At 42.2% G+C, this 63,335-nt stretch overlaps 7 protein-coding genes and 3 long non-coding RNA genes across 13 annotated transcripts in view; 6 read left to right on the forward strand and 4 right to left on the reverse strand.

Annotated features, from left to right (window-relative positions):
• Positions 1 to 2,557, forward strand: part of LOC114453025 (enkurin-like) — a 2,789-nt gene extending 232 nt beyond the window's left edge. The window contains exons 2-5 of the mRNA XM_028432639.1: positions 1,476 to 1,621; positions 1,699 to 1,913; positions 2,000 to 2,146; positions 2,380 to 2,557. Of these exons, the coding sequence (XP_028288440.1) occupies positions 1,476 to 1,621; positions 1,699 to 1,913; positions 2,000 to 2,146; positions 2,380 to 2,553 (682 nt within the window). The 3' untranslated portion in view covers positions 2,554 to 2,557. The remainder of the gene's footprint in view (positions 1 to 1,475; positions 1,622 to 1,698; positions 1,914 to 1,999; positions 2,147 to 2,379) is intronic.
• Positions 1,942 to 2,903, reverse strand: LOC114453029 (uncharacterized). Its single transcript, XR_003672402.1, has 2 exons — positions 2,771 to 2,903; positions 1,942 to 2,214 (listed from the first exon to the last, which is right to left on the reverse strand). It is a non-coding gene; the product is annotated as an uncharacterized LOC114453029 (long non-coding RNA).
• An 11,286-nt stretch (positions 2,904 to 14,189) lies between these two features.
• On the forward strand, positions 14,190 to 16,986 carry LOC114453024 (enkurin-like). The gene is made up of 5 exons (XM_028432638.1): positions 14,190 to 14,378; positions 15,905 to 16,050; positions 16,128 to 16,342; positions 16,429 to 16,575; positions 16,809 to 16,986. The coding sequence occupies exons 1-5, from the start codon at positions 14,299 to 14,301 to the stop codon at positions 16,980 to 16,982; spliced, it is 762 nt and encodes a 253-aa protein (XP_028288439.1). The 5' UTR covers positions 14,190 to 14,298; the 3' UTR covers positions 16,983 to 16,986.
• Positions 16,371 to 17,916, reverse strand: LOC114453026 (uncharacterized). Its single transcript, XR_003672400.1, has 3 exons — positions 17,756 to 17,916; positions 17,200 to 17,513; positions 16,371 to 16,643 (listed from the first exon to the last, which is right to left on the reverse strand). It is a non-coding gene; the product is annotated as an uncharacterized LOC114453026 (long non-coding RNA).
• Positions 17,917 to 18,441: 525 nt separating this feature from the next.
• LOC114453022 (enkurin-like) lies at positions 18,442 to 20,079 on the forward strand. The gene is made up of 5 exons (XM_028432635.1): positions 18,442 to 18,674; positions 18,998 to 19,143; positions 19,221 to 19,435; positions 19,522 to 19,668; positions 19,902 to 20,079. The coding sequence occupies exons 1-5, from the start codon at positions 18,595 to 18,597 to the stop codon at positions 20,073 to 20,075; spliced, it is 762 nt and encodes a 253-aa protein (XP_028288436.1). The 5' UTR covers positions 18,442 to 18,594; the 3' UTR covers positions 20,076 to 20,079.
• LOC114453028 (uncharacterized) lies at positions 19,464 to 23,694 on the reverse strand. Its single transcript, XR_003672401.1, has 3 exons — positions 23,570 to 23,694; positions 20,293 to 20,543; positions 19,464 to 19,736 (listed from the first exon to the last, which is right to left on the reverse strand). It is a non-coding gene; the product is annotated as an uncharacterized LOC114453028 (long non-coding RNA).
• A 626-nt stretch (positions 23,695 to 24,320) lies between these two features.
• On the reverse strand, positions 24,321 to 30,549 carry LOC114453020 (threonine synthase-like 1). 3 transcript variants are annotated; one of them, XM_028432632.1, is made up of 3 exons: positions 30,413 to 30,549; positions 25,724 to 27,124; positions 24,321 to 25,460 (listed from the first exon to the last, which is right to left on the reverse strand). In XM_028432632.1, exons 2-3 carry the CDS (start codon positions 27,095 to 27,097, stop codon positions 24,657 to 24,659), a joined length of 2,178 nt encoding a protein of 725 aa, XP_028288433.1. In that variant the 5' UTR covers positions 27,098 to 27,124; positions 30,413 to 30,549; the 3' UTR covers positions 24,321 to 24,656. The 3 variants fall into 3 exon arrangements, 2 of the variants coding, with proteins under 2 accessions (XP_028288433.1, XP_028288432.1); XM_028432631.1 differs by lacking the exon at positions 30,413 to 30,549 and adding an exon at positions 27,379 to 27,536; XR_003672399.1 differs by lacking the exons at positions 24,321 to 25,460; positions 25,724 to 27,124 and adding exons at positions 29,094 to 29,366; positions 29,923 to 30,173.
• Positions 28,040 to 29,737, forward strand: LOC114453021 (enkurin-like). The gene is made up of 5 exons (XM_028432634.1): positions 28,040 to 28,294; positions 28,628 to 28,773; positions 28,851 to 29,065; positions 29,152 to 29,298; positions 29,532 to 29,737. The coding sequence occupies exons 1-5, from the start codon at positions 28,215 to 28,217 to the stop codon at positions 29,703 to 29,705; spliced, it is 762 nt and encodes a 253-aa protein (XP_028288435.1). The 5' UTR covers positions 28,040 to 28,214; the 3' UTR covers positions 29,706 to 29,737.
• Positions 30,131 to 33,978, forward strand: LOC114453023 (enkurin-like). Of its 2 annotated transcripts, none has more exons than XM_028432637.1 (5): positions 30,131 to 30,268; positions 32,869 to 33,014; positions 33,092 to 33,306; positions 33,393 to 33,539; positions 33,773 to 33,978. In XM_028432637.1, exons 1-5 carry the CDS (start codon positions 30,213 to 30,215, stop codon positions 33,944 to 33,946), a joined length of 738 nt encoding a protein of 245 aa, XP_028288438.1. In that variant the 5' UTR covers positions 30,131 to 30,212; the 3' UTR covers positions 33,947 to 33,978. The 2 variants fall into 2 exon arrangements, with proteins under 2 accessions (XP_028288438.1, XP_028288437.1); XM_028432636.1 differs by lacking the exon at positions 30,131 to 30,268 and adding an exon at positions 31,067 to 31,329.
• A 490-nt stretch (positions 33,979 to 34,468) lies between these two features.
• LOC114453243 (hypoxanthine-guanine phosphoribosyltransferase-like) lies at positions 34,469 to 41,046 on the forward strand. The gene is made up of 10 exons (XM_028433042.1): positions 34,469 to 34,558; positions 34,863 to 34,929; positions 35,247 to 35,353; positions 35,433 to 35,616; positions 37,030 to 37,095; positions 38,600 to 38,617; positions 39,337 to 39,419; positions 39,708 to 39,754; positions 39,836 to 39,912; positions 40,546 to 41,046. Exons 2-10 carry the CDS (start codon positions 34,897 to 34,899, stop codon positions 40,591 to 40,593), a joined length of 663 nt encoding a protein of 220 aa, XP_028288843.1. The 5' UTR covers positions 34,469 to 34,558; positions 34,863 to 34,896; the 3' UTR covers positions 40,594 to 41,046.
• Positions 41,047 to 63,335: the final 22,289 nt, after the last annotated feature.

The raw sequence follows: 63,335 nt of genomic DNA on the forward strand, positions 1-63,335 counted from the left end.
GCTAATTTAGCTAACTACTTTGTTGTTTGCTGTTTACCCTCACACACACACACACACAAAAGTATTTCATCTATGTTGGATTTACTCAACAAGGAGCTCACAATTGACTTATTTAACCCTCATGCACTGTTCGGGACATTTTTGTCCTCTGAGAGAAATTTTTCTGTTTATTTTGGCCATAACTTTGTCAATATGTGAACAAATTGAATAATTTTTGCTCAACAAGCTTAATTTTACATAATTTTTGTTAATATGATTTTAACATTTTTCATTGGTCAACAGTACACTGTGGGCAAATTCTACCCCCTAATGTGTTGTTCGGGACAAAAACGTCCCCTAACTTTAACAGTTTTAAAAATATATTAGATAAATATTTTTTTGAATTTTTTTTGCATTGACCTTTTAATTAACTTCAGTTCTAATCAACAGTAGTGAAAAAATCATTTTCCCCCAGGATTTTAACCCTTTAATCACCAATTTTATAAGGGGTGGTGCTGAAAATTGGAAAAAAAAGGCACAAAAAGGCTAATTTTTAATAGAAAAGGTGAATGTGGACTGGATTTTTTTTAACCTTTATTACAGTCTTGGTCATGTCAAACATCAGTAAAAAAATTGACTTTATTGCATTATTGGTTTTTGCACAGCACTGGATTTTCTTTTTTTCTCCCATTTTGTCCCATAGACTTACATTATAACCACTTTTTTTTGACTGCACAGCCATGGCACTACATAATCATGCATTCTTGATTGTTGGTGGTTTACCCTGTTGGTAGGAGGTAAAGTGTGATTTTTACAGTTAATATGGTCATTAAGTTGTTAACTGTAAAAATCACAAATTTTACCTCCTACCAACAGGGTAAACCACCAACAATCAAGAATGCATGATTATGTAGTGCCATGGCTGTGCAGTCAAAAAAAAGTGGTTATAATGTAAGTCTATGGGACAAAATGGGAGAAAAAAAGAAAATCCAGTGCTGTGCAAAAACCAATAATGCAATAAAGTCAATTTTTTTACTGATGTTTGACATGACCAAGACTGTAATAAAGGTTAAAAAAAAATCCAGTCCACATTCACCTTTACTATTAAAAATTAGCCATTTTGTGTGTTTTTTTTTCCAATTTTCAGCACCACCCCTTATAAAATTAAAGGGTTAAAATCCTGGGGGAAAATGATTTTTTCACTACTGTTGATTAGAACTGAAGTTAATTAAAAGGTCAATGCAAAAAAATTTCAAAAAATTATTTATCTGATATATTTTTAAAACTGTTAAAGTTAGGGGACGTTTTTGTCCTGAACAACACATTAGGGTAGTGTTTGCGAACAGTCCATGAGGGTTAAGTGACAGGAGTTGTGTTTTTTGGCTTAACTTTGTTTGTTATGAAAATGAAGAAATGATCAGTTGTATTCTTTTCTTGAACCTCTGAAATGATTTTAGTGACTGTAGTAATTGATTATTTCGGTCTGTTTGGTAAAGGTATATGTCAAAGCACAGGCCAGCTGTGCTTCTTGAGAGCAAGTCAAATAAGGATGCGAGGAGAACTATGGGACCGGCAAAAATAATGGTGTCGCCTCCTGATAACTACCTCAAGAAGTGCTCAACAGAGGCGAGAGTGTGTAAAAGTGAGTTCCCCAGTTAGGCTGTTTGATTTTCTTTTGAGTGTTGATTATCAGTTTCTTCCTTTTTTGCGTTCTTTCAGACACACCTCCCTCAAAGCACGTCCGCACTGTGAGAAAGCCACCAGTTCCTTTGAGGACTGAGGTCCCACTCATGGGAATCCCCACCAAGAAGGCCTGTTTAAACACAACTGTAATGGTGCCGAAGAAACCGCATCCTACAATTGTAGACAGCAACAAAGGATCCAAGCAGCTCCTTGAAAACTCAGGACTTGTCCCAAAATACAGCCGTAAAAAGGTGTTTTCTTGAATTACTCAATACATGGTTTAGTTACAACAGTTTTATTTCAAAACATGTCTAAAGTTTCCTCCTTCTGTTTGCAGGACTATGGTCAGGTGCCTGAGTACCTGCTGCAGCGCAATGAAGAAGAGCGAATTGCTCAGGAGAGGCACGAGGACTTTCTGAAGGAGCAGAGGGAGCAGGCATCCATGAAGAACCTGTCAGAGGAGGAGCGTCAAGCTGTCCTGGAGGTACCTAAAAACATGGCTACACAGCGGCAGTCCTTTTTTTCTGAAACAGCAGGGGATCATTCAGGCACCTGGAACCAGTGAAGAAGCACAGGAAATGAACAGAATGATTCCATTACTTTAGGGAGAGGAATGAACCTTTTCAGCATCCATCAACTATTGCCAGTACCTTTTATTGACTCCTGTTTACTCTATAAAATCTCTGAATCCTGATATTTATCTCTCTGTCCTTCTAGACCCTGAAGAAAAACTGGGATAAGGTGCACCATGAGTACCAATGCCTGCCTCTCATCATTGAAACCCTGTCGAGGAAAACCCATAAGCTCCGACTGGAGGAGGCCATGACGCAGCTGGAGAGGGACATCAACCTCTTCGAGAGGTTCAAAACCATCTACATACCCAGCAATTAATACATTAAAGGGGTCAGATTTACTCCAATAAATGTCTCTACCATTCTTCCATTGACATTACACATGTATGGCTCAGACTAACAAAGACACACTTTCAATGATAAATCTATCTTTGATTCTTTATTGATTAACTAAACATCAAGGTTTAAGTGACGATGATGATATATAATCATCATATATAGAATCACTGTGGCAGAGAAGTTACACAAAGCGTCACCTTCCTCCTCCAAGAAACGCTGTCCACCAACTGCTGCCAGTTTGGCAGACACAGGCATCTTCCATGTCGGTTCCAGAACGTCATCATCCACATCTATGACAGGCAGCCCCAGTTTGTGGGCCACAATCTTTCCTACGGTGGTTTTCCCTGCTCCAGGAGGACCCATGAGGAGGATATTCTTGTCCCCCTGGCAGGCGGGTTGGGTGTGCTCTCAGTAAACCCATTCAGGAATCTAATAAGAGCCTCTCCCCCTGCGAAGGACAACAGTTAAACAGGCTTTACTAAGACCTATGAGGCTGCGACATACGTGTGCAGTTAGCACAGAACACTTAACCTACAAGTTAAAGTAGGTCTTCTTTTTTTATTTAATATTACTGAACTGACAGCCTCCTGCTTTCTTCAGAGAGCTGCGACAACTTTCCACGTGTTTTGCAGCTTGTAAATAACAAAGTGACTGTAAGAGCCAGTTAAGTTAATTTATATGTAATAATAATTTAGTTTAAAAAATGTGAAGCAAATAATTTTATTTGAATTATAAAGACCGTTGCTAAAATACATAATTTAACAATTAAAATATGTTAAAGAATTTTTGTTATAAATACGTCATGCTGTCATAGTTTTACGTTACAGTCAGATTGCAGCTAGACACGTAAGAAGCAACACAGTTTTTTGACCGAGCGTACCTTGTCTATTGTATTGTATTTTTTTTGTGTGATTTTAGTAAATCTTGGAAAAGAAGATTCGGTCTCGCTCGCGTTTCTTCAAACTACTGGTTGTTAGGAAGCTGCAAAATTGGGACAGAATTAAAAAGCACAGGAGTGCCAATACATTAGTCAAAAAACTAGCTTATGTCCTATGGAGCCTCGCTGGAGCGCTTTGTAACGCGGCTTGTGTGGAGAGCTGGCCAGGAGAAGTTGCGACTAAACGGGCAATCCACTGCAGCATGTGATAGAGAAGCACTCCGTAGCAGTGAGTATTGTGAAGAAAAGACGTGATACGCATGCATGAAGAATGTTTTGTTCGGAGGAAAACGAAGTAAATGCTCTAACCGCATGTCAGCGAGCTGATTCTCTGCCCCTGTGAGAACGCATGTGAGTAGCAAGAGTGGATTCAGTCGATGTGGAGAGTGTGATTTTGAAGAGGTTGTTTGCACATAGTTCGTTTGGAAAGGCATTTTTAAAGAAAGTGCTTTAAACTTTGTGCATGCAACGTGAGCATTACTCCGCGAGTGGAACGATGGCTGATGAAGATGAAACGATATGCGGTGAGGAGGCAGAGGGGCGGGGAAGATCACGCAAGTTAACAGAGAAGGGTTTGGAGGAAAGGTTGCAAAGGCTCACAGCATCGAGGAAACGAACTTTTCGAGCCCTAGCAGGCCAAATGAAGGAGATAGAGGCAATGAGAACTGACACTCAAACTGTACAAAATGTGAAGGACATGTTGGAAACTGAATTTGAACCGTCTCTACATGAGTTCATTAGACTCAACAAAGAAGTTGGCAATTTGTTAACAGAAGATGAAAAAATGTTTGACCATGTTGATTGGTTTGAACCAAAACTGGAACTGTTTAATGCTTTTAAGAGGACAACTAAAAGATGGGTTGCAGATGTGCAAGAATCCATAGAGAAGGAAACTGAGCAGCCAAGAAAACATGATGGAATAGATGAACATCAAGAGGCTGTTTTACCAAGTGATAGTATTTCGCAGATAGGGGTCAGCAGTGCTGCAAAGGCTCACACATGCAGATCTCATGTGACTCGTGCATCAAGCACTTCATCTGTATCGTCCACACGTGCTAGGCAGGAAGCAGAGCATGCTGCTTTGCTGGAACGCGCAGCAGCGATGAAGAAAAAGCGAGAACTTGAATTTGAGGCAACAAGAATTAAGCAGCAGTTTGAGTTTGAAACAGCTAGACTTAAGGCTGAAAAAGAGGAGTTAGCGATAGAGACTGCATTAGCTGAAAGCCAAGCAAAACTGAAGGTGCTTACAGAATATGAACGCTCTGAAGATGGTGCAAGTAGTTATGCATCAATGCAGAAACCAAGTGAAAATGTGAAGAAGGAAAGAGTTAGCACTGCGCTACCGACACAAGCTAATGTGAATGTTCATGTGCCAGCACAAGTGCAGCACTCACGAATACCACAGCAGCTACAACCCGTCTCACATCAAAGACTTAGAACGCAAACTGACAGAGGTGATGACATGTTGACAGTCATGCAAAAACAGAATGTGATCACTGAGCTGCTTGTAAGGCAACAGCAGCTTTCTCAACTGCCAACTAAGGATATTTCTGTTTTCAAGGGTGATGCACTTCAGTATAAATCGTTCATGAGGGCATTTGAGCATGCGATTGAGCAGAAGACAGACAATGATCAAGATAAATTGTACTTCTTGGAACAGTTTACTGATGGTGAGCCTCAAGAACTGGTGCGCAGCTGTGCTCACATGTCACCTAACAGAGGTTATGAAGAGGCAAAGCAGTTACTTCATAAGCATTATGGGGATGAACTGGTGATAGCCAACGCATACATTGATAAGGCACTCAAATGGCCACAAGTGAAGTCAGATGATGGAAAAGCATTGAATGCTTATGCAATGTTTCTGATTGGATGTCGTAACTCTATGGAGGACATTGAATATTTAGAAGAGATGGATAACCCTACAAACCTGCGGACAGTGATATCCAAACTGCCTTACAAAATGAAAGAAAGATGGCGTGCTGAAGCTTTTGATCTCAAAGAGAGAAGAGGAAGAAGAGCAAGGTTTGCTGATTTGGTTGCTTTCATAGAACGCCAGGCCAAGATAACTATGGATCCTCTGTTTGGTAATATCTCAGACAGCCGTACAAACACGGTTGGAAAGATGACTCAAAGGGAAAAGCAGCCGGCAAGGAAAGAGGTTCGTGGAAGCAGTTTTGCAACCAGTGTTGCTGCTGAAAGTAAAGCACCTCAAGTAACACCTGTCAAGCCTGCTAACATAAGTAAAATAGTGAATGCCTTTGCTAAACCATGTTTGTATTGCCAGCAGTCTCACACGCTTCTTTTATGCAATAAGATCAAAGGTCAGCCACATAAAGAAAGAGTGGAATTTCTGAAATCAAAGGGCTTATGTTTTGGATGCTTGGTTCCTGGCCACCTTAGCAAGTTTTGCAAACGGCGGTTAGAGTGCAAAGAATGTGCATTAAAACACCCTGACATTCTGCACAAAGTGAGTGAGGATTGTTCTGTTTTACCAGAAAGTAAGGATGGAGCACAAAGTAAAGAAGGGTCGTGTGTAGAAGTTCCCATCACGCAAGAGTCCTGTGGTCTCACGGGGGCTGGAGAAGCTGAATGTGTGCTGTCGATAGTACCAGTAAAAATCAAGTCAAAGAATAGTGATAAGCACATTGAAACTTACGCTCTTCTGGACCCGGGAAGCACAGCAACATTCTGCACAGAAGACCTGCAAAGGAAACTGAATGTAAAAGGGAAGCCCACTAGAATACTTCTTAGCACCATGGGTCAAGATAAATCAGGAAAACAAAAGGTGGTGAACAGTTTTGTGATATCTGGCTTAGAAGTGTGCGGACTGGAAGACACCATGTTCATTGAGTTACCCGAGGTGTTCACTCATAACAACATACCTGTTCATGCTGGAAACATACCCAAACAGTCAGATATTCAAAAGTGGCCTTATCTTCAGGAAGTCAGGTTGCCAGAGATAAAGGCTGATGTAGGCCTACTTATTGGAGTTAACTGTTCAAGAGCCATGGAGCCTTGGCGCATCATTAATGGACAAGACGGAGGTCCTTATGCAATGAAAACAGCTATTGGCTGGGTGGTGAACGGACCTGTAAGAAAGGACCTGAATGACTCAAAGAATAAGCCGCCTCATTACTCAGTGAACAGAATCTCTTTGATGGAGATCGAAAAGTTACTGGTGCAACAGTACAATACTGATTTTCCAGAGCGCAACTATGATGATAAGGAGGAAATGTCTCTGGAAGACAAGCAATTTTTGCAGTCTGTGGAGAAGACGACAATCTTTGAGAAAGGACATTATAGCATTGGGTTGCCATTCAGGAAGGAGAACCTTCAAATGCCCAATAACCGTTGTGTGGCAGAACAACGTGTAGCATGTTTGCTCAGGAAGTTTAAAAAGAATCCTGAATTCTTCGATGACTACAGGAGTTTCATGGAAACCATCATTGATAAGGGATACGCTGTCCAGGTTCCGACAGACCAACTGAACAGAGATGACAACAGGGTGTTTTACATACCGCACCATGGTGTTTATCACCCGAAGAAACTAAAGTTGCGGGTGGTGTTTGACTGCACTTCCTCATACCAGAATAAGTGCCTGAATAGTGAGTTGCTACAGGGACCTGACCTGACCAACACATTAATCGGAGTGCTTTTGAGATTTCGTGAGGAGTCTGTAGCGGTAATGGCAGACATTGAGTCAATGTTTTACCAAGTCAAAGTGCCAGGGCATGATGCAGACTTACTCCGTTTTCTTTGGTGGCCCAATGGCAATTTGGATGAGCCAGCGGAGGAGTTTCGGATGACAGTGCACCTTTTCGGAGCTACTTCTTCTCCAAGCGTAGCCTCATACGCACTGAAAAGAACTGCAGAGGATCACAAAGATCTTGCATCCCCAGATGCTGTCCAGACAGTACTGCGAAATTTTTATGTAGATGACTGCCTGAAAAGTGTGCCTACTGATGATGACGCAATAACCTTAGTCAGCGACCTTCAAGCTTTGTGCAGCAGTGGAGGGTTCACCTTAACAAAGTGGATGAGCAACAGCAGAAAGGTGTTACTGTCCATCCCAGAAGAACACAGAGCCAGTGAAGTGAAAGACCTGGACTTACGACACGACACTCTGCCAGTAGAGAGGGCACTTGGTGTGCAGTGGGACACAGAAACTGATACTTTCACCTACAGTATGAAGCTGCGAGACAGACCAAAGACCAGAAGAGGGATTTTGTCAGTCATCAATTCCATCTACGACCCTCTCGGCTTTCTGGCCCCGGTCATCTTGCATGCTAAACTTTTGTTGAAAGAACTCTGTAAAGAGAAGCATGGATGGGATGAGAACATTGGAGAAAAGCATGCGGAAGACTGGGAAAGATGGATGAAGGATGTTACTCACCTCTCCAACTTTCATGTCAGTAGGTGTCTTAAACCCACCAAGTTTGGAAGTACTGTTTCAGCACAGATACATCATTTTTCAGATGCCTCAGAGTATGCATATGGCATTGTGTCATACCTACTGATAAAGAATGAACAAGATGAGAAACACTGTGCCTTCCTCATGGGGAAGTCCAGAGTGACTCCACTCAAAAGAGTCACAATCCCTAGACTTGAGTTGACTGCAGCGGTTGTTGCGGTAAAAGTTGACAAAATGTTGCAACAAGAGCTTCAAGCTCCACTGCAACCATCTGTTTTTTGGACGGACAGCACTACGGTGCTTAGATACATTGACAATGAAACTGCTCGTTTCAAAACATTTGTTGCAAACAGAGTTTCCTTGATCCGAGAAGCAACCAAGCCATCGCAATGGAAGTATGTCGAAACGAGTGAAAACCCGGCAGATCAAGCAAGCAGAGGTCTGAAGGCGAAAAGCTTGGTGCAAGGAGGAACATGGATAAGTGGACCAGATTTTTTGTTGAATGAAAATGATTGGCCAGAACAGCCTGTGCGAAGGAACAAAAGCCTTGACAATGACCCAGAGGTCAAGAGCACAGTGGTTGTTAACACAGTGAACGTTAAAGAAAATGCAAAAACAATGAAGCAGCTGATAAGCTATTACTCAGATTGGAATAAGCTTAAACGAGCAGTAGCGTGGATTCTAAAAGTAAGGTGTGTTCTGCGGAAACAGAAGGAAGAAAGAAAAGAGGCATTAAAAACAATCAAGCAAGCTGAAAAGAATCCTGACAGGCAAAAAGTAAAGTTAAAACAATACATGAAGGAACTAAGAGTTGCCTCAGGAAAAGACTCGCTTACCTTGGATGACCTTGATACTGCTGAATTAGAAATAATAAAATTCAGTCAAAGAGAACATTTTGGAGAAGAAATTAAGGTCCTGCAGAAGGGAACACAGCTTAGTCACAGCACTGCATTGTCTAAACTAGACCCGATTCTTCATGACGACATGTTAAAGGTTGGTGGAAGACTTGACAAATCTGCGATGTCGGAAAATGCTAAACATCCACTAATTCTTTCGAAGCACAGCAAAGTTGCCACTTTGATCTTAAGAGATATACATCAAAGAACAGGCCATTGTGGACGCAACTATGTGTTGGCACAACTGAGATGCAGATATTGGATTCCACAAGCCAATTCTGCAATCAGAAAGATCATCAGTAGGTGTACAGTGTGCCGTAGGATGTCAGGAAAGGTTGGTGAGCAGAAGATGGCAAATCTACCTGAAGATCGCCTCCTCCCAGACCAACCTCCCTTTACAAGCACCGGCGTAGATTTCTTCGGCCCGTTTGAGGTTAAAAGGGGCCGGGGTACCATTAAAAGATATGGGGTAATGTTTACGTGCCTCACTATCCGAGCTGTGCACATTGAAGTTGCCGACAGCCTTGATACAGACTCCTGCATCAACGCAATTCGCCGCTTTATATGTAGGAGAGGTCAGGTCACCATCATGAGGTCTGACAATGGTACAAATTTTGTGGCAGCTGAAAGAGAGTTAAAGGAAGCTATCCAACAATTGGACAATAACAAGATCGAAAGAGCTTTGCAGCCAAAGGGAATAAAATGGATATTCAACAGCCCAGCTGCGTCCCATCAAGGCGGGATTTGGGAAAGGCAAATTCGCACAGCTCGAAGGATTCTTAATTCCTTAATGAAGGAACAAACAATGAATGATGACTGTCTTCAGACAATAATGTGTGAAGTTGAAAGCATCATCAATGGCAGACCACTCACAAGCGTCTCAGATGATGCAAATGACGTTGAGCCCATAACTCCCAACCATTTATTGCTTCTGAGGTCTCAGCCAACCATGCCACCGGGAATCTTCTGCAAGGACGACCTCTACACAAGAAGAAGATGGAAGCAAGTCCAATATCTTGCAGATTTATTCTGGACTAGATGGACGCGAGAATATCTTCCACTACTTCAGGAGCGTCAGAAATGGCTCAAACCCAGAAGAAACTTCATGACAGGAGATGTAGTACTGTTAGTGGACAGTTCTTCTCCCCGCAACTCGTGGGTCATGGGGAGGATAGTTGAAACTTTGCCAGACTCCAGTGGAATGGTGCGGAGAGTGAAGTTGAAAACCCGAACCAGCACTCTGGAAAGGCCTGTAAACAAACTGTGCCTGTTGAAAGAAGCAATGCTAGAAGAATAAGAAAGGAAGACGAGTGGATCTTTATGCAGAGTTACAGTTTAAGTTGCTTGGCTCTTAGTGTGTTAAGTTTGTAATTGATTAGTCCTCCAGCCTAACAATTAGGGGCCGGGTAATGTAAGAGCCAGTTAAGTTAATTTATATGTAATAATAATTTAGTTTAAAAAATGTGAAGCAAATAATTTTATTTGAATTATAAAGACCGTTGCTAAAATACATAATTTAACAATTAAAATATGTTAAAGAATTTTTGTTATAAATACGTCATGCTGTCATAGTTTTACGTTACAGTCAGATTGCAGCTAGACACGTAAGAAGCAACACAGTTTTTTGACCGAGCGTACCTTGTCTATTGTATTGTATTTTTTTTGTGTGATTTTAGTAAATCTTGGAAAAGAAGATTCGGTCTCGCTCGCGTTTCTTCAAACTACTGGTTGTTAGGAAGCTGCAAAATTGGGACAGAATTAAAAAGCACAGGAGTGCCAATACAGTGACGTTACATTATTTCGATAAGGTTCATTTGGTCTTCACCTATTTATGAACTATGATAGAATTCTTTTTAGTCAGACCTGTGTCTTGTGTTAGTTCATAAATAGGTGAAGACCAAATGAACCTTATCGAAATATTACGAACAAGTTTTGGACAACAATGTGTCAAAGATTTCCGACGCCTGGAGCAGCTGGAACAAAAAAGGGCACGCTATCGCAACCACCTTAAATTCAACCTGAGATGCCGAGACGAGGGAGTAACACCACCAAGCTTGGAAGTAAAAAACCCCATCCCAACCCAAAATGCAAATAGGATAATAGAGAAAACCCGCACAGCGCTCCTTAAAGAAAGGATACGCTGCACGACAAGCAAAATAACCAACATCAACACAGAGATAAAAACACAAACGGAAGCTTTCAGACTGAAATACCCCACGGAAGAAAACACACAGAAACTCGTAAAAGAACACCTGAGGCAGACGCACGAAATATTTTTTGAACGGACAAAGGTAAGACACATCAAAAAACTGGACAGACTAATAACACGAAAACAACATAGAAATAAGGACACAGACGAAGCGGAAAAAGAAAAATGGGTCAAAAACATCTCACAACGCCGCCTAACAAAGATAGAAATAGACGTCCTGTCTCGCGGACTTAACTATGCTGTCACACCAAACAAAATACCACACGAAGAGTTCATCCTAGCCACCGTATTAGCGTGTCAATCCATACCGGACCAGGGGAAAAAAGCAGAGCTAAGGAACGAGATAGCAGGTATTCTAAAATCCGCAAAAATACCACCAGCTAACATAACAAAAGAAGAAGCCAAAGCAATTAAAACATTGGCACAGGACAAGAGCATCACAATCATACCCGCGGATAAAGGTAGGACAACAGTCATTATGGACACTAAGCACTACGAGCAACAGATGGAAAACATGTTAAAAGACACTGAAACATATGAACCGCTCAGAAAGGACCCCACAGAAGAAAAGAAAAGGACACTCAAAACACTACTCAAACCATTACTACAGGAAGGTAAAATAGATAAGAGCACATACAACCACCTCATGCCCACAGCCAGTATCACACCACGAATATATGGCACACCCAAAATCCACAAACAAAACACACCACTACGCCCAATAGTGGACAGCATTGGATCAGTAACATACAACCTATCAAAAGCACTAGTTGACCTCATAAAACCACTACTAGGCCTCACCGAACAACACTGTAAAAACTCAAACCAGTTAGCGCAGGAACTCAGGGACACCACAGTACACCCGGACGAAATATTCATATCACATGACGTAATATCCCTCTTCACCAAAACACCAGTAAACGTAACACTGCAGATAGTAGAGAACCGCCTCAGGACAGACAAGACACTACACAAACGGACCAATCTAGCAGTTAACGACATAACCCGGCTGCTACATTTCGTATCCACATCCACATATTTCCAATTCAGGGGTATTTTATACAGACAGAGGGAGGGCTTTGCAATGGGGGACCCACTCTCAGCCATCATGAGTGGTTTTTTTATGGAGGACCTAGAAGAGAAGGCCATCTGCACGGCACCTGCACAATGCGGTCTCAAAATGTGGAGGAGATACGTGGATGACATCCTGGAAAAAATAAAAACTGGCCACACACAGGAGTTAACAGACCACCTCAACAAAATAGACAGCACAGGAAAAATCAAATTCACACACGAGGAGGAAAAAGACAGTACGATAACCTTTTTGGACATAAACATCACACATCTACAGGACGGCAGCATAAAAATCAAAATTCACAGGAAACCCACACACACCGACCAATACCTGTTATGGACGTCTGAACACCCCACCGCACACAAACTCTCCGCCGTACGAACACTATTCGACAGAGCCACCATGATCACAGACCCACAAGACAGACAGGAGGAGGAAAAACACATCATAAAGGCCTTAAAAAAATGCCAGTACCCCATGTGGGCAATCAAAAAAGGAAAACAACAAATCGACAACAGAAAAAACAAAGAAAAAAAGAGAAACACAAACCAAAAACAAAATAAAACAATGGTGACACTCCCCTACATCCGTGGAATAACGGAGAAAATACAAAGAGCAATGAGGAAACACAACATCAATACACCCGTCAAACCACATCGGAAACTCAGACAACTACTGGTGCACCCAAAAGACAAGATCGAACCGGACAAAAAATGCAACGTCATATACGAAATACCCTGCCTGTCCTGCAATAAAACATACATCGGTGAAACAGGAAGATCATTCAGCACACGGAAAAAAGAACATAAAACAGAATGTGAAAAGGAATCAGCTGGGATGAGCACAAGGGCAACAAAACAAAAAGCACAACAAGAAAACCTGAAATCAGCAATCTCGGATCATTGCAAAAGAGAAAGGCACATTATGGACTGGGATGGGGCAAAAGTGATCGGAAACGAGGACAACAAATTCAAACGGTGGATTAAGGAAGCCATCGAAATAAGGAAGCGGGCCAATAGGACAATGAACCGGGACGAGGGAACTTTTACACTGTCCCACACCTGGAACACTGTCCTGAGGAGACCAGACTGCTGTCCCACACCTGGGACACAGCGCTGAGGAAGCCGGACTACAGGTGGCGCTGTTCCCCCACTACCTGGAGTAGTGGGAGAATGGCGCCACAACCTGCATAAGATCAGCTGGCAGACACGTCACGTAACATCATGTGACTTCTGAGGAAGACTGCAGGAAGTAGTCGAAACATGTCAAGGTAAAACACGAGACACAGGTCTGACTAAAAAGAATTCTATCATAGTGACGTTACATTGTTATTCATAGTTTTAGGCAAGACGCTCACCTCAGGTCTTGGCTTTGTGTCCTCAAATCTCGTTGACAAATGTCTCAGCAAAGTCACAGCTTATTTTGTTGAATACTATGAAAGAAAGAATCACTTTCAGGCACATTATTCCGCAGGCTCCATAAACAACTACGGCCAGCTCGGAGGGACAAATTTAATCACTACGGAAGCGCAGTAGGAACCAATTCCCCCTGCGTTTGTTAGTTATGCATTATAATTATTTACAGAAGCTACATATTACACAGCACATTGAATCAATACGACTGTATAATTTAGGGCAACAAATGTGCTTTTAATCGCGAAAGAAATAAATATAAAACTGATTGAACGGGTGCTGCGTTCAAGTGCTCGGTTAATCTCGTAAATCATTGTTATAAAGTCGAAGGTACGATTTTAACGGGCGTTATTTTGGAAATCCATGAGTTCAAGACAATAAAGCAAAGACTAAACATTATGTGATTGTGTTTACAGCGACTGCTAAGTTGAAATCTAATATTAAAATCAGCCGGTGCTGATAATAGTATAGAACGTAGGCCAGGTCCTCCTCTGTAGGTGTGTGTGCGTCTGTAGCTAAAACAAACCCATGGTATGCAGACCACTGTGCGGACAGAATATAAAGCAAGGAGCATAAAGGTTATACGTGACAGATCAGATATCATGGGAAGACATGCGTTCAAAAATACCTACTATACCAGAATGCAACACCTCCTCCGCAGGTTGCCTAGCAACTGTCCTGCGCTTGTGTTGGCAAACAAATTCGAGCAAGCTTTTCTTCAGGTTATTATTCGGCCACAGAAACCACTCAGTTGATTCGTACCTTTTGGGTTGAAATTATTCAACATGCCTGAAGGTGTGAAGCCGCCAGAAAGCATCTACAATTGCATTCCAGAGAAAGAGCGGAAGATTGAAAAACCCCCGCTGTGAGTTACATTATCTTAGCTAACTCACTTAGCTAGCCACCATGCTAATTTAGCTAACTACTTTGTTGTTTGCTGTTTACCCTCACACACACACACACACACACACACAAAAGTATTTGATCTATGTTGGATTTACTCAACAAGGAGCTCACAATTGACTTATTTAACCCTCATGCACTGTTCGGGACATTTTTGTCCTCTGAGAGAAATTTTTCTGTTTATTTTGGCCATAACTTTGTCAATATGTGGACAAATTGAATAATTTTTGCTCAACAAGCTTAATTTTACATAATTTTTGTTAATATGATTTTAACATTTTTCATTGGTCAACAGTACACTGTGGGCAAATTCTACCCCCTAATGTGTTGTTCGGGACAAAAACGTCCCCTAACTTTAACAGTTTTAAAAATATATTAGATAAATATTTTTTTGAATTTTTTTTGCATTGACCTTTTAATTAACTTCAGTTCTAATCAACAGTAGTGAAAAAATCATTTTCCCCCAGGATTTTAACCCTTTAATCACCAATTTTATAAGGGGTGGTGCTGAAAATTGGAAAAAAAAGGCACAAAAAGGCTAATTTTTAATAGAAAAGGTGAATGTGGACTGGATTTTTTTTAACCTTTATTACAGTCTTGGTCATGTCAAACATCAGTAAAAAAATTGACTTTATTGCATTATTGGTTTTTGCACAGCACTGGATTTTCTTTTTTTCTCCCATTTTGTCCCATAGACTTACATTATAACCACTTTTTTTTGACTGCACAGCCATGGCACTACATAATCATGCATTCTTGATTGTTGGTGGTTTACCCTGTTGGTAGGAGGTAAAGTGTGATTTTTACAGTTAATATGGTCATTAAGTTGTTAACTGTAAAAATCACAAATTTTACCTCCTACCAACAGGGTAAACCACCAACAATCAAGAATGCATGATTATGTAGTGCCATGGCTGTGCAGTCAAAAAAAAGTGGTTATAATGTAAGTCTATGGGACAAAATGGGAGAAAAAAAGAAAATCCAGTGCTGTGCAAAAACCAATAATGCAATAAAGTCAATTTTTTTACTGATGTTTGACATGACCAAGACTGTAATAAAGGTTAAAAAAAAATCCAGTCCACATTCACCTTTACTATTAAAAATTAGCCATTTTGTGTGTTTTTTTTTCCAATTTTCAGCACCACCCCTTATAAAATTAAAGGGTTAAAATCCTGGGGGAAAATGATTTTTTCACTACTGTTGATTAGAACTGAAGTTAATTAAAAGGTCAATGCAAAAAAATTTCAAAAAATTATTTATCTGATATATTTTTAAAACTGTTAAAGTTAGGGGACGTTTTTGTCCCGAACAACACATTAGGGTAGTGTTTGCGAACAGTCCATGAGGGTTAAGTGACAGGAGTTGTGTTTTTTGGCTTAACTTTGTTTGTTATGAAAATGAAGAAATGATCAGTTGTATTCTTTTCTTGAACCTCTGAAATGATTTTAGTGACTGTAGTAATTGATTATTTCGGTCTGTTTGGTAAAGGTATATGTCAAAGCACAGGCCAGCTGTGCTTCTTGAGAGCAAGTCAAATAAGGATGCGAGGAGAACTATGGGACCGGCAAAAATAATGGTGTCGCCTCCTGATAACTACCTCAAGAAGCGCTCAACAGAGGCGAGAGTGTGTAAAAGTGAGTTCCCCAGTTAGGCTGTTTGATTTTCTTTTGAGTGTTGATTATCAGTTTCTTCCTTTTTTGCGTTCTTTCAGACACACCTCCCTCAAAGCACGTCCGCACTGTGAGAAAGCCACCAGTTCCTTTGAGGACTGAGGTCCCACTCATGGGAATCCCCACCAAGAAGGCCTGTTTAAACACAACTGTAATGGTGCCGAAGAAACCGCATCCTACAATTGTAGACAGCAACAAAGGATCCAAGCAGCTCCTTGAAAACTCAGGACTTGTCCCAAAATACAGCCGTAAAAAGGTGTTTTCTTGAATTACTCAATACATGGTTTAGTTACAACAGTTTTATTTCAAAACATGTCTAAAGTTTCCTCCTTCTGTTTGCAGGACTATGGTCAGGTGCCTGAGTACCTGCTGCAGCGCAATGAAGAAGAGCGAATTGCTCAGGAGAGGCACGAGGACTTTCTGAAGGAGCAGAGGGAGCAGGCATCCATGAAGAACCTGTCAGAGGAGGAGCGTCAAGCTGTCCTGGAGGTACCTAAAAACATGGCTACACAGCGGCAGTCCTTTTTTTCTGAAACAGCAGGGGATCATTCAGGCACCTGGAACCAGTGAAGAAGCACAGGAAATGAACAGAATGATTCCATTACTTTAGGGAGAGGAATGAACCTTTTCAGCATCCATCAACTATTGCCAGTACCTTTTATTGACTCCTGTTTACTCTATAAAATCTCTGAATCCTGATATTTATCTCTCTGTCCTTCTAGACCCTGAAGAAAAACTGGGATAAGGTGCACCATGAGTACCAATGCCTGCCTCTCATCATTGAAACCCTGTCGAGGAAAACCCATAAGCTCCGACTGGAGGAGGCCATGACGCAGCTGGAGAGGGACATCAACCTCTTCGAGAGGTTCAAAACCATCTACATACCCAGCAATTAATACATTAAAGGGGTCAGATTTACTCCAATAAATGTCTCTACCATTCTTCCATTGACATTACACATGTATGGCTCAGACTAACAAAGACACACTTTCAATGATAAATCTATCTTTGATTCTTTATTGATTAACTAAACATCAAGGTTTAAGTGACGATGATGATATATAATCATCATATATAGAATCACTGTGGCAGAGAAGTTACACAAAGCGTCACCTTCCTCCTCCAAGAAACGCTGTCCACCAACTGCTGCCAGTTTGGCAGACACAGGCATCTTCCATGTCGGTTCCAGAACGTCATCATCCACATCTATGAAAGGCAGCCCCAGTTTGTGGGCCACAATCTTTCCTACGGTGGTTTTCCCTGCTCCAGGAGGACCCATGAGGAGGATATTCTTGTCCCCCTGGAAGGCGGGTTTGGTGGACAGCCATGATTTTGGTGTTGATGCGGAGCTCAGGCAGAATCTGGCAGTTCTTAAAGCAAGCTGGTGTGCTCTCAGTAAACCCATTCAGGAATCTAATAAGAGCCCCCTGCGAAGGACAACAGTTAAACAGGCTTTACTAAGACCTATGAGGCTGCGACATACGTGTGCAGTTAGCACAGAACACTTAACCTACAAGTTAAAGTAGGTCTTCTTTTTTTATTTAATATTACTGAACTGACAGCCTCCTGCTTTCTTCAGAGAGCTGCGACAACTTTCCACGTGTTTTGCAGCTTGTAAATAACAAAGTGACGTTACATTGTTATTCATAGTTTTAGGCAAGACGCTCACCTCAGGTCTTGGCTTTGTGTCCTCAAATCTCGTTGACAAATGTCTCAGCAAAGTCACAGCTTATTTTGTTGAATACTATGAAAGAAAGAATCACTTTCAGGCACATTATTCCGCAGGCTCCATAAACAACTACGGCCAGCTCGGAGGGACAAATTTAATCACTACGGAAGCGCAGTAGGAACCAATTCCCCCTGCGTTTGTTAGTTATGCATTATAATTATTTACAGAAGCTACATATTACACAGCACATTGAATCAATACGACTGTATAATTTAGGGCAACAAATGTGCTTTTAATCGCGAAAGAAATAAATATAAAACTGATTGAACGGGTGCTGCGTTCAAGTGCTCGGTTAATCTCGTAAATCATTGTTATAGTGTGAAAGTACGATTTTAACGGGCGTTATTTTGGAAATCCATGAGTTCAAGACAATAAAGCAAAGACTAAACATTATGTGATTGTGTTTACAGCGACTGCTAAGTTGAAATCTAATATTAAAATCAGCCGGTGCTGATAATAGTATAGAACGTAGGCCAGGTCCTCCTCTGTAGGTGTGTGTGCGTCTGTAGCTAAAACAAACCCATGGTATGCAGACCACTGTGCGGACAGAATATAAAGCAAGGAGCATAAAGGTTATACGTGACAGATCAGATATCATGGGAAGACATGCGTTCAAAAATACCTACTATACCAGAATGCAACACGTCCTCCGCAGGTTGCCTAGCAACTGTCCTGCGCTTGTGTTGGCAAACAAATTCGAGCAAGCTTTTCTTCAGGTTATTATTCGGCCACAGAAACCACTCAGTTGATTCGTACCTTTTGGGTTGAAATTATTCAACATGCCTGAAGGTGTGAAGCCGCCAGAAAGCATCTACAATTGCATTCCAGAGAAAGAGCGGAAGATTGAAAAACCCCCGCTGTGAGTTACATTATCTTAGCTAACTCACTTAGCTAGCCACCATGCTAATTTAGCTAACTACTTTGTTGTTTGCTGTTTACCCTCACACACACACACACACACACACACACACACACACACACACACACACACAAAAGTATTTGATCTATGTTGGATTTACTCAACAAGGAGCTCACAATTGACTTATTTAAGTGACAGGAGTTGTGTTTTTTGGCTTAACTTTGTTATGAAAATGAAGAAATGATCAGTTGTATTCTTTTCTTGAACCTCTGAAATGATTTTAGTGACTGTAGTAATTGATTATTTCGGTCTGTTTGGTAAAGGTATATGTCAAAGCACAGGCCAGCTGTGCTTCTTGAGAGCAAGTCAAATAAGGATGCGAGGAGAACTATGGGACCGGCAAAAATAATGGTGTCGCCTCCTGATAACTACCTCAAGAAGCGCTCAACAGAGGCGAGAGTGTGTAAAAGTGAGTTCCCCAGTTAGGCTGTTTGATTTTCTTTTGAGTGTTGATTATCAGTTTCTTCCTTTTTTGCGTTCTTTCAGACACACCTCCCTCAAAGCACGTCCGCACTGTGAGAAAGCCACCAGTTCCTTTGAGGACTGAGGTCCCACTCATGGGAATCCCCACCAAGAAGGCCTGTTTAAACACAACTGTAATGGTGCCGAAGAAACCGCATCCTACAATTGTAGACAGCAACAAAGGATCCAAGCAGCTCCTTGAAAACTCAGGACTTGTCCCAAAATACAGCCGTAAAAAGGTGTTTTCTTGAATTACTCAATACATGGTTTAGTTACAACAGTTTTATTTCAAAACATGTCTAAAGTTTCCTCCTTCTGTTTGCAGGACTATGGTCAGGTGCCTGAGTACCTGCTGCAGCGCAATGAAGAAGAGCGAATTGCTCAGGAGAGGCACGAGGACTTTCTGAAGGAGCAGAGGGAGCAGGCATCCATGAAGAACCTGTCAGAGGAGGAGCGTCAAGCTGTCCTGGAGGTACCTAAAAACATGGCTACACAGCGGCAGTCCTTTTTTTCTGAAACAGCAGGGGATCATTCAGGCACCTGGAACCAGTGAAGAAGCACAGGAAATGAACAGAATGATTCCATTACTTTAGGGAGAGGAATGAACCTTTTCAGCATCCATCAACTATTGCCAGTACCTTTTATTGACTCCTGTTTACTCTATAAAATCTCTGAATCCTGATATTTATCTCTCTGTCCTTCTAGACCCTGAAGAAAAACTGGGATAAGGTGCACCATGAGTACCAATGCCTGCCTCTCATCATTGAAACCCTGTCGAGGAAAACCCATAAGCTCCGACTGGAGGAGGCCATGACGCAGCTGGAGAGGGACATCAACCTCTTCGAGAGGTTCAAAACCATCTACATACCCAGCAATTAATACATTAAAGGGGTCAGATTTACTCCAATAAATGTCTCTACCATTCTTCCATTGACATTACACATGTATGGCTCAGACTAACAAAGACACACTTTCAATGATAAATCTATCTTTGATTCTTTATTGATTAACTAAACATCAAGGTTTAAGTGACGATGATGATATATAATCATCATATATAGAATCACTGTGGCAGAGAAGTTACACAAAGCGTCACCTTCCTCCTCCAAGAAACGCTGTCCACCAACTGCTGCCAGTTTGGCAGACACAGGCATCTTCCATGTCGGTTCCAGAACGTCATCATCCACATCTATGACAGGCAGCCCCAGTTTGTGGGCCACAATCTTTCCTACGGTGGTTTTCCCTGCTCCAGGAGGACCCATGAGGAGGATATTCTTGTCCCCCTGGCAGGCGGGTTGGGTGTGCTCTCAGTAAACCCATTCAGGAATCTAATAAGAGCCTCTCCCCCTGCGAAGGACAACAGTTAAACAGGCTTTACTAAGACCTATGAGGCTGCGACATACGTGTGCAGTTAGCACAGAACACTTAACCTACAAGTTAAAGTAGGTATTTAGAGTCTGCAGTCTTCTTTTTTTATTTAATATTACTGAACTGACAGCCTCCTGCTTTCTTCAGAGAGCTGCGACAACTTTCCACGTGTTTTGCAGCTTGTATAACAAAGTGACGTTACATTATTTCGATAAGGTTCATTTGGTCTTCACCTATTTATGAACTATGATAGAATTCTTTTTAGTCAGACCTGTGTCTTGTGTTAGTTCATAAATAGGTGAAGACCAAATGAACCTTATCGAAATATTACGAACAAGTTTTGGACAACAATGTGTCAAAGATTTCCGACGCCTGGAGCAGCTGGAACAAAAAAGGGCACGCTATCGCAACCACCTTAAATTCAACCTGAGATGCCGAGACGAGGGAGTAACACCACCAAGCTTGGAAGTAAAAAACCCCATCCCAACCCAAAATGCAAATAGGATAATAGAGAAAACCCGCACAGCGCTCCTTAAAGAAAGGATACGCTGCACGACAAGCAAAATAACCAACATCAACACAGAGATAAAAACACAAACGGAAGCTTTCAGACTGAAATACCCCACGGAAGAAAACACACAGAAACTCGTAAAAGAACACCTGAGGCAGACGCACGAAATATTTTTTGAACGGACAAAGGTAAGACACATCAAAAAACTGGACAGACTAATAACACGAAAACAACATAGAAATAAGGACACAGACGAAGCGGAAAAAGAAAAATGGGTCAAAAACATCTCACAACATAGCAACATAGGGTATGCATTTTGACTGTGTTGTTAGATCACAGCTTCTTCTTCATTTTTTCCTTGAATTAATAGAGTCTGTGTTGGACCTGTGTTGTTTTATTTCCAGTTGCTATATTTGTTTGGGTTTAGGCATCCAAACTACTTGGTTAAGTAACAACAATATGATTTAGGTCACATCTGTGAGGGGATCATGCGAGGGAGTTTTCTTCTTCTGAATGATTAGGGAGAGAATATAGGTCGCCGCTCGCCGCTTGCTCTGCACAAAGGTTAATGTGTGTCAGCACCACGTGTTGTCTCCAGATGAAATATGTGGTGTTTTAAGGTAATCAGAGTGCAGGGATGACATCACTGTCACGCTGTGAGTGTCGGGTCATTTTATAAAAAAGTCTGTGAAAGATAAATACACTATGTAGCGCTCTAACGTTCATGTATTTATGTAAATCTGACCACCAAAAGCTGGTAAGATGGCAGCGGGGTAGGGGGCTGTGGGGGTCTGATGTGATGTTAATCAGGATCTCTCACTACCTTTTTATTCTAAACACTGGCAATTATGTTAGGCAACTGCCAATAATGTAACAGAGGTCTTTGGAGTGTTGAGACCATAATTAGTGGCGGTATTTTTCGGCCAAGATTTTTTATGTTTTGTGTTCCTCCTGTGGGTTTTGTTCTTGGCAGAGTGGAGGAGCTTCTGAAATGTATTTAAACTGTCAAGGGACAGTAAAAAAATCACACTGAAGCAACGCTAATAGGCATCACTGGGGATGGTCTGAAGCTGGATGGAGTCAGTTCATTTAGAAAAGTCACTTATTATACAAAGGAGCTTCACGTAACTACGAGATGAGTACTCAGAATGTGTCTTTTGAAACCTGATGGCTCTGCTCCATTGCTGTGTCAGTTATAATCTCAGAACATGGACAGAAAATGAGCTGGATGCAGGGATCTTTACGAACAGACCCCTCAATTCAACCCGCCTCACTGGATCTTCTCTCCAAACTCCTCGGATGCCTTAATTTCCTCCTCTCTCTTTTCTATTTCCCTCCACTGTGAACAGAGCAGTTTCCATTATGCCACAGGTTCACATTAAGGAGATGGGAACAGGCTGGTATCTGCAATTATCCTTGCTCAGCCAGCCGTGGGTCACTAGGTGCCGAGCAACAGCTGGCTCTCTCTTCCCCCTCGCCGCTCACACATACGCACAGATCCATGCACCTGCACACCACCCTCCTCTGCCTGCAGACTCCTTCCCACCCATTCTTCACATTCACCTGCCAAGCAGTTTGATTAATAAGGCCAGCGCTCACAGCGAAGCAAACCGCAGCCGCAGATGGGAGGAAGGAACAGAGAACTAGCACAGAGTCGGTACAGAGAAGACTACAGTATGTGACCACATACTGTGAAACACATTCTTGCATAGCAAAAAAAAGAAGTGATCCGTCATCTTGTCAGCATGGAAGGCACAGGAGTACAGCCAACAGTGTGAGTGACACACTGCTGCAGTTAGACAGTGATCCAGATCTGAGCTGAGATTTTTCAAAATAAAAGACAAACACTGGCTCTTTTTTATGCTGTAGGCTAATAGTGACACATTGTACAGTGACAATAATGACACTTTTATGGAGGCAACAGGTTTAGTTTTGTTTGTGTAACTTTAAATGAACTCTTACTGATAGCTTAGCTTAGTTAGCCTACAATAACAGAGGCTAGCTAACTGTACTAGCATGTTGTGTCACTAGAAGTATGTTGTTTTGAGGCAAAGTGTAATCAAACCTTTTATTAACTGTTTTTAAATCATGTTTATGAGCCTATAAACAGCATGTCTAACATTAGCTTAGCCAGTTACTTCAGCTAGCTAGCTGAACCCGACATTTGTACAGTTTTAGTCTCTCCAGCTGGTGTGATGCCTTTACTTTGATGTTTATAAATCTCCATTAGAAACAGCAACTAGGCTAAGCTAACACATACTTAGTGGTTCATATTAGCCTTGCTGGTTAGCATACTTGGAGCAGCATAAAGGTCAACAAACATAAAGTTTTATAGTACTTATAGTACTATAAGCATAAATCTTCATTTTGTAAACACAGGTAGTGCAACCAGCTACTGAGGAATGGAGGCTGTTGGCAGCTAGCATCACATGTGCACAGGTTATCATGGCCACAGAGGACAGAATGATAATAGCAAAGACAAAAACCATTTTACCTCTGACTTCCTGCAGACTGAGACAGTGATCCAGATCAGAGGGCATACTGGCAAAGTGTTCTGTCAAATCTGGCCGGACTTTCCATCTATTTTAACAACTGCAGTCATAAGCAATCCCGGAGATCTATGAAACTTATCTTCCTCCTCCTCCTCCTCCTCCTCCTCCCCACGGCTGCTGAGGCAGCACCTGGATTCAAATGACTTGACACACAGCCACAGAGACAGGATTCATTTCTGAATGCTCCTGTTATGGATGGAGTGTGGCGTTGGAGGCAAAACTACCCTCAGATCTGCTTTGGGCCTCTTCAGATCTATGAGAGATGCAGTCTTCTTATAAGTCTGAACAAAGTTTACATTTACAAACTGGTCCCATTGCATAAAAACTATATTAATTATTAATTACACAGTATTTATATAAAAAGGGAGGACATGGCCTCAGTTACCCATTGTGTAAAAAGGAAATTCAGTTTAGGAGTCAGTGGACACTGAGACGAGGATCAATACATTAGCTGTACTTCACTACCACACTGAGAAATGCACCTTGTTAGCCTTCAGCTTCCTTCCTATCGGAGAACACTAGCAAAATTACACACAAGAAAAAAAACCCATTACTTATTAGTGTTTGGACAAAATGTACCTGAACACAGTGACACTATATTAAAAATGTATTGAGTTCAGTGAATAAGTACACAACCTGATTTTAAGAAGATAATTATCTCTCTGATCACAGATATTGATTTTTACCTCACACTTTAGGAGTGTGTTTGCCCTTCTTCTTACAGAAATACCCATATACTGTTACTGGAATGCTGGCACCACTTGCCCAGAGGTAGACATCCCCATCTAGTGGGCCAAGAGTCCAGATAATCATGTAAAGAAATGTTGCATAATCAATAAACTGAGTAATAAAACTGTTTAAAGCTCCATTACAGGGTATTTTCAACCATGTCATCTCAGGGAGGGTCTGACCTTTAAACACACAGGACATCACTGACATGGCCTAATAACACAACAGCACATTGGCACAGAGCTAACAGACACAGTGTGCTTAGTAAATATGGATTTAATCAATTTATGATGGACTAATCTAAATAACTTTCAGGAAACAGTCCTGTATCATGCTCTCCACTTCTTCTACCATCACGCTGTAATCAGCCTGACAAACAGTGTGTTTCGTCCTGCCGCCCTCCTTCAGGCACTGCATCATCTCTCTGTGCATTGTCGGTGTGGATGCACTGAGCTCCAGTGTCTTCAGCTGCTCCACAGGATCCTCTGGAATATTTTGGATTTGTAAAGCTTTGAACACAGCGGGAGCAAATTTTCCATAGTGAGCAGTAGAACAAAGCACCACAGGGCAGGAGCCGTCCTGCAGCCTATCAGACACGACTTTTGCCACGGCGGTGTGTGTGTCCATGACGTATCCCGTCTGAGTGTGAGTGCTCTGGATGGCGGCCAAGCAGTCTTCCTCTGAGCACCAGCTAGCCAGCACTTCCTGCTGCATCCTGCCAAGGAGAGGCTCAGGAACCTGAAAGTGCTGCTGTCTGTCTAAACGTGTGAACAGGTCCTTGACGAGGCGACCGCAACCGCCTGAGACGTGGTAGATAAACCTCTCCAGGTTGGAGGATTTCAGGATATCTATAGCGGGTGAGCTGGACAGCATGAGAGGCCGTCCACGCAGATCATACTCGCCGGTGGTGATAAAGTCTGTGATGACACGGTTGTGGTTGGATGCGCAGATGACTTTTCTTATCGGAATGCCCATTTGCTTGGCGTACACAGCCGACATGGCATTGCCAAAGTTGCCAGTGGGGATGCAGATATCGATGGGCTCTCCGAACTTGATAATACCATCTCTGCACAGATCCAGATAGGCAGAGGAATGATAGACCACCTGTGAGAGGAGGAGAGGTTAACAGAACTCAGTGTGATATAAACATAGGAAAATAACATGTAAATCACAGTGTAGCAGCTCTGCAACTGAAAATACAGCCTAAAAAAACGAAAAACGAAAAAAAGTGCTTCTCCAGAGGAGGGCGCTGCTGTTTTATAGTTCAATTTTCTTTCATTCAGCATCAGATGCTTGAGTGTACATTACCGGACACCGCAACATGATCTGTTACTTGGTTCCCCCTGACTCAGATAATTCAGGCTCACCTGTGGCAGCAGGCGTGCCCAGTTGATGGAGTTGGCGGTGCTCAGGACTGTCCCGAACTCCACAGCGAGATGCCCCGTCAGTCCTGACTCACCAAACATCCTCTTAATGGTTCTCTGACAGAAGTCAAAGTCCGACAGGACGCCGACAGCTCTGGCATTTCCCTCCTTGTAGCTCGTCATCTGCAGCTTCTGAATCTCACTCACTCCTCCCTCTGGGAAAAACACCAGCACGCCGGTCCGAGTTCCGTCGGCACCGCTCAGTCTGCTGAACCCACTGAGCACTGCGCTGCCGGTGTCTCCAGACGTGGCTACCAGGATGAGGTAGTTGCACATAGGTGGGAGGCAGTGTGTGAAGAGCTGAGGCATCAACTGTAAAGCCAGGTCTTTGAATGAGGCGGTGGGGCCATGAAAAAGCTCCAGAACGTACTGATTGTTGACGAGGTGTTTCACAGGCGCGACTGCTTCTGTTAAAAAGTTTGATCCATATGCATTGAATATCATTGTTCTAAGATCCAGAGCAGACACGTCCAGTGGGTGGATGCACTTTTCGAGTAAAACTAAAGCTCGTTCAGGGTACGACATGCCAGCTAATCTCATCCACTCACGTGCATCCATCTTTGGGAGGCCATTTATGGGAACATAGAGGCCTCCGTCTGCTGCCAGACCTTCAACAACCACGTCACTGAAGTGTGTTTTCTGATTGGACAAACCTGCACTGTCACACCTTGTTGATACATAAGTATCTTCATCGTGGTTCTGATATCTCCGTACAGCCTTCAGCACCTTCTCCGCCACCTCCTCCACCGTGTCTCCTGTTCCACACAGCACCCGCACATCCAGCCATTTCTCATAAAACTGTGTCCTGTACAGCAGAATATCCTTCATGGGTACCCCTGCCTCCTGACCCACTATCCTGTTCACCTTCATCCTTGTGAGCCTCTGTATGATGTCCTCACTGTCTACATCCAAGTAGACAACCAGCCCATTCTGTCTGATGTGCTGCATCGCCTCAGCATGAAGAGGGTTTGAGCCTGTCAGGGACACAACACACCCAGAGGCAGAGAAGTTACACAAAGCGTCACCTTCCTCCTCCAAGAAACGCTGTCCACCAACTGCTGCCAGTTTGGCAGACACAGGCATCTTCCATGTCGGTTCCAGAACGTCATCATCCACATCTATGAAAGGCAGCCCCAGTTTGTGGGCCACAATCTTTCCTACGGTGGTTTTCCCTGCTCCAGGAGGACCCATGAGGAGGATATTCTTGTCCCCCTGGAAGGCGGGTTTGGTGGACAGCCATGATTTTGGTGTTGATACGGAGCTCAGGCAGAATCTGGCAGTTCTTAAAGAAAGCTGGTGTGCTCTCAGTAAACCCATTCAGGAATCTAATAAGAGCCTCTCCCCCTGCGAAGGACAACAGTTAAACAGGCTTTACTAAGACCCATGAGGCTGCGACATACGTGTGCAGTTAGCACAGAACACTTAACCTACAAGTTAAAGTATTTAGAGTCTGCAGTCTTCTTTTTTTATTTAATATTACTGAACTGACAGCCTCCTGCTTTCTTCAGAGAGCTGCGACAACTTTCCACGTGTTTTGCAGCTTGTAAATAACAAAGTGACGTTACATTGTTATTCATAGTTTTAGGCAAGACGCTCACCTCAGGTCTTGGCTTTGTGTCCTCAAATCTCCTTGACAAATGTCTCAGCAAAGTCACAGCTTATTTTGTTGAATACTATGAAAGAAAGAATCACTTTCAGGCACATTATTCCGCAGGCTCCATAAACAACTACGGCCAGCTCGGAGGGACAAATTTAATCACTACGGAAGCGCAGTAGGAACCAATTCCCCCTGCGTTTGTTAGTTATGCATTATAATTATTTACAGAAGCTACATATTACACAGCACATTGAATCAATACGACTGTATAATTTAGGGCAACAAATGTGCTTTTAATCGCGAAAGAAATAAATATAAAACTGATTGAACGGGTGCTGCGTTCAAGTGCTCGGTTAATCTCGTAAATCATTGTTATAGTGTGAAAGTACGATTTTAACGGGCGTTATTTTGGAAATCCATGAGTTCAAGACAATAAAGCAAAGACTAAACATTCTGTGATTGTGTTTACAGCGACTGCTAAGTTGAAATCTAATATTAAAATCAGCCGGTGCTGATAATAGTATAGAACGTAGGCCAGGTCCTCTGTAGGTGTGTGTGCGTCTGTAGCTAAAACAAACCCATGGTATGCAGACCACTGTGCGGACAGAATATAAAGCAAGGAGCATAAAGGTTATACGTGACAGATCAGATATCATGGGAAGACATGCGTTCAAAAATACCTACTATACCAGAATGCAACACGTCCTCCGCAGGTTGCCTAGCAACTGTCCTGCGCTTGTGTTGGCAAACAAATTCGAGCAAGCTTTTCTTCAGGTTATTATTCGGCCACAGAAACCACTCAGTTGATTCGTACCTTTTGGGTTAAAATTATTCAACATGCCTGAAGGTGTGAAGCCGCCAGAAAGCATCTACAATTGCATTCCAGAGGAAGAGCGGAAGATTGAAAAACCCCCGCTGTGAGTTACATTATCTTAGCTAACTCACTTAGCTAGCCACCATGCTAATTTAGCTAACTACTTTGTTGTTTGCTGTTTACCCTCACACACACACACACACACACACACACACACACACACACACACACACACACACACACACAAAAGTATTTGATCTATGTTGGATTTACTCAACAAGGAGCTCACAATTGACTTATTTAAGTGACAGGAGTTGTGTTTTTTGGCTTAACTTTGTTATGAAAATGAAGAAATGATCAGTTGTATTCTTTTCTTGAACCTCTGAAATGATTTTAGTGACTGTAGTAATTGATTATTTGGGTCTGTTTGGTAAAGGTATATGTCAAAGCACAGGCCAGCTGTGCTTCTTGAGAGCAAGTCAAATAAGGATGCGAGGAGAACTATGGGACCGGCAAAAATAATGGTGTCGCCTCCTGATAACTACCTCAAGAAGCACTCAACAGAGGCGAGAGTGTCTAAAAGTGAGTTCCTCAGTTAGGCTGTTTGATTTTCTTTTGAGTGTTGATTATCAGTTTCTTCCTTTTTTGCGTTCTTTCAGACACACCTCCCTCAAAGCACGTCCGCACTGTGAGAAAGCCACCAGTTCCTTTGAGGACTGAGGTCCCACTCATGGGAATCCCCACCAAGAAGGCCTGTTTAAACACAACTGTAATGGTGCCGAAGAAACCGCATCCTACAATTGTAGACAGCAACAAAGGATCCAAGCAGCTCCTTGAAAACTCAGGACTTGTCCCAAAATACAGCCGTAAAAAGGTGTTTTCTTGAATTACTCAATACATGGTTTAGTTACAACAGTTTTATTTCAAAACATGTCTAAAGTTTTCTCCTTCTGTTTGCAGGACTATGGTCAGGTGCCTGAGTACCTGCTGCAGCGCAATGAAGAAGAGCGAATTGCTCAGGAGAGGCACGAGGACTTTCTGAAGGAGCAGAGGGAGCAGGCATCCATGAAGAACCTGTCAGAGGAGGAGCGTCAAGCTGTCCTGGAGGTACCTAAAAACATGGCTACACAGCGGCAGTCCTTTTTTTCTGAAACAGCAGGGGATCATTCAGGCACCTGGAACCAGTGAAGAAGCACAGGAAATGAACAGAATGATTCCATTACTTTAGGGAGAGGAATGAACCTTTTCAGCATCCATCAACTATTGCCAGTACCTTTTATTGACTCCTGTTTACTCTATAAAATCTCTGAATCCTGATATTTATCTCTCTGTCCTTCTAGACCCTGAAGAAAAACTGGGATAAGGTGCACCATGAGTACCAATGCCTGCCTCTCATCATTGAAACCCTGTCGAGGAAAACCCATAAGCTCCGACTGGAGGAGGCCATGACGCAGCTGGAGAGGGACATCAACCTCTTCGAGAGGTTCAAAACCATCTACATACCCAGCAATTAATACATTAAAGTGGTCAGATTTACTCCAATAAATGTCTCTACCATTCTTCAATTGACATTACACATGTATGGCTCAGACTAACAAAGACACACTTTCAATGATAAATCTATCTTTGATTCTTTATTGATTAACTAAACATCAAGGTTTAAGTGACGATGATGATATATAATCATCATATATAGAATCACTGTGGCAGAGAAGTTACACAAAGCGTCACCTTCCTCCTCCAAGAAACGCTGTCCACCAACTGCTGCCAGTTTGGCAGACACAGGCATCTTCCATGTCGGTTCCAAAACGTCATCATCCACATCTATGAAAGGCAGCCCCAGTTTGTGGGCCACAATCTTTCCTACGGTGGTTTTCCCTGCTCCAGGAGGACCCATGAGGAGGATATTCTTGTCCCCCTGGCAGGCGGGTTGGGTGTGCTCTCAGTAAACCCATTCAGGAATCTAATAAGAGCCTCTCCCCCTGCGAAGGACAACAGTTAAACAGGCTTTACTAAGACCTATGAGGCTGCGACATACGTGTGCAGTTAGCACAGAACACTTAACCTACAAGTCAAAGTAGGTCTTTTTTTATTTAATATTACTGAACTGACAGCCTCCTGCTTTCTTCAGAGAGCTGCGACAACTTTCCACGTGTTTTGCAGCTTGTAAATAACAAAGTGACGTTAAATTGTTATTCATAGTTTTAGGCAAGACGCTCACCTGAGGTCTTGGCTTTGTGTCCTCAAATCTCGTTGACAAATGTCTCAGCAAAGTCACAGCTTATTTTGTTGAATACTATGAAAGAAAGAATCACTTTCAGGCACATTATTCCGCAGGCTCCATAAACAACTACGGCCAGCTCGGAGGGACAAATTTAATCACTACGGAAGCGCAGTAGGAACTAATCTCCCCTGCGTATGTTAGTTATGCATTATAATTATTTACAGAAGCTACATATTAAACAGCACATTGAAACAATACGACTGTATAATTTAGGGCAACAAATGTGCTTTTAATCGCGAAAGAAATAAATATAAAACTGATTGAACGGGTGCTGCGTTCAAGTGCTCGGTTCATCTCGTAAATCATTGTTATAAAGTCGAAGGTACGATTTTGACGGGCGTTATTTTGGAAATCCATGAGTTCAAGACAATAAAGCAAAGACTAAACATTCTGTGATTGTGTTTACAGCGACTGCTAAGTTGAAATCTAATATTAAAATCAGCCGGTGCTGATAATAGTATAGAACGTAGGCCAGGTCCTCTGTAGGTGTGTGTGCGTCTGTAGCTAAAACAAACCCATGGTATGCAGACCACTGTGCGGACAGAATATAAAGCAAGGAGCATAAAGGTTATACGTGACAGATCAGATATCATGGGAAGACATGCGTTCAAAAATACCTACTATACCAGAATGCAACACGTCCTCCGCAGGTTGCCTAGCAACTGTCCTGCGCTTGTGTTGGCAAACAAATTCGAGCAAGCTTTTCTTCAGGTTATTATTCGGCCACAGAAACCACTCAGTTGATTCGTACCTTTTGGGTTAAAATTATTCAACATGCCTGAAGGTGTGAAGCCGCCAGAAAGCATCTACAATTGCATTCCAGAGAAAGAGCGGAAGATTGAAAAACCCCCGCTGTGAGTTACATTATCTTAGCTAACTCACTTAGCTAGCCACCATGCTAATTTAGCTAACTACTTTGTTGTTTGCTGTTTACCCTCACACACACACACACACACACACACACACACACACAAAAGTATTTGATCTATGTTGGATTTACTCAACAAGGAGCTCACAATTGACTTATTTAACCCTCATGCACCGTTCGGGACATTTTTGTCCTCTGAGAGAAATGTTTCTGTTTATTTTGACCATAACTTTGTCAATATGTGGACAAATTGAATAATTTTTGCTCAACAAGCTTAATTTTACATAATTTTGTTAATATGATTTTAACATTTTTCATTGGTCATCAGTACACTGTGGGCAAATTCTACCCCCTAATGTGTTGTTCGGGACAAAAACGTCCCCTAACTTTAACAGTTTTAAAAATATATCAGATAAATATTTTTTTTTTAATTTTTTTGCATAGACCTTTTAATTAACTTCAGTTCTAATCAACAGTAGTGAAAAAAATCATTTTCCCCAGGATTTTAACCCTTTAATCACCAATTTTATAAGGGGTGGTGTTGAAAATTGAAAGAAAACCGCACAAAAAGGCTCATTTTTAATAGTAAAGGTGAATGTGGACTGGATTCTTTTTAACCTTTATTACAGTCTTGGTCATGTCAAACATCAGTAAAAAAATTGACTTTATTGCATTATTAGTTTTTGCACAGCACTGGATTTTCATTTTTTCTCCCATTTTGTCCCATAGTCTTCCATTATAACCACATTTTTTTTGACTGCACAGCCATGGCACTACATAATCATGCATTCTTGATTGTTGGTGGTTTACCCTGTTGGTAGGAGGTAACATTTGTGATTTTTACAGTTAATATGGTCATTAAGTTGTTAACTGTAAAAATCACAAATGTTACCTCCTACCAACAGGGTAAACCACCAACAATCAAGAATGCATGATTATGTAGTGCCATGGCTGTGCAGTCAAAAAAAATGTGGTTATAATGGAAGACTATGGGACAAAATGGGAGAAAAAATGAAAATCCAGTGCTGTGCAAAAACTAATAATGCAATAAAGTCAATTTTTTTACTGATGTTTGACATGACCAAGACTGTAATAAAGGTTCAAAAAATCCAGTCCACATTCACCTTTACTATTAAAAATGAGCCTTTTTGTGTGTTTTTTTTTCCCAATTTTCAGCACCAGCCCTTATAAAATTAAAGGGTTAAAATCCTGGGGGAAAATGATTTTTTCACTACTGTTGATTAGAACTGAAGTTAATTAAAAGGTCTATGCAAAAAAATTTCAAAAAAATATTTATCTGATATATTTTTAAAACTGTTAAAGTTAGGGGACGTTTTTGTCCCGAACAACACATTAGGGTAGTGTTTGCGAACAGTCCATGAGGGTTAAGTGACAGGAGTTGTGTTTTTTGGCTTAACTTTGTTTGTTATGAAAATGAAGAAATGATCAGTTGTATTCTTTTCTTGAACCTCTGAAATGATTTTAGTGACTGTAGTAATTGATTATTTCGGTCTGTTTGGTAAAGGTATATGTCAAAGCACAGGCCAGCTGTGCTTCTTGAGAGCAAGTCAAATAAGGATGCAAGGAGAACTATGGGACCGGCAAAAATAATGGTGTCGCCTCCTGATAACTACCTCAAGAAGCACTCAACAGAGGCGAGAGTGTCTAAAAGTGAGTTCCTCAGTTAGGCTGTTTGATTTTCTTTTGAGTGTTGATTATCAGTTTCTTCCTTTTTTGCGTTCTTTCAGACACACCTCCCTCAAAGCACGTCCGCACTGTGAGAAAGCCACCAGTTCCTTTGAGGACTGAGGTCCCACTCATGGGAATCCCCACCAAGAAGGCCTGTTTAAACACAACTGTAATGGTGCCGAAGAAACCGCATCCTACAATTGTAGACAGCAACAAAGGATCCAAGCAGCTCCTTGAAAACTCAGGACTTGTCCCAAAATACAGCCGTAAAAAGGTGTTTTCTTGAATTACTCATTACATGGTTTAGTTACAACAGTTTTATTTCAAAACATGTCTAAAGTTTCCTCCTTCTGTTTGCAGGACTATGGTCAGGTGCCTGAGTACCTGCTGCAGCGCAATGAAGAAGAGCGAATTGCTCAGGAGAGGCACGAGGACTTTCTGAAGGAGCAGAGGGAGCAGGCATCCATGAAGAACCTGTCAGAGGAGGAGCGTCAAGCTGTCCTGGAGGTACCTAAAAACATGGCTACACAGCGGCAGTCCTTTTTTTCTGAAACAGCAGGGGATCATTCAGGCACCTGGAACCAGTGAAGAAGCACAGGAAATGAACAGAATGATTCCATTACTTTAGGGAGAGGAATGAACCTTTTCAGCATCCATCAACTATTGCCAGTACCTTTTATTGACTCCTGTTTACTCTATAAAATCTCTGAATCCTGATATTTATCTCTCTGTCCTTCTAGACCCTGAAGAAAAACTGGGATAAGGTGCACCATGAGTACCAATGCCTGCCTCTCATCATTGAAACCCTGTCGAGGAAAACCCATAAGCTCCGACTGGAGGAGGCCATGACGCAGCTGGAGAGGGACATCAACCTCTTCGAGAGGTTCAAAACCATCTACATACCCAGCAATTAATACATTAAAGTGGTCAGATTTACTCCAATAAATGTCTCTACCATTCTTCCATTGACATTACACATGTATGGCTCAGACTAACAAAGACACACTTTCAATGATAAATCTATCTTTGATTCTTTATTGATTAACTAAACATCAAGGTTTAAGTGACGATGATGATATATAATCATCATATATAGAATCACTGTGGTCTTTAACAAGTATTTGGAAACTGCTTGGACCTTCTGCAGAGTATTACAGTTTTCCTGGAAGTGCTTCTTCATTCTCTCCTTCCTTACCAGAGTGTGTTCTTATAGAACTATCTAAGTATTGTTTATCAGTTTTATTTTGACGGAATAAAATGTACTGCTTCGAAAAGGAACCAAAGATTGGTTGGTCATTTTCTCCTCATTCCCCACAACAGTGGCCTGTGATGCAGCCAGAAGCCAGCATAGCATCACATGAAGCTGATTATCCATGTAAGTCTCAGCCACTAAAACAACGCTTTCCTTTTTTTTTTTTTTACACCAAATGACTAAAGCATGATCCCACACTGCATGTGGCCGGCCAGGACGTCTCTGGATGTCTTTTTCTTTTGTTAGTGGGCACAGAAATCAAGGCAGCAGAGTGGTAAGTAATGATGCAGCGATAAAGGATTCCAAATGTTTCTTATCCAGGGCATTCTCTACATCTCAAAGAGAAAGGACACTGTCTTCTGAGGACAACAATGTTCACATCTTAGAGAGGAAAGATGGTTTGAAAGAGGAGTCAAGGAAGCATCTATGTTAAGCTGGATGATGTCTGAGGTGGTGGACTCAGACATCATATTTCTACCACTTTCAATGCAGCTTCCATCCATTCCTCAGAGGAAAGTAAAAACCCATTATTTTCTCAGGTTTTTGTCCAGTCAGCTGTTGTGTGTGTGTTTCCACAGAAAGTCACGACCACGTGGAGTGTTTTCAGAACAGATGGACAACGCAGGAATGAAAAGAGGAATTGTGGTAAGATTAACTGAGCTGTTGTGTATACAGTAAATACAATGAAGCCATAATTTATTGTTTAAAAAGGGGTTTTATTTTATGTAAAACAAATGCGTACATCTTGTTTAGAAACAGTTAAAGTGGGTATCCCGGGTGGATTTGTACTTTGCTAATTTAGTGTCTGCTTTCACAATGCATAGTGCTTCATTTTCACTGCTAAATGTTGAATCTTAGTGTCTCTTTATGCGTGACTTTGTGTAGAAAAATGCTCCAGAGATACACCTGCAGCAGTTTATATTTCTTCAGAAATACCTTGATCAATTCCCTGTTTTCTCTAGATTAAAGATGACTGGCCAGGCCACAGTCTGGACCTGTTTACCTATCCTGAACACTACCACGAGGACATAGACAGTGTTTACATTCCACATGGGGTAATCATGAACAGGTACAATAACAACACGTGTGTAGAATGAGATATTTAGTCAAGTCCTGAGGGAAAAGTAACAATGCCACCTCTCCTAAAGGATAGAACGCCTGGCACGCTACGTCATGGATGACTTCGGAGACAACAACATAATGGTGCTGTGTGTGCTGAAGGGAGGCTACAAGTTCTGCGCAGACCTGGTGGACTTCATCAAGATTCTCGGATCCAACTCCAACAAGTACCTGGAGACACGTGTAGAGTTTATCCGGCTGAAGAGCTATCTGGTAGGCTTTCACAGGTCACAGATGTCCAACAATGCTCTCTGTCAGACATGAAACACCTGGCCTGCCACCAAGCCTTTATTTCAGCAGCACGTGGTTCTTTCTCAAAGTTGACTGAATGATTTAAAAGAAAAAAAACTGATCATAAAAAGTTTAATATAATCATTCTGGGGGACGTGGCAGACTCTTACTTTGACCACCAGGTGTCACTGTTGTTTGTATTTAGTGAGGAACATCAGCCAGGACACCTCAAGGACGACTCACTGAGGAGCCCGTGCAGAGCTCAGCTCATGAAAATACCACGCTGCTAATTGGTCTTGTTGCCAAGAAAAACAGCTCATGACAGCGTCCAACACCTGGAATGTATAAACTCTGGAATTAACAATATAACAGTGTTTACAATGACATCATTTTTGCAATTGTCTTTGCAGTCACTCGTTACATTGCGGTGTGTTTTGGCACAGGCTACGCCTCTGATTTATATTTCTCTGCATGGGGTCGCATGTCTTCACTCCCTTTCCAGCATAGGAGGGGTGAATCTATTCAAACTGTGCTGAGGTCATGTTGATGATGATGTCTCATGAATTATTACAAAGCAAACATAAAACTGACAGCAATCATACAATCATCATATTTACATTTAGTCACCAAACAACATGGCACTAAGTGGCATCTGCTGTTACCACACTGCAGGACAGAGTGATTAGTGCTGCCCCCAGGCTGCTGCTGCTGCTTTTATATGTGTGATACATCTGAAGCTCTCTGTGTCTGTCCGGCAGGGACAGAAGCTGCCGGGCTTTGTTTACATTGTGAGATATGTTTGATTTGCCTGCATTAATGCTGCAGGTTGCTTTGTGCTTGTTAAGAAACATGCTATAGTAGTACTGTCAAAATGAAATGGTGACCACTGATTTTGAAGAATAGCTCAAAGAGAACAGGTCAGGTGATCAGTGCAGGATGACTCACTCCCTTATCTGAGAGGTCAGCATAGACCCCTGTAACAGTGGGACCCTCCTCCAGCAGCAGCGCTTTGAGAACAGAGGCGGTCACCTTGATGCAGACCTCACTGATTTAGAAACTCTGGCTGTTTCCACCATGTGGATGGTGGATCCAACTCTCATCAATGGTTACAAACAGCTGCAGAAATGTCTCAGAATCTGCCACACAAAGGCAGATTGTCTCTTGACATGTTCAGTGTACTTCCCGAGGAGTTTTAATCACCCAATGCACTGACAAATTCAGAGGTTGTTATGGCAGAGGTAGCTGATGACTGCAACGTTTCAACTTTTCAGAAACACTTCAAACTTTCTGCATTTGCAAACCTACAACTCCACACTTTAACCTCAAACAAAGCCTGTGCCAGAATCAACACTGTTTACTACAATTTGTGGCAACTTCTTATCTATCCCTCTCCAGAATGACCAATCAACAGAAGACCTGCACATCATAGGAAGCCGGGATCTGTCTTTTTTGCATGGAAAGGTATCTGTGTGTGTTCTGCCATTTTAACAGTCTAAGGTAAATAATAGAGTTGTAATAATAATAATAGAGACTGTTACATAATTCCACTTTAAATGTAAATTTAAACCAACATCTGAAACTTGTTCTCCACAATCTCGAGGAGAGATATGGTCCCATCAGGATGATTGACTTTCATCCCTGTTGAGCTCTGCCAGGAAGGGCTGGGGAGTCTGCAGAGGACGGGGGCATCATGAAGAATTATCCCCTGTCACCACTGAGATAGGCAGAAGACAGAAATGTTCCTAAGTCAGCTGAATAGGTGCACAAAAATGCCCACACGCATTTGCTTGGGGAAAAAAAACACTGACGTTGAATTCCTCTAACAGAGCTGTCAAAATGTGCTTTGGCTAAGATGCATTTTTTTTCCCCCTGCGGGGTCAAAAAGGTCAGGGGAAATGAAAACATAGAGGCTGACAGGCTCCCTACACAGAAAACATGAATCACTGAAGTCAGCGCTCTGTGCCATAAGACATTATTTTTGATGAAAACATTCAATGCAGTCCTCCTACAAAGTTACATATAGCATGTACTTAATGTTAGTCATTAGTCTCTGTCCTGTATTCAACCTCATTGAGGTGAGGTTGACTCACAGCTCTGGGTGCTGAGTGCTATTGACACTGCCTCTTTGGCACCTTTTGTACTGTGGTAATAGCATCTTAATGGCATCCCAGTAAAGGTAAAAGTAGAGAATGGAAGCAGGTGAATGAAAGACGGCCATATTGGAAGTTCTTATGTTCCCAAGTGATATCAAAATATTCTGTTTCTTTAAGACATCATGAAATCAGATGAGGCATTGTGAGTCATGCACTACATGTCTGTTGATGACAGGGAAAACAGGAAATTGTTAAAAAAAAAGTGATCATATCCAGATTACTCATATGCATAAACACAGTCACAATAAAACCTGTTATCCAGAGATCCTAGGAGAACTATTCCAAAGAATGAGGCTACACACAGTCAAATGATGGCTAATGCACCGTTGTTGGCTGTACAGTATGTTTACACACAGCATACAGGAAGACAGGTTGTGTGAGTTGTTTTGTATCCCTGTCGACTCCCAATTTCTGTGTTGTGTAACAGTGTTCAGGTGTAGAGCAGGAACATTGGCCGGACGCCCCCGCATTCTCTCCGATCTCTCTCCCCAAACCATAGATACTCCCAACTGGTCTCACAAAGAGCCCCACAGACCAGAACAAGAACTCATTTGAAACCCTGCAGCAGGGAAAGTGTGCGACACCCGGACACTCCGAAGTGACTTTTGCTCACTGTAGGCACAGATGTTGATTACTGCAGGGAAGAGAATGGGCTGTCTGTGTGTTTTTGTTAAGGCTCTGAAGATGCTGCCAACATTGTTGCTATAGATACCATTCAAGGAAACAAGTCGGCCTTTATTTTCACTTTGCATGAGTTCAGATCAAAGGTGATGTTTCACTAATGTGCTTCTGTTTTTTTCCATATTACCAAGTGCGTGCTCATTGTAGAGGTGAGTGTTTCTTTCTAGTGCACTTTATTTCCGCCAAGTAATTCCGTTAAATCACCACCTTTTTGTTGCCTTTGTGATATCTTGTTTACGCTCCTTTGTCTGGTTAATTGAGGAACACTGTGCTAGTGTGTGGTTTTTGTTCCAGCGAACGACAAAAGAACAAACAGTTTTCTTCTTTCAGATCAAGTTTCAGTTGTAAAAGTTTCTGGATGCAAGTCAAAAACACACAATAACACAGTTTCAGGAAGATTTTACAACAACAACAACAACACGCTGTGAAAAGTCTTCATATTATACCTGTATTTAATGTAATGCACGCAGATAGCTTGGAACAGCTTCAATAACATCTGCTAATAACTAAATAACACCAACATCTTTTTACTTGTTTATGAAAGGCCAGTTCCCTATAAACAAAACCTTGTCCCTAGCAACAGTGCATTACACATAGCAATTGTCTGTTCCTAAAAATATTAACCTGCAGAAGTTACTGCAGTGACAAAGAGATAAACAAGTTAGTATATTGGATCATATTAGCTGGTAAAATAATATGAGCTAACCATTTTGCCATAAGTGCTTATTTGCAAACAGCAAGCCAACCAATGTAGCGTTAGAACCTTTTCATTTTAGAATAAATATGTTTCCATTCACAGAACTTTTCCTCTGTCCCGTGTTCCTCCCTCTTCATCTCTGCCTCTTCCTTTGCTCTTCCCTTCCCTCAGGCCATCGTGGACACAGGAAAGACCATGAAGGCCCTTCTTAAGCATGTGGAGACCTTTCAACCCAAAATGGTCAAGGTCGCGGGGTGAGCCCAGTATTGTCTGTCGTGTCGTCTGTGTTTCCCTACCCCCTCAAAAGGGGAAGTGTGTGAAGAAGATATCACTTATCCACGGCAGTCCACACTATCTCACGTCTGTGGGCTGCTCCTATACACACCACTACCAGGATCACAGAAACAAGATAAACATCTCCCTTCACATACACGGCTCGAGTTCTGTGCGTGTTTCCTTTAGCGCGTGATAACACTGCACAGCGGCTTGTTGACATGATGTTTGTCACACAATGACACAGTAACTACATAAATGTGTTTCAGGTTGTTGGTAAAGAGGGTCCCAAACATGGCCGAAAGCCTGACAGACTGTAAGTATCACCCTCACACCATACACAGCCACTCCACACAACCACTGTCTGTGTCATTTATGTCTGTGTATGCTTTACTAGATGTTGGGTTTGAAATTCCTAACCGCTTCGTTGTGGGCTATGCCCTGGACTACAATGAGTACTTCCGTGACCTGAATGTAAGTCCTCCTTGTCGCTACACACACACACACACACACACACGCTCTTTTTTTGTTTTTTGAAGAGCGAAGAGAAAGGTATGAAAGGGACACAAGAGGAGAGTAAACACAGTAAATCAAAGAGATGCACTCCTCTCTCTGAAACCTAAACTCACCCAACAGGTATCCTCCCTGCCTGAGGACACTTTACATGTAGGCAAAGCAGCTCAGATCGCTTCGGCCTGCGCGGGTGCTTTCCTTATGTCTGTAACGACATGGCCTCGGTTTACCCTCTGACTGGGGTTTGGTATTCATTACGAAACTTTGTCAGACTGTGACCTGTGGAATGTGGAGGTTAGGATCTCATTATCAGGGAGAGCTGGAGCTTCCCCCCTCTTATCTGTCCTCATCCCACAGAGGAAATATGAGTTGGACCCCTGGGAGGCTCAGAAGTTAGATTAATGAATGTGTCATATCTACATACAGGTTTTTATTGTGTCGTACTCAATATGGAATTCCTCAAAGCTCAGAGTGATGTTACGCAAATATTTTTCCATTAAATGCAAAGATTAGAACATACAGCAGGGAATCTGTCAATTTAACCGTGAATAGGCACCAGTTCATTCTCCTCCCTCCCTCCTCTTCTCCTTTCAGCACATCTGCGTCATCAGCAAAACTGGAAAGATGAAGTACAAAGTCTGATTTATTTCTGTCAGCTCACTAAATGCATTGAAATATTTACTCTGATGCAGTTTCTTCCCCGCCCTTGCTTTTAATATATATTACTGAGATGCACACAGGAACAAAGAAATGATAAGGAAAGACAGGCTGCCCACCAGGAGTGGACGTTGGTGACAGATGGAGAGAGCTTATGGACGCTGGCATCACCGGTGCCTGGACAACGCCCACTCTGACTCATGGAAAAGGCACAGTGGGTGTAGCAGAGTCTCCACACCACACTGTGTCCGTTTGTTTCCAACTTTTAAATCCAGGCCTCGTGGAAATTACAACCCAATGCATGGGGATTAGACTATTAATATGACAAAGACAGCATTTGTTGTGTAACAGTTTACTGTAATGCAGACTCATTTACTGCACATATAAAGTTTGGGTACACCTTACCTTTTTCTTTTTTTTTTAAACAAAAAAAACATTTTCTGGGCTCCTCTATTCACAAATCTGTCTTGTAGCTTTCCTGGAGGCTTGTGCATGTTAAACTATGTGCAAGGCTGTATTCACCTTCACTTGCTGGAAGTTTCTCTGACTCTAAGCACATAAAAAAACATTATTGACAACTTAACAATTAAAAGTATCTTACTGAAAAATGTTTGTTTTTATGGATTATTCTATTTTATAATGTTAAAACCACTCCCAAAGAACACATTTTAAAATAGTAAGCCCATCTAAGTCATCAAGTTCACTACCCTAAAGCAAACACATAGCATATAACAGCTTATAAAGTCAGATCAGCATAATTAATGCAGCAATTTATCTTGTGACACAAAAAAGTTATATCAGGTTAACTAGTGCGGTTAGCCTAGCTTAGCAGACAAACATGAACTATATTTCTAGTTGTTTTTAACAACTGTACGGCTTAAGGTTATGTATATTTAAGGGTGGTGCCGCTTTGCATAGTGTGTTGCCTTCCTGGATGTCACCTGGTCATGTCAGTCTCTCATTTGGATTAACCAGGAGTTAGGTGGAGTCATAGAGCTACACTGAGCTTCCAAACTGCTCCTCAGAAAATATATAGATGACATCAATCCTGGATTAATTCATCTTTATATTAAATCTATTATCCAAACTATGAGGCGTGAAGTGTAAAACATTTAGATTTTGTAACTTGAAAATGTCCAGCTCCTTTCCCTAGCGGCTGCACTGCCTCCGCTCCAGTCATTCACACATAAATGAATACAGTGCTGCACTTGAACTCTGAGCTCCAGGTCTCTGGAGGGGAGACAGCTCCAAATACCCGCGGTCTGAAGGCTCTGAACTACAAACACACACTCCGAGGTATTCTGTGTGTTCTGCTGCCATCGTTGAGGTGATTAACAAAGTCAATTGTGCATGTCTGCAGACAGACCAAAGCACACTTCAGTTCACAGCGCACACACAGGGAGTGTTATCGTGTGGCTACGGACTCTTGGTTTTCAGTCACCTGAATCTCCAAACAGCTGTCACATAATGCAGGAATGTGTGCACAGAGATTGATTATTATCATTGGATGCAGGATCTTGATTAAAGGATGGTGAAATATTTCAGTCCCATGTGTTTATTCTGATTAGAAACACTTTTGCTGACACACTAAATGCGTGACTACGAAATCAAATTACATTATTTGTCCTGTCCACAAGGCCTCTGCAGCTTAACCTGATAAATGAGTTGCTGCATGGATAATACCGAGACAAAAGAGTTCTGGGAGGTTTGGAGTGCTCAGATTCCACGCTCTAAAACGCTCTCCAGTTTCACATGTGTGGAGGTACGCAGCACCTTTACACATACATTTAGTGGAACCCTAAATTCAGTCAGGTGTTATCGCTTATTCCTGGGCCCTAAGGTGTACAGAGACTAGATAAGTGAGAGGAAGAAACTTAACAAATTATACAGCTGCCTGGTTTTGGCAACCAGATCCACAAAGACCCTCATTGTACCACCGGCTGCAACCTCATGTATCCTTATCATAAAACATCAACACTCGGCGGTAGTTGGCCCTGGGAACTCAGAGGCCATTGTCTTTCACCTTGATGCAGGCTTTTAGTGAAAGTGAGATGGGACAAAAAGCCTCGCAGGTTTCACATGCTGCTGCTTTGTAGTGCTGCATCAGGGGAACGGACGCTGGGGCCGACCGCTGAGAAATAGGCTACAGGTAAACCACCATCTGCACAAAAGGAACAAAACAGGAATTGTGCATCTGAATAGCTGCACATCCCCGCATGTGACATATGAAGCCTGTGGTTAGAGACAGAGCGGTCGGATGGATTTCACCTCAACTCACAACAGATCGCCACAGCACATTTGTTCTTGAAAGCTCTTTGGCTTTTTCATTACTCCCAATAAGTTTTAGAAAATATGCTTGTTTAGATACGACAGTTAACAAGAACAATATGAGGCTGCAGTCACAGTCAGTTAGCATAGCTTAGCACAAAAACTGGAAGCACTGGAAGTTTTGTTTCTATAGAACCATTTTTTTCAACCTAGCTTGTGAATTTACCCGCCATTAGCCCAGAGAGCTTGGATGATAAGACAGTAGCTACACAGCAGGTAGATGATAAGCTAACTTTGGCTTTGGCTTTCACTTTTTGGCAAAAAGTCATATACATGTGATAAACGTTTTTAACTTTGTGGGGTTTGCATTTGTGAGAAGAATACGATGAATAAAACATTTCGTTTGACTGTAGTCAGAGCACAGTCTTTATTCCCGCTTGGGAACTTAATATTAAATACTGCTTCACTGATGCATCTTGGTACATAAATAGAAAGAACATCCTCTCTAGTGTTCATTGTGTTCCAGTTAGCCACTGGCTGTCCTCAGGGTTTGATGGATTGACTGCTGCTGGGCTTCGTCCACTCATCAAACTCTGTGCCAGATGCACTTACACAGCCTTCAGTGAAGGAGTGATCCTCATCCTCTTACATTCACCTACAGCTTAAAAAAATCCTTAATGAATGAAGTTAGATATGTCATGTTTGATGAATGCAGTCTTGCGTGATGAGTGGTTGAGCATGAAGTTCTGGTGAAAACCTGCTTCACACACACACACTGCAGTCATTTCTACCTGTCCTATAATCCCAGCTTTGAACTTGTGCTTCATGTGATGCCCTAATCCAGCCAAACATTTTGCTGCCATGAGAGAGCTCGTAATCTCTTCAACGTTTGAGTCACTCTGCAGCAGTGAAAGTGCTTCATAGGAGCTGTAGACAGCTGCAGCATATGAAGCTTTTACAGCCTCCGTTAGAGCTGCAGAGTTACTACAACCCGTCATTGAGCTTTGTTCATTGATTCTTTGTTTTCACTGCACCATTCATAAAAACAACACCACATATGTGCCTCTTGCTGCAGCAGACTGAAGAAGGAAAGCACGGCATAAACAAAAAGCTGTTAACTTTTTTCATGCACACATGTAATCCATAGTAATACAGATTGTGGGTTGTTTGTGTGGGAAGACAGATACTCTCTTGCTGTTTACTGCCAAGTTCTGAAGCAGAATCACACTTGATGGCTGAATATGATCACACATAATGCCGAGCCCCACTCACATCAGGTTAAGTTCTTCTTTGTCTGAGTGAGGGTGCACCAGCTTTTTAGACAATAGCAGCTCTCTGAAACCGGGGAAGCATCGCCACAGTATGGGTCAAAAGAATCCTATTGTCCTATCTTCTATTGTGCTGCTGGAGTAGCCTGCAAACAGAACACTGCCAGTCTTTGTCTTTGTCTGGATCAGCTGTGCAACCCTTCTTTCTAATGCTCCGTGGAGTCCCATGTGGCTGCCATGCCCTACATGTCGACATAATAAAGTTAAGAACACTGCTGGTACAGTTGATAATGGAAAAGGCAAATATGTTGGACCACCATCACTGGTTTGAAAATTGGAGAGTGAGTCCAGGGGCTTTTCCTCTCAGTGTCTGTACAATGATGTGTCTGATTGCATTAGTTCAGGTTAAAGGTTTAAATGGCTCACTGAGTGGAAATAAAGTGATGATTAGCTTGTGGCTAGGTGTTTAAGTATATTGTGGAGTGCATGATGTGTTTCTGGCAACTTGAGAAATAGTAGTGTTAATCCATTAATAATGTCAACCTAATAAACAGATACTAATATGGAAAAGAAATTAAATGCAGTCAGATCTCATGAAGTCAAATGCTGGACTCAAAATATTTAATTTGATTTGATTGAATTTATTTTTACATTTTTGAATTGAACTGAAAATGGAGAATGTTTAGGGGCCGATATTATAATTATATATATTGATAATATGCAGCATTTTGGTTTTACCTTGTTATAAAAACTCCATTTACTTTTGTTACTGAATAAATATGCAGCTAAAAGCCGCCCTGAAGCGGTAATGTATGCATTCTGAATAGTGGTTTCAGCCACTGACCAGAATGAACCAGCTTCCCCTCTTTATTGAAACTGTTATGTAACAACGCCTGCAATTGGCCCGCCTTAGAATTCCAAATTTAAACTAGCCTTGCGATTGGTCTAAACCCTGTGAGGAGGCAGGCCGAGGGGCGTGGCTTCAGAGGAGTCAGGGAGATTCGTCTTTCTATATACAGATTGTCGCGCCGCCAACTGGGACCACGGAGGAGTACACGTTACTTTTTTTTGTCTCTATTTTGACAAATTGAGCATCAAATTGAAGCTCGAAAATGAAGCGAGATGAATGAAGAGCTGGGCTTTAATTTCCGTGGGTTCTCCCTGAAGGAGAAATGTGCAGTGAAGGGCGTTCACCGTGTTTTTTCCACAGTGTGTTCCCTAACAGGTAGCGAGGCTCAGCGGTCAGTCATTGTAGCTCCGAGAGGGGACTGAATATCCCGCTTTGTAATCTCTTGACAGCCCTTTTGAACCCATCTCTGGATCGACGAATGCTTCTGACAAACACCAGGCTCTCAGCAGAAATATGGACTCCGTGTCTACTGAATCATTTCGGAGGAGTTTTCTCAATTTCTAACAGGTAGGTGCTTTTATAGCAACAACCTGTCGTCCGCCTGGTTAGCTAGTGTTTGTCAACAGCTCCCGTAGTAACAGAGCGGGGATGCTGTCGCTAAACTAACCAGAACATATCTTTAATTAAATGATTTTTTACATAGATGTATGTAAGTAAGAGATAGAGAGGCTTGATTGATAATGTCTGGTCCGCTTTTAATCCTTAAATATCTTGTTGTGCACTTTCCCCTTAGAGCCTGTATTTGACATGTCTGTTTATATACATCAGAGGTCAGCCATTTTTAATCAAAGCCAAACAAATAATGATCATATGTGCTTCTACCTCCTGCTCATCATTAATCTTATACATATTTGTCATTTTTCAACTTGGCGTCTTACATTTCTTGTAATATCACTGTAATATTTCTTACTCACCATAAATTTAATGCATTAATAGAGACACCTAGAGTAGTTTTTTTTGTCCTTAGCTGACCACGCTCATTTTTACATTTAATGCAACGTTCACTGGCTGTAGTATTTCTCACGTGTACATTATGTTTCACTGCATATTGGCAAACAGTGGGTGATAATGATACATATCAGGATATATTGTCACTAAAGTTCTTGTGATATAACAGTATTGGCAATTTAAATATCAGTTTAGGCATGATGTTAGACCTTAAGACTGATAATACCTGCTGTAAAGCAAGTGTGCATGTGCAGTTGTACTTCTTGTGTACTTCTGTAAGTTATGGTTACACACGCTTTCCATCACCATACAGTTGTATTATTTCATTTCATTCTTTTGCCAAAACACATTTTCTTAAATATTGTGATTTCCACTGGCGGTGTTATTCCTTTAATGTATATCTGACATTGTCACCCCTAATTTTCACTGTTTTACTATATATTGCAAATTATTGAATCAAGTTTTCTGTTATTATACCGAGACTGTCTGTAAGCAGACAAACTCCTGTTATTAATGGTAGTATGTGCCACAACTAAATGATTTGTCTGGATTGTATTTTGCTTTATCCATCTTTTGTTGCAAAGACCTATACACCATGTGTGACTAACTTTGCAATATGTATTTAGATTTCATCCACTGATGGACATGAAGAAGGAGGACGGTGTGGATTAGGATCTTTTTCTTTTTTTTTCGTCTTTGGGTTCATCCTCCTCACTTCAATGTGGGCTCTAAAGGACTTTTCCCCCCTCTGTGGTTTGAAATGAAATGATGGCAGCGCGTTGGAATGATTCACCGCAGGACAATGAAGAGCATAAACACACAGCCGTAACTCCACCAACTTGCCAGGTAGGAACTATAATGTGTGATTTTAATGCATGTGCAGCTGTGGGATTGGACTACATCATATGTGACATTTGACAGTTTGGCAGGGAGTAACTCTAATCCTTATGGAGCACCTATTTGTGACACAGTGTGTGCTCTGTCCTGCTGCATGCAGAGTCATTGGTTGTAATATGTCACCATCAGGCCACTTAACTTCATCAATGCAGTTTCAAAGACATTCTCACTTTTGGAAAACTCGTGACAAGTGAAGAAGTGCACTCGTAGAGGGAAACAGTGAGAGTGTTGCAGTGCACAGAACAGAACAGCACATCTGCCAGCGTTCGGGGTGACAGGGTTCATTTTTTTCCCTACTCTGACAACTGTTTAAGTGCACAAAGAGAGTTTTATACTAGCAGTGCTAATCTTACTGGGTCCTTTTGTGGGTCTGCATGCCAAACTCTGATAAATGGCACATTGTGCAGCTCATCCTTTTCCTCTTACACACGGTAGCTTCAGCGGTTACATCATCATAATCATTATAGAAGAGCCAGGCTTGATGCATGTCATAACAGCATCGCTTGCTGGTGGCATGTTTTGGATTAATCCATCATCAGAAAATGGCAGCGCTGAACTGTGTGTGTATGTGTGTGGCTGTAATCCTCTTACAGTGTCAGAACTAACTGAGGATGGACAACGACGTAAATCTTTGGGAATGGGGTAACTCAGGCGTCCTAACAGTGCTGGAGCTAAAAGGAGCTAAGTGCACAGGTGTCTGCTAATGCTTTTTGTTAAAAATAAATCATAATGAGATGTTTTAGTAAGATTAATGTCTGTCAGAATGAAGGGAGCACAGCATTTGTAAACCCGTGTTAACTCAAAGAGAAAGCAGAGAAAGCAGAGTTGCCGTAAAACTTTTTCCTTTCTTCTCCCCAAGTGTGAAGCGCTGAGGTTTTCCTCACATCCGTTTCCGCAATCTAATAATGGTTTCCCGTAACTTCACTTAACTCTCCCTCACTGTGGAAAAACTACAGCCACCGCATCCTAACATGCTCCCAGCTGTACATCAGAACCATCAAATAGACTTCAGCTTTCCACAAACAGCTCTGAGACTCAGTCAACACCCAGCTAAGACCGACACAGGAAATTAGGATTTTTGTCCTGGGTCTATTAGCATGTGCACATTTTTATATAAAAGGATTTTTGGGGTTGCATTTTAGTATGTCACACCTTGTTTTGGTTTGTTTAGATATCTTTAGTCTGCGCTGCGTTCAGATTTCAGCTACACCACACCAGTGTTAGTGTGGTACTCTCCAAACCTGCGATGAATGCTTGATTTATGGTTCTGTCTTGAATCTATAAAGCTATGTGGTAGCTGTGTACCCTACGTCGTAACCTCACCTGACTTCCCCAGAATGGCACGGAAATCCTGCTGCAGACGGGCGCTTTCTGTGCCCAAGTACAAATGCTCACAGTGACGTGGGTTGGTTGTGTAAGCTATGGCGTAGGCTTTATGCAGGTGCAACACAAGCAATTATGCTTAAAAGATCAATCACTCCAGAATTTGTTTTAATAAACCAAACCTTTTTTCAGACAACAGCATTAGTGACATTTGATTCTGTTCTCTGGGGACCACAACCTTTTGGCTTCACACCTCTGCTTTGCTGTTGAAGCTGTGACTCGCCTGTGAGTCAGTGTTTTACCTGATTCTTTACAGCCAGGTGGGGGACCTGACATGGGGGACAAAGTGTTTTTATCTACCTGATGCGTGCCGCAAACACAAATCTGGCTCAACTTTCAAGCTTCATGGCTCATGAACTGCTGTCCCCCTGGATTTTTAACGAGAAGCTGAGACCCCAGGCGGGACCAGCCCCCAGCCCAGTCCCCACCCCTCTTTCTCCTCCTTCTGCATCATCTTGGCTCCCTAATGAAGGAGGTTTCAATGGGCGTCATCTCTAAAACACACACACACACACACACACACACACACACACACACCCTGCTACTGCCAAAGTGATGGAAGCAACGCTGTGGTAATTTAGGCACAGCTGCCCTGGTTGTTAAGAAAAAAACATCCCACGTGCTGCTGCCTCTTTCTCTCTCTCTCTCTTTCTCTCAGCCTCATTCGCATTCCCTTCTCCCCTTTTTGCTCAACCTGCTGTCACACACATAGCTGTGCAGCAGCTGAGGCCCCTCAGTGTTTACATCTTAGGGAATTTCAGGGATACAGGGGCTGACAAACAAAATATTTGTCATACAAATTTGCAATAGCAAATGTTTACTGTCACATATATTACTACTATATCTCTTGAAATAATTAATATAGGGCTGAAAAAATAGCTGTTTTTATCCATTGTTTAAAAGTAATCTTCCATGATAATATGATAAAAACACACAATTAACATGACCATTGACAACCACAACACAGATGTTGTGTGTGTGTGTCACGGTTACTTTGCAGTGGCCCCTAGCATGTTGTTTGGAACAGCTCTAGTAGAAAAACATAAACCTAGACAGTGTAAAAAGCCTACTTATCTCCAACAACATACATAACTGGGTAGTTAATCACCTAGTCTTGTGGTGTGGTGTTGAGGGTGTAAACTGCTGCTGCTAACATAGACATACAATCATGTAATTGCTGCAAACATGATTGATCTTTTGGTTTAGGACTGCTGGTTAAACAAAAGAAGTCATTTACCAGATCAAACAAATACATTTCAGACTTTTTTTTTTTCTATTTTTTTTTGTAGTATTTTTGTGTCCATTCCTCTCAAATTTTGTTTCCAGCAGGCATTTTGGGTACAATAAGAATTAGCAAATCATATTGACAAAGACAAAACGTGAGGGCAACAAAACAAAACACAATAGTGGTGAAACACCCTCTGGCATTTATTGATCCCATCCCTTATTCATGTTAGGGAGACCAGTGATGCTGCACTGTGGTGATGCTAAATATAGTAGCCCCTCCTAACGCTATAACCTCCCCCCCTGTTCTTTTTTTCCTGCCCCCCCTCTGTCCACATGCATGTCTTTCACCCGTCCTCTGTTCCCACGTGTTTTCAGTGATGCTATATTTATCTCGTGGAAAGATGAATGCCGTTGTGTATCGGAGAGGAGGAAAGAGTGGAATCGCTGTAGTGTTGCTGTCCCAGTTCTCCTGAATGCTGTTACTAGCAGCAAATGTTGGTCAGCACAGTATCATTTTGGAGACAGCGGTCACTTTGTGCCGCATGGAAACTAAGAGGAGCCGATCTCTTTTTCCAGCTGGACACGTCAAAAATTTCCAGTGTCACATCCCAGCTCTAATTAAGCTCTGTATGATCTCATTTTGTAAAAGGTTCAGTTTGGTCTCTGCAAGAGAAAACAACCCACATTGATCAGTGTTTGAACATCATTGGTCATCGGTGAGACCAGTGACGAAATGATTTTGATTTGCATACATCTGAAAAGCAAATCTGTCTCGTTCAGCCTATTTGGGTGCTTTCACATTCAACAAACAAAACACGGACCTGGCCATGACCTGGTTCCTGTCTTAGCACAGAATAAAGGTGTCATGGAAATAACCAGCAGGGTTTTCCCTGTTTGAGAGCACCAGATCTCCCTCACAGTGTATCATTAGGACTGTGTATTTTGGCATCTCTTATCGGAACGGGCTATTTTTTTTCTGGAAAAATGAAATCTGTGCGCGTGCAGCATCTGGATCAAGGTCACCCAGAGAATGTGTGCATGCATATTTGCGTCGGGCGGTACCCTTATCTTTTTCCTCTCGGCGTGGCTCCTCTGCATGTCATCCCACAGTCACACTGGACGCCATTATTCTACTGGCAGCTTGCATAGCTTGATGGGTGGACACGTAGAGGGAGGAAAGAAGGGAGGGAGTAGGAAGAAGGCAGATCAGATTTTAACCACTGAAAAAAAATGCCCCCTTTCTTTTTCTCCTTATGGTTTTTTGTTGCCAGTTGGCTCAATCTCCCAGCCTCTTCTGCTTGAATGGTTCCATTAGAATAAAGTGAAGACAGAAAGAAGATGGTGAGAGGTTGGAGTTTTTGGTGGGGGTGGGGGGTTGCACATGCAGGCAAACAGGCAGAAGAGAACTAGTCTAATGCTCAGTGAGCCTGAGACGCTATCCATTACACATGCCTAGGGCGTCATCGGCAACACTTGCTCCCTATCTGCCTCTATCTTTGGCTTAGAGACGTGATGTGTGTGTGTGTGTGTGTGTGTCCATTGGGCATTGTTGACACTCATCCTCCATCAGGTCATATTCTATGCCTTCAGGATTAATAAACCACAGATTATGTAATGCAGCGGATAAAGTCTGGTAGATAATGAATAGGATGTGCCTCTCAGATCACCTTTTATAAGATTCCCTTCCAGATTCTTCTTATCTTGTATGTAAAGCGGTTGCTTGTGGATGAGCAGTGTTTGTTTTTGATCAGGCCTGTGATGGTGTTACTTTGGGCTCTGAGGTCTTTGCAGGAAACCAGATTATTTCCTGTTAACATCAGCAGTGGAAATAGTAGGGGCACTCTGATGAAGGAATAAATTCATGAATGGATGGCAGAAGAGTCAGTGTGTGTTTATTTGGCAGCTAACACCCACCCACCTTCAAACAGTCCTCCCAGGAAGTGCATCTTTCTGCACAATTCTGGATTTTGTGAGGGGGGTCAAAAACAGTGGACATAGATTTAGCGTATGGAAGTATAATGAAGATTATTTTGAGTTTACAGGTGCGCTAGTATGCAAACAGACTGGATTATCATGACTTTTTATAGGTAAAAGTACTTAAAAATGATCAGCCTAAACGCAAAATGTGTATTATCTCTTGACAATCTTACGTGTCATGACGACACCTGTGTGATGAGGTAACACAACATGCTTTCTGTATTGTTTTGAATGGAAGGTTGTGTGGTACTGACTGTGTGAGGGTGCCACAAAATCCATAAGTCACAATTGATTGGATTATTTTGGCTTCATTGTGGGGGTAGAGCGCATGCTTTTACTCTTTACTGGTCTATTCCTGGCGTGTGATGGAGGCAGGGGAAGAGTTTTGCAGCCACATGGAGCTACATGATGTCACCGCTGTTTACTGTCGATGTTATTCAGACAGTTGTGTCTCATTAATTCAACAATTTAAGTTTAAAGTATTCCAACATGACATAATTTGGTCTAAAGTGATGCCTGTCATTGTCTTTTTTATGAAGAAGTATAAACTCATGCAAAGCCCTCTTTACAATTTTGTATACTTTTAATCATCTTTAAAGGAGGTTTCATATTTTGTAACAAGCAGTTTGTTAGAATAGATTGGCCTGGATATATTGGGAACAACAGTACGTCACCATTGGAAGATTTGCTCAGACTAATCCCCCTGACTGTCGTGGTTTGTTTTAAGCATAAAAGCCAAAACAGGGGGTTTGATGTGTTTAATAAGAAATTTGGCAAATCTGGAGACAGCTGGGCAGCTGGACTGACATCAGATTTTGAGTGTTAGCCAGTGTCATAAGCACAAGAAACTTGGTTCTGATGGTTTTGACAGCAGCTACATTTCCAGGCAGATCATGGAAATGCCTACATAAAGCATCAAAAGCACTGTGTTTAAGCCTAAGCTGAGTTTGTGGGTCCTGGGTTGCCATTTCTGGTCTCTGAGTGTGGCCTGTGGGACTTGGCTGACCTTTCGGACCAGACTGTGTGCATATCCTCCTGACCTGACACCGACTCTTGTGTCTGGAAGACTACTCAAGCTGTCTCACTCTTCTTTTTCAACATGCAAAACAACTGTACAAGTGCATCAGTCCATGTTTGTGTGAGCAGATGCCACTCTGCTTTCATGCCTTGTGGCTGCTGCACCTGTGCAATAATGATCACTGATTTTTGGTCAGGAAAGAGGAAAAAGGTGTTATTAAAAATGTATGAATGTTTTTAATGCCACCTCAGGCTACTCCTTCCTGCTCATTAGCCACTATCAGAGGTGAGCTGACTGAAAAGCAGGCTTACAGCTAATGTCACCATTGCAACCATCTGGATGTCAAATAACATCTGAGGGCGACAACTCGTTACAAGCATAGTTTCCTGATGAGTCCCAGCATCTTTTCCTAATTCCTCTGACATGCCACAGAGGAAGTCTTTAATGAATGATGATTTGCTTAAGTGAGCTGACGTCCAAACTGTAACTTTTCTCTGTGGTAGTGGGGGCTGCAGCACTCCTCTTGCTTTACCTCAAGGAGTCTTCCCTCTGCAAACCAGAGTGAAGATTTTTTGCAGAGTAATTAAATAAATAACTGCACAGCATCCCGCATTGCTGGCAAAGTGCAGACTCAGTCAGGTTTGGAGTTTGAGGCAGGACAGTCCACAACTCCAGACCTCTCAAGGTACATTTTAATTCAGATGAGGATTGTGAGGAGCTGTCACTGTCCCCCCGGTCCCTGTCTTGCATTGCGGCCTGATGCGTGTTGATTTAGAGAGAGCGTCTCCTTCTTTGAATCTTGGGCTGTCTCTGCTTGGTACCGCAGCAGTGATGAGCACAGGGAGGCACAGCCAGCCGGGACGAGACACCATCACAGGAACAGGGATTGCGAGCATCAAAAAGAAGGCTGCATAAGAAAAAGGCAGAGGTAGATTACAAGGAAAAGTGCAACCTGCTTTATCATCTTTTAGATTACACAAGACATGCATTCTGCTGCGTAAGCAGAGTGATCCCTCTCCTGCACGTCGATACCCAGGTGGACTTTTTTTTGCATCGGGCTCCTGATAACGCTTCTCTTCTGCAGAAAGGCTGTTTTTCTGTTATTGTTGGAATAATCCCCTGAGTTTATGTGCAGCATAAATCATTAACATATTGCTAATGAAGCGCGACTGTAGCGGTGGCCACAGCTGACAGGGAACCCGCTGGGCTCACAGATGGGCACGGAGAGGCACCCTTTTGCTTTCTGCCGATGATTTCCCCTCTGTTGAGGTGGCATCGAGGAGCGAGGCTGCCAGCAGGGTGCTACCGGGCACAGGGCTTGGTACACGCAGCTGAGGGGCAGGTGTCTCTGCAGCTTGTGTTTCTTCAGTGAAAATGGCTCATTTTAAAGTTCTCGACTGTATGATGAACAACAACTGGAGCCTGATCTGCAATCTGTACTGCGCCTGGAGCAATCAGGTCAGTTTATTTTATCTTTAGGAATCTGTAATCTGTGTCTTTCTTTTTTCTTTTCCTATTACAGTAACAAACCAGTGACCTTCTGGCACTTTTACACAGGAGTCATTCATGTTGCAGCTAGTTGTGCAGCCGTTTTTGATACAGTATTTTGACTGCTTGCTGCAGTAAACTGTGTGACACATGTTACTTTGAGCACATTAATACTCATTAACGGTTGAACTTAGGTGGGAGCAAGCACAAAACAAAGTTCGTAATGGTTGGTGATCAAAATAAAAGAAGACATGAATCCCAGCCTCCTGAATAAAAATCTCAAACAAAACCATAGCTACCATCCACCTTCTCACCAACAAAACAGGCGACAGGCCAAACGTGACCCTATTACATTTTTCCAATAGGTGGAAGTCGAGCATTTATGTGTAATGATTAGGCATTGGATGGTTCAGGTTTTGGGTCTTGTCATGGTTTGGGTGTGTGTGTGTTGTTTGGTACAGGACATGCGCAGCAAGTAATGCAAGGAGGCATTTTTTCCTACGGACGGAAACAAATGTTGCCAACCTGGCAACTTTCTCGCTTAATCCGGCGACTGTCCAATTCCTCTTGGATCAAACAACAGTGGAAGTTTGAACACTTTTCCGTAGAGCATCCATGCAAGCAAATGGTCAGTTATACAAATTACGTGATGATGTCATTTAGTGGGACAGCCAATAGCTACAGTTCATACTGAGGAGGTAGCAACACTTGAGCATTTCTCTGAAGCACACAAGTGGTGACAGAATGGAAACTTGAGAGGGGCAACAGCAGCAACACAATGTAATAACTGATTCTTAAATTAACAATGTAAACCGAACTGAACTGAAATCCATGATACAAACCGAACCAGGGCTCTAGACTAACTTTTTGCACTGGTTGCACTGCATCTTAACACCCACCCGCACACTTAACACCGCAGTTTGTTCTTAATCACTGTCCATATATTTCAGTACACATCAGTACATTTTAACTGAACGGGCTTAATAATCACATGTCATCCTGAAATGAATTTGTATAATGAACACAGTTGACTCAGCCTTCATGGATGGAACCACACAGGTCAGATAACACTGTCTGTCAGACCTGATGTTCAGTCTGTTATAATGCTACCAGCACGTCACGCCCCTCCATGAAAATTACCGGCTCGTTATCATCACTCATTCAGGGTAAACAGCAAATTAGCAAAACCCGCATAGTAGCAACAAATCCTCCTTCACCTGAACTGCGGATTCTACTGTTCAGCAGCGAAACGTCTTTAATACCTGTCTGTTTGTGTGTGTGTGCGCTGCAGTGAGAGGGCCGTATGAGTTCTGCACACACGTTTCAAAAACTCGTCACCTCGCGAACATGAACAGATTTCTCTGTTCTCGTGGAGTATGGAACAAGCTTTAGGGCACAGCTTCAGCTCTGCGCAGCGTATGTCCGTGTTCTTCTTCTTCTCCTGGATTTTCGGCAGACGGTCTCGGTCTGACTGCAAATGTATACACACACAACCCCCCTTCACTGTCTCTGATTGATTTAGACCACGATATGAGCCTGATGTGTGTCTGTTGTTGGACCACAGGGAGAGTGTTAAGAGTCGTGGAGAATGTATCTCCCTCTAACAGCTGGTCGCACCGGTGCAACCTCTGATATTTTTTGGTTGCACCATTGAGAAATTAGGTTGCATGTGCGACCAAAATGGTCGCACTCCAGAGCCCTGCGAACAGTAGATTTTGTGAACCGTTCCACCTCTAGTAAGGATGTGTTATTAGTGATGGGAAAAAACTCCTCACAGTGGCACTGTCCATGATTTTTATGCATTCCCTCCTCTCTGTGTCCCCTGTTGCTCTCAGGAGTTCTCCAATAATGGCATCCCTGACATCTTGTGTATTAATAGCCAGCATTCATTCAGAAGTGCAGTGTGGAACTGGAGACTGTGGAGTGCTTGGCATGCTGACCTCTGGGTGTCCCTTCCTCTTGAGGGCCTCATGCAGCCTCAACAGTGAACTTCATTAAGTTTACTGTCTCTTAATAAGAGACTTAAAGGTGGTTCTTTTTGTTCAGTACTACATTCTTAAAGATCTATACTACAGTGACATTTAGTGAATCATTGACACATTTTAGTTCAAAGTGTGAGTACATTTGAAACTGGAAAAAGCATTCATCCCTTTGGGAACTAATTTAGGACTTGGATCAAAGTCTGGCCAGTGGATGATGTTCACATTTAAAGTAGGTGTGAGGTCAAGTGCGAGAGTGCAAAAGTTTGAGGCCTTTCTATTTGCTGAGAATAATTTATGCGTGTGTGTGCATGCAAGCATATGCATCTCGATGTACAGTGCTCTTTGTGCATCCTTTCGTCTATACATGCACAGACAGCTTGGCACCCTCATAAACACTTTATATCTCCGACATGCCTTTTCGGCTTTGTCGCTGGTTACTCATACAGACAGCTCATTGTTTGGTGCATTTTTCCTCCCTCTCCCCTCTTCTCATTTTGCCATGGAATGCCTGATGTTCAGTCAAAAGAAGTCTTGCCATGTTGAACAGTGTGGCAGCTCTGCTCTCTGGCTTGCCCCTTCCCCTAATTTAATTTTAGCTGTGCTGAAAATTGTTTGCATCCCAAGTTGAACTGATAGGCCTCTGTTTCCAGATAGCTGCTGCTGTCCGGCACGCTGAAGACGGCCTTTGTGTACCAGCAGCACAGCACCGGGGCCTCATGAAATATTTACAGGCTAACACCTGGTGTGAGACTGAGAGCGAGGAGCTGGGGAATCAACAACACTGCCGCCAATAACTCAGAGGCCCAGGGTCTATTAATACGTTGGCCTGCCAAGAATGTTTTATCTGTTATTGGGTCATGTGAAATAAACTAATTATTGAAAACAAAACAAAACTTAGTGGAAGGATTGTTGTAAATCAACATGTTAATCAGATTTTTGAGCACTTACTTTCTTTTAACTTCTGGGTCAAAAAAGTATTCCAGTGTTGCATTTTAGCAGTACAAGTTGGACGGTCACTTAAAATAAACTGACCTGATTGTTTAGAAAGACTGAAGTTGTTGAATTCTAGGTGATTTAAACTAGTGTTTACATTCTCCTGTGAATGTAGTGCTTTTAAAGGTGTCACTATGGTAGCCAGAAGTAGCTTGCTACAGATGGGAGAATTTTGCCTTTTAAGGAGGAATGAATTGACATGAACTTTCTTAACTCTCCACCTGTTTTGTATGCCCATGAAAAGGGCATACAAAACATTTCACAGGATAGAGGGAAATTAAACAAACAACCAGAAATGGGATTCATTCAAGTCTGATTGTTGTTTGTTCATAGATATGTCAGAATCACCTCACTTTGGTCTGAAGAGTGCTCGTAACACGGCACTGGGGAGGTTAAACAGGACTGTGTGTGTGTCAGAGGGCACACTGTCACAACCCTGCGCTGTCAAAAACCTCAAAGAGCAACCAGGATTAATAATTCATAGATGAGGAAACCAATTATACAGGGCTTTGCTTGCATCTGGGTGGGGGGACCCTGGGGACTCTAAGTGGCCCACCTGCTCTCTGTCTCTGAGGGGTAAGCTGAGGTGGCTGGATGTAGTGTACATCCTCTCCGTCTCCTTCTTTGTTCGGATGCTCTGAGGTTTTTAAGTGGGGGGATGGCTTCCACGTTGGTGTGTGTCGGTAGCTGTGTAGATAGACCACACCCAACCTTTGTAGAAAGTGCCTTCTATGTGATTTAACATTTGTTTTTGCTTAAAATGATAGAGAACGGTTGGCTAATGACTAGTCTGCTGTTAAACTGAACAAAATTCAGATTTGACAGGATTACAAAGTTTGTACTTAGCTAGACATGTAACAAAATAGCTGTTTTTTTGCATCATGAAATGAGATTATCTGCAGTTTGTTGTCTTTTATATTACAGAAAATATAGATATAGACAATATAGTTTTTCACATTGCACGATTGAAAATGTTATAGACCTATATATAGCAGGGGATTACTCACAGTTATTTGATATAAAAATATAGTTTGCTTTATCCCAAAACATAATTACCATATCTTGTGGTCAACATCTTTCTGGCCAGTTCTTTGGGCCTCTGATGTTTGTCGGCCTGCTATGGTCTGGTCTTTCTCTCTGTCTGTCTGTCCCTTTCTCTCCTCTCTCCTTCCATCTCCATCTCTCCTTTGTGGTGAGGAATTCCAGGCTGTTGGCCCGCACAATTGCCCGTCATTAGCATAAGAAAGCAACCGAGGGGCAGTGAGATGAGGCGGGAAAAAGGGATGGAAGGGGGGACTCATAAACCTTCCAGATCTGTCCTGAACAGACAGCAGAAGTTTAATCAGCCTCATGATGTTGTCAGTGCGGCATGCATTTCTCTCAGGGGAGTCTTTTATTTGTTAAGGGAAGAAGAGCAGAAATTGTCTGGTATTTGTTTGTCTGTGTACAGTTTTCTGTCGTGCCTGACAATCTGAGCCTATCACTGACTAGTTTATCTTTTCATTCACTTGTCTTCAAGATTATATGTCCAGGCATTGGTGGTAACTTTGCCTAGTCTTTATGCACTCAATACAGGCATAAAATCAATCAATCCAGTGGATTTGCTTCACTGTGTTGAGATCTTAATGGAGTTTCACACTACGAGTTTGTGGCTATCAGTACTGAAACTATTTGAAGTCATCATACTCTTCCCTCCTACTTTAATTTTACATATTCATCTTTTGGAACATTTACAAGTGGGCACACAGTTTAGGTGTTGGAATCACACAATTTCATTCATAGTTGAGAAGTGGTTTGGCTTATTTTCCCTAACTGAGCATGGTAGACAGTTTCATATGTTTATATTGAAGAATTTTTTCTATGTACATAGAAACATCTTCTTCCCTATGGAGGTGAAAAAACCTACATTTTGTCCAGATATTTTCACAGATAAACCATAACATCCTGCTCATGGCAGGACATGCAGTCTGATAAGTTGTGTGCATCACCTGACAACTTATTTCCAACCATTTTCAGTGGCACTACATTTCCCAAAATGTTGATTAAAGATGATTAAAAAAAGAAGAGCTGCGTTTTGAGATTCATGCTGCTTTATGGGAAAGCGTAAAATATCTGTGTTCTCAACAAGTTTGGGTGCAGAGAGGCATGAAGCCATAAAGTAATGCCTCCCACTGAGACAAGTTAATGTTTACACACAAATTGCAGCGTTTTTTTTACAGTCTTTTGATACCCGAGCCTCTGACATACACCTCTGAGCCTTTTGACTGGATCTTATAACAAGCAGCACTCGACACTCTGAAGGCACAGCTTTACAAAAACAACTGAGTCACAGAAAATGGTGAATCAGCTGGTGATTCTTACCCCTTACAAACAATTGGCACTAAGACAAATCTATTTGCTGTGTTGTTATCGCTGCTGACTGCAGTACTGTCGTGGCTGTAAATTTAAACTGTACTGTAGTCCTCAGCAGTTGTAGTGAAAACAGTCGTGAACAGAATGCTGATTCACCTCATGCTGCCACAGTAACCCTTCACTCCCCCTCCCCATGCAACTGCACAGATACATAATCCCCAGCAGCATAAGTGTTGCAGCAAACACACAGGAAGGTCTGCCTGTGTAGCACAGAAACACACAGAAGGCTGCGGCTGTCTCTAGATGCACCTTGTCCTTAAGGTGTAACCGTGGCAACGCATACAATTATGGTGCCTTTTAAACTTCTTTTTATGGACGGGGAGAGAGGAGACAGCGCTAAGCGATGTGAATAAGAAGTAGCTAGATGCTGCTGAGTCTCCTTGGCCCGGATGATGAAAAACTGGCTCAGAAAAGATGCAGCTCTCTTTGGTGCAATGCAGACAGGGCTGGGAGGAGCATAAAGCCAGGGTGGAGCTGAGCATCCACGTGTCAGTGTGTGATTGTTGGAAGGTGTTGTTTTTGTTTTCATCTGTAAGCTTTTACACACTTGCCACCCCCCTCCCCCACTGACTCACAGAAGCTCCTAAGATGATGTTGTAAATATTACCAGCAGGCTCGAGAGTACAGAGTTGCTATGGTGATTATTTTTAATGCTTGTTTTCTTACCGTTTGAATGCCTGAGCGTTCACAGTACATTTAAAATTGATCAGTACACTAAGAGCAGTTACGTCATGCAGGCCGTCAGAGGGTGGAGCAGTACAGAGAGGTATAATCCCTCTGCAGAGCCCTGACAGAGATCCATAGATCAGTGGTGTGTGTCGGTCACCTCTCCATACTTTCAGTCTTCCTGCTATCAGAATAACCTGTGTTACAATCTCATTAAAGTATGATGGATGGACCAATAACCAGTATGGGTTTAAACATATGGCAAATGAAAACACGTGTCCTTCTCTTGTCCTTCCAGCTCTCATATTTTCCTGTTTCCCTAATGCAGCTCGGAGGCATCGTAGTAAAACAGGCGCTAATTGGCTGCCTGTTCAGTGCCAGGGTGTGTGATTGGCCACAAAGCACAGGCTTCACAGTGATAATGATGCCCTCTGTCCTCTGGCAGTCAGCTTGTAAGCGCCACTTTGTTCAGATGCTGATAAGATGACTGATTAGCCTTCAGTGCGCTCCCATACCTATGGTCCTTTAGGCTGAGCCCTGAATTTTATAATCAACACTGATGAATTGCAAGCAAAACCACTCTGACACTGCCAGAGAAGAGGTGATCAGAAAAAGAGGCTGACGTTTTTTGCAAAAGTATTTACATCTCTGTGCACCCCTGTTTTAGTGCCATTTGTCTCTGTCTTTATAACACAAATAACATCCATCTGTTTTCCTTTTTGGCTTCTATTTTTTAAAGGGGCCTGTGCATGCCAGAGAGAGCGGCTCACTACTCGACTGAATGTTTACTGTGGTGATGCAGAATGCAGTGGACACTCCCTCTTTGTAATATGGGGCCCATGGATGATTAGAAAACCGTCTGAGGGAGGCAGACAGAAGGAATGGGTTCGAGTGAAGGTGGAAGTGTCACAGGACTAAAGATGGAGGTATAAAGTGGTAGAAGGGACAGCAGTGAAGGGAAAGCAGAGGAAGAGGAAAGAAGAGGAGTATGAGGATTTTATTGTTTCCAGCTGGGACGGGTGTGGTCATCATAGCCCAGAGACCTGCTGTGTTTAGTTCTGCTCTAGGTCCTCCATCACAGATTTTTACCCATCTGCCAAATGACTTCTCCGTCTGTGTTGTTATGATTCTGCATATGGCCCTGCACATGTTCCGCTAATAGTGGTTTAATTGCGTTGTGTGATAATATTCTGGTTAAGATAGGAACATTTTTGGGGGATTTCTGTGCAGATTGTTAGCATCATTTGACCGCAGGACACACATCAGCTGTGGTGGGAATTACACTGGCGCCATTTCCTTCAGAGCAAGTGGAATGTGTGTCTCCAGGCTGTAAATTGGAACTGGACGGTGCACAGACTACCAGCAGTTTGTGACATGTTTTATTGTCTGCTGGGGGTCAGCTGAGGTAGAGTGACAAGGGTGTAACTTTGTCAGCACTTCCAGTCCTGTTAGAACGCTGCTGTCATCAGTGGTGTCAGTGTTATCTAAAAACGAAGAGTGATTTAAAAAAAAAAAAAACACGGTGTTGAGGTAGAAAAAGATGAACTAAACCGTTGTTTCATTGATTTTCCAGAAAATATTAACAAGAAATTCAGATGGGTCAAAGGTCACAGCCCATTCTCACCAGGAAAGTGTATGCATAGTTAGAATGAGACTGGTTGTCATAGTAATCGAGACTTACTTGGATTCTTTGCAATATTCATAAGGTCAAACCGACGTGATCAATCATCTCCAGCTTCATGCTGTGTTTGTGTCTAGGATTTGTTCTGGGCTTTACAGTGTGTAATCGGCATGACTGCAAAAGGTGTTTATAAATGTATCTTTAATGCTCTTATTCTTATATATTCACAGACAGAATATGTTGGTTGAAGGTGGCCTAGCTTTGTGATAGACGGTGTCATGTGCTGCCAAAGAGGCTTTTGGTTTTTATAGTCCTCACACTCGTGTGTTATTGTGTATTCTACTGGTCATACGTGAGGATGTGTTAGCTGGTTAAGGCCAACATTGTCCATTTTCCCAGACAGTGCTGTCTTGCAATATTCTTTCATCCAAAACACAAAAAATTGCCACAAATGTGGCATGCATAATTTCTCATGAAGTTGCACTACACCTGAATATAATGACAATTCCATCTCCTCCACAATACTCCACAAAGACTTCATAAGTGTGGGAAATAATTTGATTTTACAGGTCGGTTTCTGGCAAACACCTGCAGTATATCAATACTTTGTTCAGTTGTATTGAAGCATTCCTACCTGCTCCACATTTCTGCGTACAAATAGGATTGGAAAAAAACTAAGACATCCAGTTACGGGAAGAAAACAGGCAGCCAGATGGACTGTGAAAAAGGCTCCATTAGGGAAAACATGGCTTGAATTGGCTTATATTAGGCAAACTGAATTATACAGCATGGATTCAATTACATAACACTGCACTTAAAGCAGTTGCTTTTGTGATCATGTTGATGGATTGAGAGTGACAAAGGGAAGCGGGGCGGTCAGTTGTGTTTCTCGGCGCAGGGTTTTAGTTTTGGCGTGTATGAAAGATAATGAAAGTGTCGCTGACAGCCGTGCAGCCACAACGCTTATTAAAACACCGCTCTACAACCAAAGTATTGGGCTCTCACCACACAATCCTCCTCTGGCAGCCTGTTTTGGTCCAGACCTTAGTCGTGTGGTTTTCCCTCCTCTCTCATCGCTTCATTATTCAATTAAACAGTAAAACACATGTTAAGCTTAACATTAACCGCACTGAGGAGCCCCTATTGGGATGAGAGCAGTAAAGATCAACCATGGGTTCTTGTGTTATGCGCCATCAGCAGAGATGAGACTGCCTGGTTGCTATTTGGACCTCTGTTAAATCAAGGTGATGCTGCTCAACGGGTGCAGCCAGTAACTGTGTGTGGGTGTGACTACGGAGAGCCTGGTTGCCAGGTCTGTAGCGGATGAGGAGCAGATGGAAGGAACCATGGATCCAGGGAATAAATTGTAGCATAAGTGGAGGAGACTTTTGGTTTCTACCAGTAGAAGTTGATAGGTATAATAATTCCTAGCTCTCAACCTAAAAGTGCTGTTGTATAGAGGCTAATGGGGTCAAGGGATAGTGGGGCAGAGATGTTCCCATTCCGCCAACATGTAAGTCCCAAGGGAAACATCCATCAACCCTTTCTTCTGAGATTTGATTGATTGCTTACGACGCACACTGATGGAGATGTGATTCAAACACACACAGCATGCACAAGTATCACATACTAGAAATTTAGACACACTTATTCTGGGCCTTTCCCCAGC

The sequence above is a fragment of the Parambassis ranga genome, chromosome 20, assembly GCF_900634625.1.
Source record: "Parambassis ranga chromosome 20, fParRan2.1, whole genome shotgun sequence".
Taxonomy (NCBI): domain Eukaryota; kingdom Metazoa; phylum Chordata; class Actinopteri; family Ambassidae; genus Parambassis; species Parambassis ranga.

Bases quoted from the DNA above. Each gene is read 5' to 3' on its own strand.
- LOC114453024 (XM_028432638.1), top strand. From the start codon at position 14,299: ATGCCTGAAGGTGTGAAGCCGCCAGAAAGCATCTACAATTGCATTCCA. The intron at 16,051-16,127 runs GTGAGTTCCCCA...GCGTTCTTTCAG, and splicing joins AGAGGCGAGAGTGTGTAAAA to ACACACCTCCCTCAAAGCAC. The intron at 16,576-16,808 runs GTACCTAAAAAC...CTGTCCTTCTAG, and splicing joins AGCGTCAAGCTGTCCTGGAG to ACCCTGAAGAAAAACTGGGA.
- LOC114453022 (XM_028432635.1), top strand. From the start codon at position 18,595: ATGCCTGAAGGTGTGAAGCCGCCAGAAAGCATCTACAATTGCATTCCA. The intron at 19,144-19,220 runs GTGAGTTCCCCA...GCGTTCTTTCAG, and splicing joins AGAGGCGAGAGTGTGTAAAA to ACACACCTCCCTCAAAGCAC. The intron at 19,669-19,901 runs GTACCTAAAAAC...CTGTCCTTCTAG, and splicing joins AGCGTCAAGCTGTCCTGGAG to ACCCTGAAGAAAAACTGGGA.
- LOC114453020 (XM_028432632.1), bottom strand. From the start codon at position 27,097: ATGGGTTTACTGAGAGCACACCAGCTTTCTTTAAGAACTGCCAGATTC. The intron at 25,461-25,723 runs GTGAGCCTGAAT...CTCCTCTCACAG, and splicing joins GGGCACGCCTGCTGCCACAG to GTGGTCTATCATTCCTCTGC.
- LOC114453021 (XM_028432634.1), top strand. From the start codon at position 28,215: ATGCCTGAAGGTGTGAAGCCGCCAGAAAGCATCTACAATTGCATTCCA. The intron at 28,295-28,627 runs GTGAGTTACATT...TGTTTGGTAAAG, and splicing joins AAGATTGAAAAACCCCCGCT to GTATATGTCAAAGCACAGGC. The intron at 28,774-28,850 runs GTGAGTTCCTCA...GCGTTCTTTCAG, and splicing joins AGAGGCGAGAGTGTCTAAAA to ACACACCTCCCTCAAAGCAC.
- LOC114453023 (XM_028432636.1), top strand. From the start codon at position 31,250: ATGCCTGAAGGTGTGAAGCCGCCAGAAAGCATCTACAATTGCATTCCA. The intron at 31,330-32,868 runs GTGAGTTACATT...TGTTTGGTAAAG, and splicing joins AAGATTGAAAAACCCCCGCT to GTATATGTCAAAGCACAGGC. The intron at 33,015-33,091 runs GTGAGTTCCTCA...GCGTTCTTTCAG, and splicing joins AGAGGCGAGAGTGTCTAAAA to ACACACCTCCCTCAAAGCAC.
- LOC114453243 (XM_028433042.1), top strand. From the start codon at position 34,897: ATGGACAACGCAGGAATGAAAAGAGGAATTGTG. The intron at 34,930-35,246 runs GTAAGATTAACT...TGTTTTCTCTAG, and splicing joins GAATGAAAAGAGGAATTGTG to ATTAAAGATGACTGGCCAGG. The intron at 39,755-39,835 runs GTAAGTATCACC...ATGCTTTACTAG, and splicing joins GGCCGAAAGCCTGACAGACT to ATGTTGGGTTTGAAATTCCT.